Consider the following 72,089-nt stretch of genomic DNA (forward strand, 5'->3'; position numbering starts at 1 on the left):
ATGCGGGGGCCAAAACAAGCATTTCGCGATGTGACTCAGCGATGGAGGCTACCAGCTGCTGGTCACACTTTTGTTTTGTCGCTTGACTCGACCCTGAATGGAACGGTCCGTGTAGTCGATAGTCTTCCGGTAAGCGTCAGCACCTGGTTTTGTGTTAGCTAAACTTGCTATGTTGTTGGCATGACTTATTTAAATCAGGGCTGTCGTTGAAAATAGCTTATTCCGAATGTTTCAGAAAGGGAATTCTGACCATAACCCAACTATTGACTTGGAGTCCAAAGCCGCAACGAGTTGTGACATTTGAGTCATTAGCGGGATGAATTTAAAACACGTGTCTCTCCCGCAGACAATAATTGCACAAGCTCCCGCTGCATGTGAGAGTGGATTCCGTCTCACATCACAGACTGGACCAAGAGGAGGCCAGCTTGCTTTTGTCATGTCTGCACACGCTGCCCTGTCCTGTTTATTCGACTTTCCTAAAAGAGCGCAATGGAGAGATTAGGCCCCGCCACGCTTCCATGAATGGTCATCCAGTTAGCGGTCGATGGCGTTTTCCGCGGACAAGACTATCAAGGCCTTCAATGGGAGGAGAATTCACAGTGAGCGGTTCCAATTCAGATTGTGTGTACTAAAATAGAGTCACTGATAATTGCTTAATGACAGCTAGCTAGCTCGTTAGCTAACTATCATATAGATAGCTTGATGGCTAGCTTGCAATCAGATGGATAGATAAATCCAGCGAGTTGAGACAAGGGTGGTGGAGATCTTGCATGACCAATTAAAAAGAAAATACTTGGAATAAATGTGAGCGACACTTAAATGGTGCTGAGAAATGGTCACGCTGACAAACGCCTCAAACAAATGAGAGGACGACCGCGGATGCTGTGATGCTGCAGGGGTTCAGCTGGACACACTTCACAGAGGCACACTACATCCCTAGTGGGTATATCTGCACCTGTGTGTGTGTCAGTTGTATGTGTATCTAGGTCAAGTGGGTCATCAAAAATCTTAGATCTCTCACACATGCATATACACGTACACACACACTTGCACTTTCTCAATCTGGGTCAGCGGTGCCCCTCTCGGTCACCCTTGTTGTAGTCTTTCAGATGGGAGGGGGCAGAGTGGGAGAAGAAAGGTCTGGGATTCAAGTGACCTGATTAAAAAACACACACACATATGCACACGTACACAACAAGGCTGCGTGGCTAATCAAACCCCCCACCCACCCCCCGACCTTGCTTCTGGACCGTTGTCTAGTATCATCCCATCACTGCTGTAAGAACCCCCAAATTACTTGAGCCCCGTCGACGATGTGTGTGTATTGTTTGATATTATGGACATTTCCTACACACATTCTCCAGCTGCGCTGTCACTTACTGGAAATACGCTCCTTATTACTCAAGAGTGCTAAAAATACTGCTTCCTCCAGAGTAACTCCAAGAGGACTGAGGAAGTTGTGTCTCATGCACTGGAAAGCTGAGAGCGTCGAGCTCCTCCAAGGCCACCGCTTGTTTCAAAGCATCGTTGCTCAGATGCCTCCTACACAGTTACAGTTAGGATGCACGAAAAAAATAAATCTCATTTGAGATGTGAGTGTTGTTCTAAGTTTAATTACATCTTGTTTCCTTTTGCTTTATTTGCTTCATTCAAACAGTAGAAATTGAAGCGGTTGCTTATCTAATCTAAAATGTGTGCCCCCTCCCATCGCCGCCCCCCTTGCTGCAGACGTCTGCGGGGCAATAATTAACTCACTTAAGTCCCGCTACGCGTTGACACAGGTGAGCAGCGTCATGGTGGTTAAACAGTCATTACAACACAACACACACACGCTTTGGCCCGCTGTGACATTGAGGCCCATCGGGTCCAACCGGTCGCTGTATTACCGCTGATTGGTTAAGATTGACGCTGGCCTCGTCCATACAATGTGATCAATTTAACTCGCCTGCCTTTTGTCAGGGGCCTATCTCTCACTGGCGTGTGATACGTCCTTCACAGTGAAGCTTATCAGCGGCCTTTCAAGTGCCACTTTTTATTATCTCCTTTCTGCGGTCTTTTACCCCATCTGCAAACCTTATTCAGAGCCAGTTCACATTTTTTCGCTTCTTTTCAAGCATGTGAAAGGTAATTTTGTGTCTTTGAAAAGCACAATGTATAGAGTTTATGCTGTACAGGGATAACATTGACTAGTCTGCGTGGGAGTATCTGTGTGCGAGCTGTGGCTGACAGCAGCTCCAAGTGCACCACCTTGGCTCTCCTTTCCCCTATACGAGGGCATCACAATAAATGTGAAAACGTTTTTTTTTTTTTAAATGGCTACAAACCACGTCACGCAGCCTTTTGTCAAGAGCGACTGACGAGTTAAAGAGACAAAAAATAAGTCTAATGAGACAATAAGAGCACACTCCCTGCACAGCTGCCTTTTTTTTTCCAGAGAAGCTATTTCCTGTCAAAAGTCTGACAAGGGAATAATCATGGCTTTGATTGGGCCCCCAGTTAACGGGAGGCACTTCCTGTTGCTTTGTATTGCTTTCATTGTGAGGCGCAGGGGTGGGGTTGGGGGGTGGGTCGACACAGGGTTTTGGGGAAACAGCTGCTGGAGATGACACAGTCAAGAACATCCCTGTGACCCCCCGCCACCATTTACATATACTGTACAGAGTAATTGCGGTAGTGCATTAGTCTGGTATAAGGTCATGTCGCTTAAAGCACAACATCAGATATCAGATCTAAAAAAAATCTTGTTTTTTTACAGTATTTTACTTTTTTGTCATAATGAGTGATTTTTTAAAAAAAAAAATTAAGTGTAAACTGTTTTACTCTGTCTAAATGTTGTTGCTGAACTGTTGGCGTTTAATCCGCTGGTGAAAAAATGCTAAATAGCATTAAGCTAGCAAGGCCTTGTTTAAAATACATAAAGTGGAATTCTTTTTTTTTTTAATGTTTATTTTGTTGCAATGAACAATGAAATGGGAGTGAACTACATTGCAAATTTATCCTCCAAAAACAATTTCCCCCAAAATACATCTTTTTTTTTTCATTACATGTTTATTCTTGGCTATTTTTCAAAGGCTGCATTGATGAGGGAGCATCCGCGAGCGCGTGTGCCCAGCAGCAAGGGCAGGGGCAGCACGGGTCACGGCATCAAATGCCGGAGCTAATTGAACTCGGGGTCACGAGCGTGCATCGCTGATCGTGCGTGCCGCGTAGCCTATCTTGATAACATCACAGCCGCAATTAAACACGAGGTGACTAGCTGATAAGAGTTTTAGTGCTACGGGAAAGTTTAGCACAGTAAAAACACTGAAAAACAGCCAAAGCTTAAGTGAATTTAAAAATGTAGTTACAAATGAACATTTGCAAAGTATTTTTTGGTCCCTTAACATTTACATTAACAAAGGTATGAGCTACAAGAAGAATATTGTCTTTAAGTATTTGTATTGTATTAGTTTCTCTCTTACAAAACACAGTGAAAATTGGGTGATTTTTTTTTTTGTTGAATTTGGGGATTGTAAAATGTTACCTTTGTCTTATGTTGTGTTAATGTGTTTAAAAAAAAAACGCCAATTTGAAAATAATTAATATGTGCTGATTTCATCCGCTGGCCGATTAATTGGCAAAGGCATAGTTGAAAAATAATGAAGCCAAATTTGTTTGAGCGACATTCAAGATTCAAGATTCAAGATTCAAGAGTTTTTTATTCGCCATGTTTGAGCGTGCCAAACAAGGAATTTGACTTCGGTAGATGAAGAGACAGAATTTATGTTTTGATCACTCATTAACTGTCGTCGTGTGTGTGTATGCGTGCGCACGAATGTTCCTCTTTCCTCTATCACACTTCTCTGTAGCCTCACCTTTGACCTGGTTGCCTGACCTCCCTAGCTTACTCCTCCTGGTTCATCCAGCTGTGGACCAGGCTAAGAATGCATGTGTGTGTCTCAGCAATATATCCTGGAGAAACTCTGTGCACTTTGACTGATAAAAGGGAGCAAACACATGTTTGTCACTTCTTATCTCGCCTTTAACAATAATCACGTGGTCACGGTGGAACCTCCAAAGTCCAATTCAATCTGCAGCAAGTTTTGCCTCAGGTTTTTTTTTTTAAAGACAAATTTAATTGACCAACCATGCCTTCCCCCTAGCTATGTTCTTTCCGGCAACATTAACGTTTGTAATAATAACAATCACTTTAGATTTGTGATGAGCATCACCACTGAAGCGTTATCTCCTTCAACTGGATGCCTTGCTCCCCCTATAGGGATGCGGTTGAACTACACCCACAACAACCTCATCACTGATCATTAACAAGCACTCAATTATATATTATAAAAACATATATAAAGCATAATTGAATGAAATTGGCCTTTTGTTTGTAGTATTGTTAGTTTGCTTGAAAACAATGCAGCAAATCTGTTCCGGGATTCAATTTCTTGCTCATTCCTAGGTGCGTTTGAACCCGTACCCAGCGCTTTAGCACACAGGGCCTCCTTTTGGTTCCCTCCCATCCCGTTCTCTCTCTCTTCCTCTGCTTCCTCTAGCTCGCTCTCCCCCCTGCTAGCATCCCCGCAGCTGCGTCGACCAGGTGCGTTCCGCCCCACACACACACACACGCTCACACACACTCGTAAACACACACAGCAACGGACGCAGCAGGAAATGCCTAATACCAGTTTTAGAATGATGCCACTATGCCGGCTTGTCAGCGAGAAAAGACGACATTGAGACATCGAGTGAAAGTGACACAGCTCAGAGGAAAGGGAGATGAATGTATTTCCTCGAAATGATCACAATTGCAAAATGCTTCTTAATCCTTACATGATGTTTGGGTCAAATAAGTCACCCTGAAATGAATGATTGCATCATAATGAAAAGTCCAGTTTGAGCACAACCGCTCTTATTTTGTTTTTCTTGCATTAAGAAAAAGTCTGGCTTTGTGCAAGTGTGACTTGACGTGTGGGTGGATGCACATGTTCTTATCAAGAAGAGTCGTGGTGGTGGTGTTGGTGGGGCGGGGGTGTACCAGTTATTTTGGTCTGTGGCTCACCGCAGGCCCAGCCAGCTTCTTGCAGCACCTTGACTGAGGCTGTGCAATAATCTAGTTTAAAGTAACACGAAGGAAGAATTGTTTCTTTTTCTAGCTCAAGGGCACTACCAACAGTTGAGAAGCGGTATTTCTTTTATTTTCTAACCATAGCTATACAGACAGAATAGCTAACAACTAGTCCTAATGATGGATTTTGATTTTGGTGAATGCATGAATGTACCTCTGTCCGATGGAGAAAAAGTTGAATGCGTCCAAGACGATGAAGACGTTGCGTGGCGTTCACCTTCTTCAGAGAACGCAGGAAGTGACGCAGACCGAGTCAGAAGAACAAGCGTGTCAATCTGAAAACCACAAAGCGGGACGTTGTCTCTGTACACACGATAGCTAGGAGCAACGCCGTAACCTAGGCGGCGACCGGTCGCTCCACACATCAGATTTTATTGTTTCCGTGTCAATTTAAGTTGGACTGCGTAGAATTCAAACCCAGCAAATGCGCAAGTAGACAGTTCACACAAATAGAAACGTGCAACCTGCCGACACCTCAAGGACGGCCACATACTCACCTCAAACATTTCCATCAACTGACTTGACTTTGGCAGGCCAGCATTTCCACCGGATGTTTTTTGAGGTGGCTTTCGTTTCTAAAATATGTTCTAAAGGTCCAAATAGGGTAGATTAAGACAGACAGCAGAAGCATTGTTGCACTCATCAGATTGTCGGAATAAAAAACCCCAAATGCGTCACAGTTAGCCGGGATAAATTTGTGGTATACTTTTGAGTTTACTCACACACACTAAGTGTGCAGCAGGAAGAGTGTGGGTGTTACAGAGCAGCTGCTTGCATGATCATCATCATCATAATCTTCTTTCATTTCGATCTGTCATCCTCCACCATGATTGTGTGTCTTCCCCTCAATGGCATGTAGAGGAACATGCCCTTCCGATCTGTTGCAGATAGAAAAGGTGCAGGCCGCCATACGAGCTTGTGAAAACACGCCATCTACGCACGTCCTTTGAGTACGTGTGTGTCATGAGCGTGGCACCTGAGAAAGGCGAACGTTGCGCAACGCCACTTTCCTGTGTTGTGTTGTAACGGAGGCCTTACTGGCATGCCGGCAACGGTGGCGAGGCGTGGCTTGCATGAGAGCAGATGGACGGCACAGATAAAGATAAGATGGGAAGAAAAAAATACAGAGCAGTGATTCGCTGTTCCGACTGTAAATGACAAGACGGATACGTACAGTAACAAATAAATCCGTTTGTTGCTAGGCAGAATTCACAACCTTCACCATGTAACCTTTTCGACGATACCAGAATGTGACTAAGGTCAGGGTAAGTCTGCAGCCCGCCTGTTGCTAAGTGGCAATTGTGACAATGACTCGCTGCACTTAATTCTGCACTTACTGTGCGTGTGTGTCAGCTAGCATGGGCGGACGCACACTGGCTACCAGGTGCACAGTGTGGGAAGTGAGCCAATATGCTGGCGGCCCAGTGAGCAAGCCAACTGGGCCCTGCGGCCACGTGCTGCCCTCCTCCACAGCCGCCCTTAACCCGTTAGTGCTAAGAAAGAACAAGCCATGGACGTTAGCGTAGCATCGCTGAAGGCCCTAAGCTCCAAAGGAACACGCTGTATTTCTATGGTTGTTTTTTTTTTTACCGGCGTGAATGTCCCAATACTGTCATCTAGTGTTATATTTTGCCCCCGGGCATTTACGGCTGAGGTAGAAGTGCAGGATGTGTGAGGCCAACGCACACCAGGCGCACCCCGGGGTTTGCCCTCTTCCCACAGCTCGCCCTGTAGGGCCGCAGATGCAGCAACCCAGACAAGGCTGCGCTTCTCTGGGCAACACAGAGGCGTTGCTGTGCTCCGGTTCCTGGAGCCCCGGCGCTCCGATAGAGGCCCTGCGCCCGTGCAGGAACCAGAAGGGGGCGGAGGGAGAGGATGCAAAACACATCTGGCAGCTGCAAAAAAAAAAAAAAAAAAAAAAACCCCGCATGCTACGAAAGAAAGGGCACGCAGAGCGCAGACCTCCACCAAAGCATTTTCTCAAATTTCCAGTGATAAAAAAAAAACCAATTGTAGCACTTTATAAGGTAAACACATATTAAAAAAAATAATAATAATTGCCTTTGAATGCCAACAGATGACGGCAAATCACTTTTTTGCATTAAATAAAGCGTTGTCCCATCTAAATGCCAGTGGGAGATAGCGGCTAGCTAACATTCTAGCTCATGTGCTCGATACCATGCTTAAGTTGCTTACTACCTGGCATGCTAGCTGACTAGAATGTACAGTAATGACTACAACTCAAAGCAATGATTCTTCCAAGTGTAATAGTTTAAGATTTGTTTATATGAGTCAACACTTCCGTGAACGCAGTTCTTGTACTAGGCTTTTCGGAAAAACGAGAGACAGCGGAAAGGAGGCCGCGGTGCACGATGTGTGGGTGCACATCTCTGCAAGGTGTCTCGCTTGTTTGTTTGCGTGGGCGCCGACTTGCATTAGGTGGCACACAGGGCGCGGCGTGTTCACACAAGTCCGTGTGGGTTAGGGGCTCTGTGACGTACGCCTAACGCTCGCACTACCAACGCGACTTCTCACCATTTTGTTTTGTTTCGTAGAATTGAATGAAGTGGCTGGGTACAAAAAAGGGAACGTAGAGTTTAAGAGCACTCGCTGTTAGCGTGTCGATTGCACTGAGTAGGTCAGTGAGAGAGGTGCAAGCAGCCGGCTGGAGCGCCGCGCTGTTTGCGGCCAGCTGTTGGCCCATTAAAGGCCCATCTGCACACAATAGGCTCAGTCTCAGCACACATACACTCATGTAGATGCATACAAAGCCTGGTTCCTCCTTGTGGATCTTTTTACATGTCTTTTTTGCAAACAATAGACAGAAGGAGAACGCAAAATACCAATTTAAGTCATAGTATCCGCCTCCTATAGACTAACATGACAAATCTTTTAATCTTGTTTCTTTTCTTTCTAGTTCAGATTAGATCTCAAATTCATGGAATCCTTCTTTGCTGATACCTGCACCTATTGTGAATACACAAAGTCTAACCCCCCCCCCCCCTGCTCAAATGTTAGGTTTTTGCAATATAAAGCAATATAACATTGAATAATTTTCACTACTGCCACCTCATGACAAACAGTGGATTTACGTTCATTCTGGCCTATGATAAATTTAAAATTTATAATAAATAAAACAAAACAGTCAAATAGGAAGACCTGGACCCGGCAATGAAATTCATTGCATATCTTTGTGACATTATTCCTGGAAATCTTTTGACAGCTTGTCCAAAATAAAACTTGCTGAAACTTGCCCTTTGTGCATTATTGCCACCCGTGGGCAGAACTGGAGCGGAACATTATCAAGCACCATTTGCGAGAACTTTGTCTCTACTTTCGCTTACAAAAATGATTACACCTGAGGCTACGCTAGGGAAAGAAAAACCAATCTCTCTTTGGCACTATTCTTTGGCCTTGGCAGAGATATACAATCACTCAAGTTAAGGAGGTCATTAATTTGCACACACGCACAAAAATAAAAAGATGACAATGTGCCAAATCAAATTAAAGCCAGGTGGTGGAGAGCAGCTAGCTGTCCCGACCACATCTCGATGCGGTTCCATCAAGCAAGCCACAATACACACACACACACGCGTATGCACACACACAAACGCAGACACACACTGCCGCATGCAGACACATGCAAAAATATCTGTCCCAATACGAAAATAGGCCCCGAGAGGCTGCACCTGCACCTGTGCCGCGGTCCACACCTACACACAGGTGTCAGGATGTGACATGCACACACCCACACACACATAATAAGAAAAGGGAGGGGGAAATACGAGAGTAGTGCCAAACAAAACTGCGGCTGACCAAAAGGCTTATTTGGTGATACGATCTGTGTGTGATTTTCATTTTTAACCAGACTGCGGGGATGATTTGTTTAAATGTACATACGTGACAATAATGCGTGTGTTCATTTGAATGAGAAGATATTTCGTACTTGATGCGGTACACAGTGTGAATGTTTGCTCTGGTGACTCCATCCATCCATCCATCCATCCATCCATCCATCCATCCATCCATCCATCCATCCATCCATCCATCCATCCATCCATCCATTTTCTCAACCGCTTATTCCCCACGGGGGTCGCGGGCGTGCTGGAGCCTATCCCAGCCGTCATCGGGCAGCAGGTGGGGGACACCCTGAACTGGTTGCCAGCCAATCGCAGGGCACACAGAGACAAACAACCATTCGCACTCGCAGCTAGGGACAATTTGGAGTCTCCAATCAGCCTACCAAGCATGTTTTTGGGATGTGGGAGGAAACCGGAGTGCCCGGAAAAAACCCACGCGGGCCCGGGGAGAACATGCAAACTCCACACAGGGAGGGCCGGAGGTGGAATCGAACCCGCACCCTCCTAACTGTGAGGCGGACATGCTACTCAGTGCTGCACCGAGCCGGACTCTGTTGACTCATTGCACTAAATTAAACGAGGCAGCGCGGGTGACGAGAATTGCACAGCCGGATGGAATTCACCTCGACAACAGAGACATAATTGTGTCATTTGCAAATTTTGATTTATGTAAATAATAATAGTGAACCATGGCGGTATTTCAGTTATTGTGATGTCTTATAGCTACTCCCCGAGACGAAGTAATCAATCATGACTACATTATTGCTCTATTGAAAACAGACTAATATCATTTCTATTAAAATACAATTAAGATATCAATTATCCACGCCATCTGGTTCTTAAGAGTGAATGTCAAACATATGTCGCCATCGTGTGGAGTAAGGCGGTTACTGCATGTCAACTGCTCTCAGGAAAAAAGCTTTCTTGTCAAGGAAATAAAATTTAAATGCATCTTACGACCTCAAAAAAGGGAAATAAAAATCAGCCTAAGTTCAGAATTGGCAGTTTCATTCTAGACCTCAATCACGAGGGAATTAACCTTAAATCATCTGTAGCGTTCCTTACACCTCATCTTTGCCCGCTCGGATGGGGCAGGAAATCCCAGTGCCTTTGAGGCCGCAATAACCTTGAGGTTTTTTCTTCAGGTACTGCTGATGGTAGTCCTCGGCGTAGTAGAACTGCTGCAACTCCTTGATTTCAGTCGTGATGGTGCCCATGCCCTTTGCCTCCAGCTCCTGTGGATAAAACAAAGGTAGGAATAAAATGGATCAAATGTATTGACTGGCACCGTTTTGAATTGTGCTAAAGATGCTAAATGTATTGATAAAATTACGAATTACCTCTAAATTCCCACGAACCTATACAAATGTTAAATTCTGTTTGATACCTACATCACTTTCATTCCATGTCATCAAGGGCAGCAAAAAGTTTGCGCTGAGTGACAGACGAAAGGAAAATGGTTCTCTTTCTAGTGCAGTGGTTTCCTCGCCGCGGGACGAGGCATCATCGGCTCTCTTTGTTGTGACGCACGTTGGTGCTTACACTTTCCTAAACACCTTGAGAGGAAGCTTCAAACGCTTTTATGGTCTCACTAAAAAGGGCCGTGTGAGTTTTTCCGTCGTATAATCGTCACTTCCAGGCGTCTACGGATCAAGACGGAAAGACAACAACAGGTAGCCCGAATCGAGGTCTTCACACATCAGGAAATCTTTGAATGTGACGAACTTGGTCTTCTGGGCTATCCGATTAATCAGTTCAATGCTCAACAGACCCTCAAACAAATTGCACAGGCATGAAGGTAGTTGCCGTCTAATGTTGTCCACAAGGGGGCAGCGTGGTACTTGATATGCGAGCCACTTCCGCAGAGGATTCTCCAAATCCAAAGCGGTGCACCCTGCAGAGAGGCTGAAGCAGCAGCTGACCTCCAAGTCCTCGGCAGCTGCCTGCTACAATGTGAAGGCTCTAATCCCCCCGCGGGGGCGACCGCTAGCCAAATCCCAGCGCACGAAATATCAGAAGAGACGCGCGTTTAGCATTTTTAACGGCGTGACACAGCAGCATGTGCTACATTAAACAGCATGCTAGCATAAACGCCGCTATGCTCGCCGTGGCCTAATTAACCACTCATCACCACTGAACTACTGTGGTAGGGAACCCTTCAGGGCAGGAGGGTGGGGGGCTTGCAACATCCAAGCTACATCAACCGCTCCCCCCCCCCGCCTTCACCTAGCTTCCTTCATGCTCCATCCTACAGCAGTCACAACACGGCAGCCATTTTAGATCTATAAATCAGAATGCAGGACGTCACGCCACCGTGGCTAACCTGACGTGGCTTCTCTCGCTCCATTGCAGCGGCAGCGAAACATTGCGTGCGAACGAGACGTCGAGATCTTTGCCTGACAGACGCATAATAGTGTGTACGTTAATGTCACATCTGTGATAAGTTGGGACCTCAAGAATGTGAAATGAACATGGACGGAAAATGTCAAGATCCATTTCGGGGTCCCCAACCGACAAAGACAATCAGAGGCATAAAGATTCTCATGCCCTCATCGAAAGGTTGAAATCTGATTGGATGAAAACAAAATACAACATCCACATATGTGTACTGGATGCAGAGACTGTTAATAATGAATATTTGCAATGATTTGCACAAAAACTTAGCTTGTAAATCTGCTTAAGTGCTTCTGACTTGTCATCACTGTGTATCTGTATCAAAGAATGCACGTTAAACTGCTCGTCACGAAAAAATAAAGCGCACACGCTGGCAAATAAAGAGTAACAAATGTCTTTTGAGAGTTTCTGGGGACTGAGAAAAAGGCCAAATGATGAGACCAAAGAAAGCCTTCATCTTAAAAAGTCAATAGAAGTGAGTGAATCTGTTTATATGTGCCCTGCGGCCTAATACAGGATATAAAAAGTCTACACACCCCTGTTCAAATGGCATGTTTTCCGACAAAAATAAGAACAAGGTAAATGATTTCAAAATGGTTGTGAGCATTAAAAAAATCTTTGAAAGGTGAAATATAAATTAAATGATGTGGTTGCAAAAGTGTACACACCTTCAAAACGGATACACACCTAGCACTCTGATTGACCCCCCCAAAAACTTCAGGTCTATTGGAGCAGAATTTTTTTTTTGTTCAAATTGCAGCCTTTGAAGATCGCATTTAAATTTGATTAATAGTTGGGTCGTGTGTATGTGCGACCGTGCCTGTGTTTCCGATCTCGCCCCGGCCCAGTCAGCCTCCTTCGTGCCTGTCGGAAAGGCTTCCCTGTCAAGGACACGACCGAACGGATGTATTTCTACCCGTGTTCCCCCTCGTTCCGAGCGCCGCTTTGTGCTACGGAGTTCTCGGCGCTCTCCAGCCAAGCAAAAGAGAATGCGAACGGCGGTGAGAGCTCGAACCCCCCTTCCACCACTACCACAGACCCCTGCAACACAAATAGGACGTGACACCCCGAGAGAGGGCGGAGGATGCGGAGAGAGAGTGCCAATGTACTCGGGTCCTACACCCCACTGTGCTGCAGACCCCCCCCCCCCCAACCCGACCTCCCTTTCCGCCCGCCTTCATAAGGCCGGCGGCCACACTTTGACATCGACTTTGTGACACCCGATGACTCATGGCGAAGACATTTGAAGACGGATATGACCTCAATTTGCCGATTTATGTAATCACGCCTCAGTCTAATCCCGACGCAGACGCTTACTGCGACGTCGCATATTTCTTTTGGGTTCACCGCGATAGGGACCGCTTGGCTGCTGTTGTTTTTTTAAATTACATTTGGAAGGGACGATTATTTTAGCAACTATATCCATAATTCTAAAATTAAGATTTTTTTTTAAATGTTGCTTTTTCCACATAGGGTTTAATAGGTTTGTACTGCAGCTCATTAAATAAATAAAATCATCCTAAAAAGGAAATAAAAAAATAATTGAAGAGAAAAGAATGAAACAAATATTTGACTGAGACACCTCAGCAGTCCCCTCAATTTTTTTAATTTTCAATCGGTGACCACAATTAAACGAGGTCGAAAAGGGGAAAGGTTTTAGATTATTGTGAAGCAAAGCACGAGCGGGAGAGGAAGGAAAAAAAAAAAAGTCTGTCGCATTGCTTGCTGGTAAGAAAAGTAGAACATGAAATTCTACCCTTGTGTGTGTGTGTATGCTTATGTGTGTATATTTACTCCCTTGCTTTTACAGTGTGGGTCAAGCATACGTGCCTACATTTTGTGAAGCTGCCGCCGCAATCACGTACGAATACAGGAGAAGAAAATTGAAATAAACACTTACGATCCCGTCGCCCCCTTTTAGCTCTCGTGTTTAACAAACGTGAGAACTTTCGAAACAAGTCTCCATGTGACCTTGCGCGGCTGAAACACTCACGCAGACATTATGCGCCATTTCAAACCCCCCCCCGCCCTCGAAAACCCCAATCCGAACCCCCACCACCTCCTTTCTATCTTTCAAGCTTATTAAGTTGCCTTATCGGAGGATACACTCACCCCTTCGAGGCCTCGTGCACACACGCGCAATGTGCAGGTTGGCTGGATAAAACCTATTGTTTGTTCACCCACACACACACACGACGGTGGCGGCTTCATGCCACCACCCTGCCCTCCTCCAAATCAACCCATCGTATCGTTCCTCTCCTCGGGCCTGGGGGGTGAAGACGGGGTGAGGATGGGTATAAGGGAGGAAAGCTGGAAAAGGGGGTGCGACGCAAGTGTGGGTGGGGAGAGGAAGGGGGGGGGGGGCGCTCCGCCTTTGCGCTTGGCTCCAGAAGCCTTTGATGTTCTGCAAATTTCAAATTTCATTATAGAAGAACCCGCTTCTCCCCTCCCCCACTCTGGTACTTAAACAAGCTTTCCACCCCCCCCTCCACCCAACCCCAATGCTGAAGTTAAGAAACTGAAAGCCCTGCAGAAGAGACTTTTCATATGGGTTAATTATTCATTGGGCTGGAAGGGTATGAGCCAAATGTATGTCTGCATGTGTGTGTGTGTGTGTCTGGATTTTTGTTTTTTGCCACGCCTGTCTTATCTCTGGCCTCACCCACTCGGGCTTGTCGCCCCATCGAACGCGCGCTTGCTTTTTTATTTTTTCGACAAGAAAGCGGACGGCCTTTTCGTTTTTAGTCGCTCGGTGCCATTTTGGAAACGAGGGCGGGCGGGAGGCGCTAATGCGGCAAGTCGGCCATTTTACTTGCGCGCGCGTCGGATTTGCGTTCCCGGCGGAGCGCCGGTCGAAAACTGAAGTCCCTGACAGATCGCCGGCGTCAGCAGCGTCGTCGACGTCGCTGGCGGATGGAAAAGGCTGTCAGATGTTTGTAAATGTGTGTTTTGCGAACTGGGTTAGAGAATCCCAGACATCAACTGGGGAGCTGACAAGACGAGACGCTCCATACGAAGAGCCTTTTTGTCGCATATACACTACGAGCAGTACTTTGGATTTCAAAGTGTAGGGGATACATGTAAAAATCCAGAATTTGGAGGGACGACCAAAATTTTTATTTTTATTTTTACTCCTACTAGACCTGGGTGGTACGGCTGAAAATGCATCATATTGTAAGTAGGTGATATCAGGTGTTAATTTTTTGTTTACATAATTAAAAAGAGGAAGTATTTGATGGATGGAAAAATAAATTCCAATAAAATCCAAATAACTGATAGTCAAACTAGTTTTTGAGGAATGGTTCACGATCAGCTGATTTCCGGGGGGGCATCCCCATCAGCTGATAGGTCGTCACTCTGATCCTTCCTCTATTAATTTGCTTTCAATCACCGCCCACTGCCCCGGTCTCAGCTGCAACCCCTCTCTCACCTCTGACCCCTGCCCAAGGCCAAGGTTGGGATCATGCACCCCCCCCCCCCCCCCCTTCCAACAAAGCCCTTGGCCTGTGACGGCTGACCCCGGAGTTAAAAGGACGGTCATAATTCGCTCCCCACTGATTACGGCTGAATGGCTTTTACGTCAAGCCGGTGGGTGGATCAACGGAAAGATGGACCCGATGGACAGATGGATGGAGAGAACAAAAGGGAGGGGGGGCCAGCCCGAAGTGTGCCGCTCCGATGACCTATGCCCCCCTCTCTTGTGTTCTTTCAGAATGAGGGCGAGGATGTAGATGTGATATACAAAACACAGGTGGCTTTGCTTAACTGAACGGCGTCCGAGTCGGAGAGGTCGCCACTCCAAAGGCAAGCCACTCCATTGTTATTCAAACAAACGGGCCAACGTTTTTGCCGCTGCACAAGCACACTTGAAACCTGGCAAAATTTGCTCAATGGGAGCACAACAGCTCCATATTCAAAGTAAAGTGCGACTTCATTTGAGCAGTGACGATGCATCATTTAGTTGACGTTTTATTGAAAAGAGTAAAAAAAAAAAAACGTTTAAAATCGATATCAGTAATCTATGATTGCTTGGAGATGGTGCCTCGAAAACGTTGGGTGGGAGAATACGGAAATGACCTTTGACCCGGCAATTTTCAGCTCAACTAAAAAAAATGATTTAAAATCAATACAAACTGAAAGTGAAGCTAATCGAATCCAACACGACTCAAATCCCGTCAGCACCATTATTTTGTATCGTCTGCATACCTTTTGGTAGGCCACTTTGCTGTTGAGAGCAAGCTCCTGCTGAACGGCGCTGGAAGTGTAAATGACCGAACGGTACTGAGTCCCGACGTCGGCGTGCTGCTTCATACCTGCGTACACGGAAACACAATAGCTAGCATAAGTGCCACAATCATCTCGTCGGCATTTGCATCTAAAAGCAATTTTCACAATTATGTCATCATCCCGCATCTTGAATCGGCCGAGCCAAACGTTTTTCGGTGATCACTTTCGGCATTTGCGGCATTTTGCTGGTGTGGGCGGCTGCGCTTTCATTTTCTTTGTCGTCTCTGCACGTCAACATTTTCATCAGCTTTACATCAGAGTGTTTCTGGAGGACCGAAGCAAAGTACGCGGATAAGGAGGCCAAAGAGCTGCCACGACTTGCGGGCTCTTCAGAAGCGACGCAACTGAGCGCCTTTGACGTCCGTGAAAGCCTTGGCGCTTTATTTCGCACTCTTCACTCTCCTCCATATCATTCTTTTTTTCGCGCATCTTTACTGTCTACCTTCATTGTTCAACTGTGACAGCAGCTACAATATTTTTATCCATAACCAAACTTTGGATAGAAGAATCACGAGAGAATCAATAATCACAATGACGTACCTGCTTTATAATGATAACGCAACACTAACAAAAAAAATAAAAAAATCAGCCTTCACTGCCACCTAAATTGATAACTTTTTATATTAGCGAGCCTCACTATAGCAATAGCAGCACAATGCTGGAGGCAGTACAATAAATAAAGAAATAAGAATATATGCTTTTGGTGTTTACCATTGTGTGTTAGCATTAAGATGAATTTTGTAAAGTAAAGTTCTGGTTGGATACACAAATGTAATTCAGTTTTATCAACTGTATTTCAATAAGTTTCAAGTGGGATAGCAATAATTCCACTCCTACCTTTCCTATCAAAACCAGAATTTAAAAAGCCTGATTCTGTTTTATTCAATCATCAGCGCGGTTACTCTCCAATCAAAGCGGCTCGCGGTTAGCTCCGCCCACTCACAGCACCAGCCTCGCTTTTGATTATTCCAACTCCAGAACCAATCCCAAAAGAATTGAGTCCTCAAAGAAACACAACGGCAACAAACACAAGCCCTCCCCTCCCAAAAAAAACAACCCAACCATCTCTCATGCGCTTTCTCCATTTTTAACAGCCCCCTTCGTTATTTTCACCATCCGTCAAAGGCAGCAGTAATTATTAATGAGAGCCTCCCTGTATCTCTGCATTATGCATGAGAGTCTTGCTTCTTGAAAGCATGGGGTAATGGGGGGGTTGAACCAAAAAAGGGGAGGGGCTCCCGGGGTCACACGCGCCCACTCATGCAAACGGCGCACCGCCTCACGGGGGTCGCTGACCTCCACCCCGTAGAAATATTAATTAACGGTGCTGAAAACAAGAGCGTTCCAAAGTGGCCTCCTTTTAAACGGTTGACGGACAAACGGAATAAAGAATCAGACAGACGTCGTTTGAACCTGGGATTGGTAGCAACGGCTCGGCAAGATGGTTCTCATTGTTTATCCTCGTCCTTCGCTCTTTTCTTCAGAGGCTTTTTAATCTTGCGAACCCCTCCGCGCCCCCCGCTCATTTCCAGCCGACACTTTAAAGCATGTGCACGTTTGAACCAAAAAGAGCAGAGGGGGGGATCAAGTGCGAGGCCGCCTCGTTGATGCATTCGCAGGGTGCGCCTTTCTTCCAGAGACTCCTCAGCTGCTGCTGCTTCGACCCTCTTTCATTCCCCCCCCTCCCCTACCCACCACCGTTGTATTTTTACGTAACGAGCCTTCATCCGCTAACAAGTGCCGGAGCGGGTATTAGCCTCATCTCGCCACGTAGCGTCCCTCCGGCCTACTCCTGCCTCTGGATTTCCAAGCGGGCCGTCCAGCGTTCGCACGGAAGTCGAACACGAGAAGACTGTAAATGAGGCGAATTAAAAACGCGCCTTATGTAACGGCCGTCAAGAGAAGTTAAAGCCGGCCGGCGCTGTTTGGTTTTTTTTCCGGCGTGCGAGAGGCCCATCGCTGGGTCACCTGCACTACTCGCCTCCATTTTTTATTTTATTTTTTTAAAATCAATTCATCTGTCCAATTTCAATCGTGCTTACCTTGCATTTATTTTTCTTTTAGGTATACACAACTGCCTAAACAACAAATGTTAGCTTAACATTGCATGGTACTCAATAAACATCTCATTGGTGGGATTAGGAATCAATGTGATCAATCACCCGGGGAGCTTAACTGAGGTGACCCCGGTAGCAGCACTTGAAAAATATGACGTAATAAAACACAAGAGCAAAAAGAGGCCTGATGGAAAAATCTAAGCTTGATGTCACATTTAGTGTCGTAACAAAGAGTCACAACCGGGTTGTGTAAAGTGATCAATGGTTGTTGGAGCGGGACCAAATCCCAACAAGTCTAATACTTGCAGGTTGTGTTCACATGCCATTATGTTTATATTTTGCTGATTATTTTATTTTGAACTGCTTTTTGCAAGGCTACAAAAGAAAATATAGCAGTTGTAAAGTTACATCTAGTTTTTTTTTTAAACTTCTTTATTGATTTATTTTTCTATTTCTTTGGAGATAAGTGTGCCAAGTATATTTTCTGCTCTAAACTTTGTTCCATAAAAAAAAATTGGTGTTGTTTTTGTGACCTCTCTGTCAAAGTGTAGAAAAACTAGATTGCAGGAATGTGTCTATGTATTTTTTGTGTGTTTCTCAAAAAACTCTTGATGAAACTTTTTTTGTTTAGTCAAAATTTTTTAAATGAATGCACGCCGTTGTAAATGTACACATAGTCATTCATTTTTGATTCTTTAATATGATCCTTGTGTGCTGCTCCCGGCCACTTTGCTGCTGTAAAAGCAGTTTTCCCCATTGAGGGACTAATAAAAACAGATTCTATTCCGCCATCATTTGCACTCTGGTGCAATCCAAATAAATGATGGGGACAAATGCTCGATGACTCTCTTGTGTTTTGTTGTTGTTAGTTCTTTTATGGTGGTGCGTTCGTGCTAGTAGGTTGTGCTGTGCCCTGCGGTCCCGCTACGACTGCGTGTGCGTGCCAACACAGCTCTCTCTCTCTCCCTCTCTCGCCCTTCTCTCTCAGCTGCTATTTTTGCCCTCTTCTTATGTAAGCCGCCGCTGATGCGCTGGAGACAGAGGCAGAGTTTGGGATAGTGAGAGCATCCCCGGTGGATGCACACAAACACACACACACATAAACACACACAAACATGCGCATTTGCACGTGCAGCCTCTCTTTAAGAGGAGGCGAATGGGTGACAATATTTGAAGCCAAATAGTCACGTGAGGCTAAGCTGGAGAAATGGCGTCTAGTGTGTGTGTGTGTCGGTGTGTGGGATGGGAGAACCAAGTGTACGTCCACATCATGATCACTGTTGTTCCTTGCGTGTAGTTTCCAAGACGGAGGCTCTCAAACGTGACGGTTCACAATTGCTTTCTTACCATCGTTAGTTTGCGGACCCAAACTAGCATAATGCGTATTGTTCGGAACCACAAAACAGAATGAATAAAAAACATCCCGGTATCAATACTGTAAGAGATAACGATGAAATGCTGCAATATCTTTGCCGCACTTAACCACGGCTGATTTGGATTTGGCGATTTGAGCAAAATTACGGCCCAACCGCCCTCCCCCTCCCAAATATATATATGCGGTGGACCCAATCCAAAGTATTAATGTATTCCGATGGGATACAATTATCACTAGTTTTCCACCAACCAAGGCCACTGATGTTTCTGTTTTCTTCAAGGGCATAGAAAGCGTGGAGCTTACTGCTAATTGAAGCATTTTTTTCGATTTTCTCACGAAAACACATATCTTCTATCCTTATCTGTTCTTTTTGCTGCAAGGTGTCATAAACGGTGCTCTAATGAGACCTTTTCTGCTGTTGTTGTTTGTCTACTTCCAAACAGATGTCTTTATAAGTTTAACAGAACCAAAAGGACATATAGAAGTGAACACACACACCCACACACACACACGTGCCGGGCAATCTCCATAAATTACAGCCGTCAAGCGTGTAATAAGTGACACCTGGTAATGAGCACGCCATGTGGGGGTAGTGTGGGGATGGCAAGGGTCAGGGTCAAAGTTCAAGGTGATCTCCTATGGGGTTTTCTTTTTTTTTTTTTTTTAAAGAAGGTGGGGGAAGAGTCCCCTAAATTGAGGCAATGTGGTGATTCAGGGCAACACGGGGGGGGACCCCCAAAAGGGAATTGGCGTGTGTCGCAGCCAGCTGGGGTGAAGATATGATTATTGGGGAATATTCATGCTCATTTGTCCGGGACAACGGCCACCAAGTATGACTTAGCAGATGGGGTGATTGGTTTCTATTTTGGGATTGGATCCTTTTCTTGCCGCAATAATAGCCAATATGGGTTTGTTGCATTTGTTTTGATAAAATAAAAAAAATAATAAAAAAAAAGTGCATCATCTGAAGCCCAGACTTGGCAGTTGGGATGCTTGAAATAAGTTCTAATGGATAACTTGGAATTGTAGCCCTCTAAAACTGAAACATAATTTGGATTAGGACCAAATCAAATCACACTGTTTTTTAAAATAGTGTTTTTGTGTAGAATAAAAAAACATTTGAAACAGCTTTACTAGGATCACAGCTAGATGTATTATATATATTTTTTTTTTTATTATTTCAACACTATTGGACAACGTTTTGAATGGCGGGTAAAGTAAATTCTAAGGATAATTAAGGACTTTATTTTGGAAATTTGAATTTTTAAAGATATGCTGACACCCTGAAGATTAACCCTCGGGCATGAGTATAAAATTCTTACTGGTATTTATGCATTATTCACAAAGAACCTAAGGAAAACAAAAATATTCTTGCAATAAAACAATTTGGATCTGCAATTTTTATCTAGCTCCACAACTAAATGATGCTCATGAAACATGAAAGATGAAATACACATTTGCTCCAGATTGCTTCATGTTCACATTGGCAGGCTGCTTGCAAACAAATCGGAGAGTCTAAACTATAATACGTTGCCAAACCAGTGGATTAGCTTCCGCGTGTATTTGCGAAGAAACAAAACCTCGTCGAAACAAATCTTGTTTTATTTATCGGTCAAAGTGGGCACGTATGTGCGCGCACGATCAAAGATCAAGAACGGTGAATGCACCTTCACTGACGCAGCATCAGTAAGTCATATCATAAATAGTACATGGCCTCAGAAAAGAGCGAGGATGGAGGGAAGACGAAGAAAAGGAGACAAAGAGGAGGGGAAAAGGCCTCGCTTGTTAAGATGAACAGCGGCGGGTGTGGAGGAGGGGAGCCGAGGAAGCGCAGGGATGATGTTGGGGGGGGGGTGGGGAGCTGGGAGGAGAAAGTGACTAAGAGATAAAAGAAGAGCGAAGGGATGCGAGAGTGTTTATGTGGCGAGCGGATGGCCTCGGGGAGCCGTCGACTCAACCGCGCCGCTCTGCTGACGGGCCGGGCCGCACGTTCTTTCGTTCGTTCGCTCACTCGTTTGCCTTGTGGGCCCGCTGCAATGAAGGAAGGGGAAGGGGCAGGTAAGACAAGGGTGCGATGGGAATGGAGGATTGGAGATATGCGTTTAAAAAAAAAAAAAAGTAGAATTGGAGCATGTTTGGTTGGGTTAGGGGAATAATAAGCTGATTGTGGAGCTTAGCGCAAAGGGGGATGAGAAATGTTGGAGCAGCTCGAAAAGATGTTCCACGGGGGAAAACATTGAGGGGATTTATTTTTTTTTAAATCAAGGCCTTCTTATGAACTATGAGCAATTAAAGTGGGAATAAGTTGGGTGACTTGCCATCGCAAATATCAAACGGTGTTTCCTGCCTCCGCCGCCGATGCACTTTGACACACCGATGTCACTTTTATGAGTTTGTCACCGTGCGCTCATGTGTGAGGTTGCATTATTGAAGCGTCGTCATAACACGAGACATAAGGGAGCTTTGATTCTTTTGGTAGGTTGGTGGAATAAGAGGGGGGGGGGGCGCGAAGGGGGGTCGTCTTTATGCAACATCCCAGAGAAGCCAGCGGATTGAGACTAGCGTTGCTGAATATGGAAAGAGGGCACACGGCAATGGCTGCTGGAAGTTTCTGATTGGCTGCTAATGTTGCTATCCGGGCCGGGATTGGCGGAGACGACGCGAGCCCCGACATCACGTTGTCGGGACTAAACCCCTTTGAACCGAGGCAAAGCGGAGCGGCGCACAATATCGAAACAGGCGGAACATGCATCCGTACGTGCCAGCCGACGACAAAGTGAGTGAGGGTGGGCTACCCCCCCTCCAGCCCCAAAATCACAAACTCCTGACTTTGTATGTACAAGTGATGAACTTCCTCCACTCTGCTATTCTCTTCCGAGTGCATCACTATAAAGTGGACGGAATAAATTGGAGCTTAAGCACGCGTGAAGGCACAGCCAGCGGGCCACATCACGCCACATTTGTCAAATCAGAGGAGTTTTTTTGTTTTTTTTTTAACCTCAAATCGGTGGTGGTGGGGTGGATGAATGTGAGGCCTCAATGGTGTACTCGGGAAGTCAAAGAATATATACGAAAAAATGTGACGTTCTTTACTGTGGATTGGAGCGCATGGACAATAAATGGCGCCGGCCCTAAATAAAACATGAGAGGAAGGCAAGGCTGTGAGTCAGGGGAAACGCATGACTACATCAGCACGGCCCCCTTGGTGCGTCTTTGCCCACGGAGTCGACACACAAAACAAGCTACAGCTCCAATGTAGCGCCGCTGTTTTGGGATGACCTTGACAACCCCTTCAGCCCCCCCCCCCTTCTCATCCTTGATTGCGTGACGCAGAAAAATACGAACGTCATTTTACATTCACCATGTCGCCGACTAATGTCCGATTTTGAAATTTCTCATTGAGATCAATTTTAATTTTGTATATACAAATAGTGTAGTTGAGTGGCTGAAGTGTGAAATTAAACTACCAAGTCAAGTTTTAATTATCTCAAGTAGGTTCTAATGTAAGTGTGTGTTTCTCGACCAATGACTTGAACAAACCGAACCACTTCTCCGTAATGGCCGGTTTTGCCTCTTGCTTCCCTGAATGGCCCATCCTAGGCCACTGTTTTTTCTATGATTAATCATTTTAATCACTCAGGAGCAAATGTAACCAGGCAATAAAAAACGCACATCCTGACAATAAAAGACCTTTATCCGCTTTAGTTTGTTCCGGAGTTGATGCGTGGCTGTATTTGGGTCATACTGAATATGTAAGTGCAATCATGACGGACGCAAAACATGACGGCATGAACTAAAGTAATGTCACCGAGTACATGTGGTGTGTGTGTGCATGCTCTTGTGTGCGTGTGTGGTGACAAGCATGCCTATAAATCTTTGATTCAGCCCCCTCCCAGCTTGCGTCCTACCCCCAGCCTCTTTTTCGCTTCGCCTTTCCATTCCATGTGAGTGAGCAGAGTAGCTCTTTCCCTCCTCTTCCTCATCCAACGCTCTCCCAGTCCATTTTCTTTCTTATATCCCTTCCAGTGAGCAGGACAAAGTTTTTAACCAAACTTACTGCCCAAAAATTAATATAATTATTTTTGCAACGGCACGATAGAAGAGTAACATCAATGGAAAAACTGTCGAAGTAAAAATAAAACAGAGAACTACATGTAGACAGGCAATATGAAATTATTTAAACTCATTAACATGTTCATCCTAATCAGAAATCTTTGCCATTTATTTTAATGGGAAAAAACAGTCAAAACTCAAATACAAAATGAAAAGCACTTGCAAAGGAACAACTGCTAATCTGGTTTAATTTCACTCTTTAAAACCAGTTTATTTCTATTTTAACCAGGTTTATTATTCTATTTTACAATATTATAATTTATTAAATATGGGGTGTGATTTTGGTGACTGTAAGAAATAAATGGCAATCTAACATCATTTGAAAGGTTAGTTAAGGTACGACTGTATTTATATTTTAAATGTTGGCTCGTATGTCATGTATATATGATATTTGGAGGGGTGGGGGGCATCACGCACCACACTGACATCTCTCCATGGATGGCTGGATGTCAGACGCATTAACACTGTCTGCCATTGACATCCACCCACAGGACCCCCACCAGAACGTACACGTCTGGGCATCATCCTTCTGCTCCAATACGCTGCCCGTGTCCCCTTTGGGATGCCCCTAGTGTGCTTTGCATTTTTTAAATTTTTTTTATTTGGGGTGGGGGAGTGTGTGCGTGCGAGCCCTTCTACCTTGTGTCGGATCGTGGTTCTCCCAGAAGAGTTTCAGCAGCTCCTCCAGACTTATTTCTTCAGGAGAAAAGACCACCCTCACCACTTCAGTGTGTCCTGTCAGACCTGCAGGACAAAGCACACATCGAATTTAGACCTGCATCTAATCATTATTTGAATAATTGATTCATCCGGTGATTCTTTCGCCGATTAATCGATACCAAAAAAATCAATTTAACAATTAAGGCTCAGCTTCATGTGCATCGATCTCACGGTCCCAAACCACGTAAAAAGCAAACCAGTACACTGTAAACGTTTTATTTTTTTTGTCACCATCAGCATCACTCTTCAACATGTTCTCCATGCAGTTGTTTTGATCGGTTGTGCATTCACACCTGTCCAAACAAACTTCACCGAGGGGCTAAATGAAGCGTTCAATCTGAGCCAACTGTACGAGGCAGGTGCGAAAAAACGCCTCGAGGGAAGCACGCGTCGGGACGGATGCTGCAGTGACTTTGACAAAGTATCCTGTCCTCTCAACCCCCTGTAGTCAAAACTTTGTTTTTAACTCCCTTCAAACTGTCAAAGTCTTGAACTCCGTCTTGAACTCCTCTGTTCTTTTATTTTCGTTGCAACTGTGAGCACAACTGTGTTCTCAATCCTGATTGAAATTTCAATGCTTGTAATTGTAATAAATAATAAATATATATTAAATGTTGTGATTTATTCATCCGTTTTCCAATTGGGGCTCATTTGGACAATTTCTCTTGCAGACCCAAAATGGCCGACTTCATGTTCATTTTCCCCTGCAGATCCAAAATGGCCGACTTCTTGTTTATTTTCTGGCATTAAATTAAACTGGTGACAGAGGAAAATTTTTCAAAGGGTGTATCTAATATTGCTCCCTGACAACGACTTAACCTCTTTTGTCACATTACCATTTTTCAGTCTGCCCTTTAATCCTTATGTAGCTTTTACTCGCGGCTACCATCAGTCCCGTCCTTCTCTCTGACCGTTCCGACCGTGTTGTGTTGACAGCTCTTCACCGCGGCCGTCGTTCCGCTCCGTCACGGCCACTGGAGCGACGCCTGCACCTTCTCTTCTAGACGTTCTTTACTTTGGATGTTCTTTCCCGTCAGAAAGTTTATTCCCGCCCTCCCCCTCAAGCTCGAGCTGTCAACCAGCTCCATCCTATAGCTGACGCACAATCCCTTGAAAGGCTTTCGCTCAAAGTCTGCCAGCCAAAAGCTCAAAGCGCCTTCTCCGTCCTTTCCGTGTCCGATCCCACTTCACCCGCCGTCGGGACGCCGCAGTCGCGCCTTTCGGAACGTGCGAGGAGTTCATAATTAAAGCGTACCAAACAGAGCCAGACATCTTCATTTGAATTATATATCAATGCCCTACATGGATCTATTAGAATCTTGATGAGGAAGCACACGCACGCACACACAGGTAACGGGCATGTTTGAGGGCTTTGAGATTTCAGCTGGTGCCAAATGGCAGTCTCGGGGAATGGTGATGGCGCTTCGTACGCGCTAACCTATGCAGAGAAACGCCGCAGTACAGCGCAGAACGCAGCCGATCCGTACAAGTAGGTCATGGGTGGGTGGGGATGGTAGAAGGGAGGGGGGGAGGGGGTATACGCAGCCCATCTGGAGCGGTGCATTCCGAGTTTGCCTGCAAGATGAAGGGAAGGCGGAGAGCAGACGCGAGAGTTATAACGAGTCCGACTGTGGGACTTTTTCTGGCGCATCATGCCAAACGACAGATCAAAAAATGATGAAGCGTCTCGCCGTTGCATTCCTCACAAGAAATTGCGCTTGAAAGTCATCAGTGGCAAAACATCAAGGGTTAGCTTTTACCTGAGCAGACTTCTTCGTAGGTGGGGTTGGGTGTGAAGCCGCCGGCAAAGCCCACCTGGGTGGAGAAGACCCCAGAAACTCTCCAAAAAAGCCTCTCGGCACCCCAGAAACAACCCATACCTGCACGTAAACATCGGTCTTGCTGTGACGCCGTTCAATCTTGCGGGCGATTACTGAGCGTGGAGAAATGTGATTGAAGCATTTACCAAACATGATCGTGCCCATGCCTTGAGGAAAAGGCTCCACGGTGGTGTTCTGGTTGACTGCATGCTTGTCTGCGTTGGGAAACAAGTGTGGAAAGATAGAGGGAACAATTAACAAAAGCTTTCCACTTCACAAACAACACTTTGCATGCAAAAGGCCATCGGCAACTGCCGAGGAGGGCTGAACAGGTCTGGCGCTTGGCTAATGGCGCTACATGGAATTAGCGCGCTAAAAAAAGTCAGTGCGCGCAAAGTAGGAGCGCATGTGATGGCGGCGCAGTCCGCAGATGTGCGAGTGGGATTAGACTCGGATAAGAAGACTGAGGTGACTTAGCGTGTAAATCTCCGCTAAGCGAGGCCCGGTTGGTACGGCAACCACTAATAGTCGGCAGATAAACAGGCCAATGGGTGCACTAAGAGCTTAGGCACACACCAATAATGGACACTTGCTCCAAGGTCAACGCCAGATAACTCTCGAGCTGCTTACAGAGACGTGATGGCAATGACCTGAATTAAAAGTTGAATGGAAAAAGATAAGATAGTTCCTTTTGTGGATGTTTTTATCCTGTAACAGTGGGCCAAAGACCTGTGATTACTGCGCACTACATTTCAGATGAGGAGATTACTCAAAGCTTAACAACTGATTTTTTTGTCCAGTCTAGTAGTCCCAAGAGACTGAAAAAAATATATATATATTGGGATATTTTGTATATTGGATAACTAAAGAAAACATTCGTATGCTCGTTTGAGTGTTTTGGGTCATGCAATTCCCCTCCAATTCTGTAGGTGGCAGTACCGTGCACACAGAAACTTAAGTTAGCCCAACTAAAACATTTTGCAACAATAAAATGTGATCAAAACACAAGCTGGAGCCTTCTGCTTTATGTTCTCGGTGAACGTAACAAGCCCACTAATGCAAATCTAACAAGCGGCAAAGTGATGACACTGGAGAAAAAAAAAAATGCTGCTAAATAGAGCTGTTTGCAAGCCGCCCTGTTTTCGCTTCAGCCAGATGTTCAGCATCTTCAATTTGCACGCCTTTGCCGTCATACCTTCCCCTTTTTTACCTAACGCAAGCACGCAATCTGATTGTTCTCACAGCAGCTTTTGCAAGTGGGGGTGTTCCCCCCTTCCCTCGGAAAGAGAGGCTGGATGAGGTCCAGGCTGTCTTCCAAATCATATGTGTGTTATGCATTCCTAATACAAAAAGTTTTGTTTTTTTTAGAAATTAGCTCGATTTTTTTTTTTCCACTTGGAATTATTTTTTTTTCTGTGCTTTTGTTTTTAAGGCTATCCAAAAACCGTGAAACTTGTAGGTCATCGGTTGTTGCCGTTAAACAGTTTGTGCCGAATCAAAATATCAGATGGCGACCGGCGGTCCAGGGCAAAACAATGACCAGTATTTTTTTTCCATTTTGTGATATCATGATAATGCCAAAAACGGTGACGGCAAGGTTGATTTCCAGGCTGCTCGTTTTGTCCACCCCCCCCCATACCTCCCCCAAGAACGAAAAATCCAGTCCCTCTTAGCCCTTCCCAGCTTCTCGCAGGTTGGCAGCGAACTAGGCACGAGTCGTCGGAGGAGGCTGAAGCTTTATACTGGTGCCAACTACCGTCTGCTGCATGGGAGGATGGGAAGGGGGGTGAGGCGGAATAGGGGTAACAAGGGGAGGGGCGGCAAGACTGGGAACAGCCAAATGAACAAAACAATGTAGCTGCGGCTTGCTGTTGTGGCTCATTTGTCAAACTCCGTGTCTAGTGAAGTTTTTTTGACTTTGAGAACCGCTATTGTCTGCTTTCCAGAATTTCAGAGAGCAGGGTTGCGTCAGAAGTGGTCACAATAAATATGGGCTATTAGTTGGATGGCGCAGGACTGAATTGGCTCATCTAGGGAGAGTTTGGTTGAGAGTTGGAGCCCAACCTGGTGTGCCCCTACCATGTAGCAATCTGCTGGATCGTTTGCGCCAAGGTTAGCGAGTACATAGGAAAGACGCTCGCGAGTCAAGGAAGGGAGGAGGAGAGCAAATGAACATCTTCAATAGAAGGGGTCTTTATTTTAAAGACGGGGGGGGGGGGGTGCATATGTACAGAAAGCGATAATTGAGCGTGCTTGCAAACAACTCCCACCAGGGCCGCACTCAAATAAACTAAGATGCCCCTGCCGTGAAAAGAGGGTGGAACAGATTTGCGCCATGCGGCGTCTCCGAGCTGCTCGGACAGACGGCGCGGGAACGTATGACGGGGCGGAGCCTTCATGCGAGTAATGCCCAGATGGGCCCTCTGGAACCATCGTCCCGTGATGCACTTTGGCGAGAAGAAAGGCAGGTGATGACGAGGAACGCCAGCGTTTCACACACCGCAACACGTTTGATTCTAAGAATAAATCATAATTTTTGTGGGAAGTCAGGAAGCCTATTTTTTATTTTATTTTTTTGCATCGTAGCGCCCACTCCCATGTTTCCCATGATCGTTTATAGTGAACACATACCAGCAGCACATTTAAGTGTCTGGTCATTATTTCTGCCAAAGTTGAGGCACAACAAAATCCACCACCACCACCACGACCTCACCTTGACATGACATTAATTACCTGCGACAGCCATTTTCTCCTGTCGTCCGGCGAGGGCGCACTCCCTGCTCGGCATCTGCGTCTTATCTGACATGTTCTCAAGCCTCAGCGGACACAGATGTAGTGGAGCTGGTAGCGAGACTGCAGGGAGAGACAAATGGCTGAGCGTGGCACACTTGAGCGCAGCTATAGCATGAGGGTGGGGAGGAGGGCGTTGGGGGCGAGGGCGGCCGCTGGAAAGCGCCACGGATATGAATATTCATGGCGCGTGGGCTACGTCGTGCACCGCATAATAACGAGTCAAGGGGTTAATATGACTCTGGCACAAAAGCCTACGCCACACCGCGTGCGGGAATGAAATTAAATTTAAATAAATATCGGCGGTGGCGTGCATGCAAATGAGCTCGAGCCATTCGGCGGCACTCAGAGGCCTCTTCGCAGGTTGGACCGCGGCCTGCTGCTGTGGATTTTTTTGTTGTTGTTTCGAAGGCGTTAATCCAGAAAGGGAGAATAATAGCTTGTTAAAGCGCATGCAAAATAAATGTAGGCGGGATCCCGAATAATGCAAATACAGTAAATGGTCTGTAAACAAACCATTTAGCCGGTTATGTTTGATTCAATGTAGCGTTGCTACGTCATGCAGCGACAGCCAACTTCGAACCAACCCATCGCAGATAATGATGTTGACACTTTGTAACATTTTCAAAACGCGTGTTACTTTAATTCAACAATTACCGTCATTTATTTGCTTTGAGACGTGATGGTTAATACCGGCAAAGGATGCTAGCAAGGGATGCTACCATTATTGGTCAGGAATTGTTGGAGCCCATTTATTATATTTGAACTCTCAGATAATTGTACTTCAAAATTAAGCTAATCCAATGACAAACATACTAGAGTCAGTCAATATCAAGCAAGTTGATGACTCAGCAAATGTGAGATCCGGAGAATTTTCCATCGGTTGCCTTCGGGCTCATGTCGTCATTACGGCTAGGAAATATTTAGCGCTGAAAGAAACTAACTGATTATCACACTGATTGTCTGCGTCATGATCTTGAAAAATGCATAAAATGAAAGTCCACGACTGAGGGCCTGTATGATTTCAGTCGAGCAATATGATGGTAATAAGGATGATAAGTGTGGGCGGCTAATGCTTCATCCTGTACGCTCCACAAGTGACGAAAAGTCAGGGTGTTGTTTCCGCACATGTACCGCGGGCCAGAATAACATCACAGCCTGCTGCAATTCCCTATCTCTCCTTTTTTTAACTCCCTCTCTTCCTGGCTCTCTTATCTGGCGGGGAAATGAAGCTCAATCACCTGCGGAGGAGCTGAGGGCGGCATGGGCGACTTTGCAATGCAAATGCCAGGTAATTACCCCGACACGAGGGGAGTGCGAGCGCACGTATGAAAATGGAGCAAAGAGTGAGGACGGGGCGGGGGGCAGAAAGAAAGAGCGCAGGAAATAGAGAAAGAGATGAACCAAGAGACAAGGTTCACCTGCCTGTTGATGCAGGATGATTGCGGTGTCGGGAGAAGGAGGAAAAAAGGTAGCAGGGGGGGGTGTAAGAAACGCAAACACCAACAAACAATGCCTGGTTGTCTGCGGCATCATCGTGTGCAACAGACTACAGCAAAACAATGCATAGCATTATCGTTGTGACCTGCTTGATTGCAAAAAACATCAATCGTCGATACATTCGGTAGCAGCTCCGTTGCTAACCAAAACAGCAGCACCAAAACATTCCCTCAATACGGCGACAGCGCATGTTGTAAATGACTACGGTTATCAAAGAATTCACTTGCGTGTGTGTGTTTGTATATATACCATTCTGCTCATGCCCTCTAACGGGCACTTGTGTGTGTGTGTGTGTGTGTGTGTACATGCCTGTGTAGGCTTGTGCGTTGTGTGTGCGTGTTGTGCCGCAGGATTTAATGCGTACGCCAGCTTGCAGCTGTTTCATTGTGAGCCAACGAGAGCAGAGCGATGTGCAGATGTGCTTTAAGTATCAAAGAGATTATCAAGTGACCTGGAAATGAATAAACACAGGCAGCGCGCTGCATTGTGAACTCGGCACGCCGGCCGCCATGTTGTCGTTCGTGAAGAGCGAACGTAGCGGTTTGTTTGTTTGGAAGCAACTGTGTGACTCGCAAGTCTAATGAGCATTTTTGGGCGTGTAATCGCAGCGTTGCTTGAGTCTCACTTTGCACTAATTAGAATATAAATCACGCCGCCTTGCGTAGCTTCAAAAGAGCCCTCCGACGTGGCGGCGAGCAGGTGGGACGGTGTGAAAAACAAAAGGCTTTGATTGCTCTGCCACGGTTGGTTAAAAGTAGCGTCACGCTCCACGAGGGGGGGGGGGGGGTCGTGCGGATTCAAAAAGCAACGACGTGACAAATTTGGAGTCATACCTAGGCCACGTGACAAAAGTTGGATTATTGTCCTAATCGTACATTCAAGACTTCATTTGTCATGCCCCTGCGATAAAATTGGATTTTTAAGCAATTGTAATAACTCCGATTAATCGACAATATTTTCTGCTAAAAAGTGACATCAGCCTCAGAACGTCCACATTGACGTGAACCCAAAAACCTCAGCCACATAAAGCCAAGGGAGCAGTGAATGCATGCTTTACATTTTTATGAAGGTCTGCAGTCTTTTTCTCATTCAAGCATTTTACCAACGCTAGAGGGTTTTCGTTCCCTACAACCCCCTCCTCCATTTACCAACTATTTCTGGCCTACATCTTTTGCTAAATCTCCGTCCCACCATCTTTCTTTTTATCATTATTATTCCTGAAGAGACTTTGCTTGGGGGTGAAGATGCCATTTATGTGCTGAGACAAAGCCAAACGGATGAAAAGGACGCAGGGGAACAATATGTTTGCTGACGCCACCATTGCCGAACCTTCATTTTGACCCCGAGGGCTGAGATTGAGCGAGGACCCGGCTGTCTTAATGGGCGATTTTTTTTTGGAGGGGATGACTCCTCCAGACTTCCATTTAAATCACTTAAAAGCCCCTCCATTGTACGTGAAGCCACCATCCACCGCTGCATGCAACCCACTTTTCACAGCGGCGGCAGCAGCGGCGGCCAATTGAGAACGCATTGAAAGCAGCGGAAACAATGAATCAGTTCGCTCGCGTGTCTTTCGCAGCGTAGCTCGGGGACACGAATCTCGCCTCGCCGATTGGCTGCGGCGGGAGGGAAAAGTTGGCGCAAAAGACACCGCAAGGGGAGGATGGAGGCATAAAGGATTTGAAAAGCAAAGCCTCTTTGGTAAAGAGGGAGCCGTGTGGGGGTTGCTGCGGGATGGCTGGATGCGTGGATGGATGCGGGATGACACAAGGTCCAGATTAACCCTAATCTCAGGACTGGTGCTTTAGGTGAGGGAGTGCAAAGGGGAAGCCAGGTGGTTCAAACTGGTAGGAGGAGGGGCGGGGAGGGTGTTAATCTCAGTGTGCTGTTATTTTGATAGAGATATGCCCACAAAAAAAAAAGAGATGTTATGGATTGGAGGAGGCGGGGCTAGAGTGACTGTCGCGGCAAGCCGATTGGTTGCTGACTGCATGGCGACAGTGGCACATGCCCTGGTGCATGGGATTAGAAGGACAGTTCCCTAATCTGCTGTTTTAGGCTCGTATGTAGGCCAAGAGTGGCTTAGCCCGGCCGCTCTTAGCGCTGTGACAGGAAGTGGACTGCCGTGATGTGGCGGCGCGTTAAACAATTGCTCATGCACTGGAAACATTCATAATTCTCACAAAGGTTGTGAACGACTGCAGAACATAAAATCAGCATTATATTTTTTTCAAAACCATGGCAGTAAGAAATGACAAAACAGGCAACCGGCAGCCAGTTAGCAGTTAGTTAGCTTCTGCTCGTAGTTCTCTCATTACCTGAGGCTTGCCATACAGTACAATGCAACTTTATTTATGTAGCGCATTTGACAACACACTGAACTCATCGTTTCTGTGTAGTAAAGCTCACACGCGCAACTACAAAGGGCTGTTTGCGCCGTTGTGGGAGGGAAAACAGTCGACTTCTTTGTCATCCAATTAATGTGGCTCTTTTCATAATTACTATCATCTCATTAATATGTTCTGGATGAATCTCAAATGATCTAATTGCGTAAACCTCATACGGTAAGTTATCGTACAATCAACTCATACGGTAAACCTCCAGTGAACCTAACACTACTACAGAAACTAGGACATATATGAAAATGAACGTATATAAACAACCATTCTTGACTTTAAGGGCACAGCGTTGCTCAATTTAACAAAGTTCCAAAACTGCATTGCGAGTCGATAAATTAGTCACGCATATTAGCAAAAAAAAAAAAGAAAAAAAAAGCGCAGTGCTTTCTGCTTAACTAGGCTGCAAAATTGATTTGCCTGCATGACATTCTATGAACGTTATTGTTCATCACAGGATATGTCAGCCATGTAGTTTCATCTCGAGTACAATTAAAGACTCAAAAGCAGAGTATTTATCATTTTAAAAAGCGGCAAACATACGGTCTACTATTGTATTTTTGCAAAAAAGGTCAAATGGGGTAACACGCAGTGCTGTATAATTTCTTCACTTTTTTCTTTTTTTTTTACATTTGTATCATCATTTTTATGTTTTCTTTCTCCCTACCGTACGCCGCCCCAAAGCGAATCAGTCGTGTGTCAAACAATAACATGTGAACATGAGAAGAACGGTGCAAAAACGGGAAGTAGGTCACACAGCAATTTATTTGACAAAAAAAAAAAGGGAGGAAGGCTTTGGGGGGGATGGTGAAAAGGGAAGTGGGGCACGGTTTGCGCAGAGGCGGCGGGATTTTTGTCAATTTGGGGGGAGAACGCGGTTGATTTTGTTTTTTGAAGTCTGCGTGCTTAAAGGAAAGTTGCAGAAAGGTTCTCCAAAGGTGACAATTTTATTTGGAGTGTGGGAGTTATATTGCGCTCCCTTGGAGGACATCGACACTTGCGACACACACACACACAAAACCACACACACACGCAAACATGCATTGATCAGCTGTCAATGAACAGAACAGCCCACCAATACTTGCAGTAATATTTAAACAGCAAATAGAAGAAACCGATGTAACAGACTGTGGTAATTCCCCGCACACACACATACGCACACACACACACACACACGCATGCACTTCCTGATCCCGATTAAACCCGCTCGTCATCGTCATGTAGGCCGCATCGCCCCCAATCACGCTCCATAGCGATTTCATCTGCGCAGGTTCAAACGACTCAATATTATTTCTTTTATTGTATTAAAAGTGCTGCAGATTTGATTGCATAGAGCAAATGTGTTTCATATGAAATATGTCACATATTAATCCAGTGCAGTGATTTTTAATGGAGTGGAAAATATTTGAGGTGGACAGATGGGAATAAAGCGACGACAAAATATGGATTGCAATTTGAGTCATATTTAAATATATTACGGTGGGGATGAGAATAATATTGTATTCACTTATTTATCTTGTACCGCTTTCGACTGAAATAGGGAATTTAGTTTTAATCACTTAAAAAGACATTACCAAGTTGCAATGAACATTTTTAAATATGTTTTTTTATTTAACTCTGTACATTTGTGTACACATCAAACTAATATTTTTGTATCTTACTGTAGTACTGCAACTACCATTAAAAAAAACAACTTGTGTGTTGCAGCATTGACCAATAAAACCGATTCTGCTTAAAATGATCGCTTATGGTACACAAACATAGAGGTGAGGCCCGTTTTAATATTGTGAGAGTATTCATCAGCCGACGGAAGACAATCTGTGCAGACGTGCAAAGCCATATTAACACATGAGCGAGGCTCTGGAGCACCAGTCCTCTCTAATGACTCCATAATCCCGCCCAAATGCTGCCTGTTTGCTAATCTCTCCATCGGATTACCCGAGTGGGGACGAAGCCTGCGCTCTATTCGTCCCGACCCGGCTCTGCTCCGAGCCGCCGCCTTCTTCCTGCGTGCGAATCCTCGCATACTCGTGAACCTCATGAGTTCTCAAACAAAACCTCATTTTATCATCTAAGCCGTTCTCACGAATCCTCAAACAATCCTCATGATGTCAAACTTGTGTTCTCGAAAGTAAACTAAGAATAATCTCGTACGGTGGACCTTAGACGACGATGTTCTCATTTACTGAACCTCATGTGTTCACATATGGTGCATTCAAATTTCACATGTTTGAAATCATGTTTGTTTCTATCGGGTTATTCAAATGCAGAAGTAAATCATGTTAAATGGGTCATTCCGAATGTTTCAGAAATTGGAATTTTGGCCTTAATCCAAATATTGACCACATGTAAACGTAGTCAATGTAACACAATTACATACAATGAATGACATATATACAGTATTAAGTGTTATTCACTAGGATTTCAATCTCGGACAAATAGTATTTTGAATTAAAAAAAATACAAGTGCCTTGAAAGCTAAAGGAAAAATCTAAAGGATTTCATTTCACGTCCTTACCGAATCAAAGAAAAGAAATACACCCGTCCATTATCTCCCAAAATCAAAGCACAAGTCAGGACTTCTTTTCAGTTATTTTTACGTCTGGCATTGGGGATCTAAGCTCATTTTATCGCTCGCACATCCACCTTGTCCTATTCTTTCTATTCGCTATAGAAAAACGCCATTTTGTGCATGTCTTTGAGGGCCTAAAAATGTCGCTTTGATTTTACAGCCGCGCTTGTATGCCTGGCCCTGCGTGTGTGTGTGTGTGTCTGTCCTATGCACTGTAGCTCAAACTGCAGTCGACAGCCCCGCAACAACGCTTAGCAACAAAGTAACACTCGACGTAACTCAAGCGAAAAAAATTGCACCTTGAAAATAATTTGATCAATTCTGCCAGTTTTGAGGCAAAACACCAAAACAAATATTTTACATCTTGATTAAAATGAATGGGTGGGGTGTCTGAGGAGCAGCACTAAAATGCAAATGAACGACACATCGGGAGCTTGTGTGTACAGAAATAAAAAGCGAAATTAAACGCGTTGAATCGAATCGTATTTTTTTTCCTGAAATTTACAACGGCCCTTGGAAAAGTGAAATGTCATAGAAATGCGGCATTAACAGATGCATTGTAAAGGTTTGGGAAGTGAAGCATGAGATGGAGGTAAGGTACGTTCCAATCGACGACGTTAGCGGAGGAGAGGGGTGGGCTTTTTTTTTTTTTTGTTCCTACGGCTGTCCTGTTTCCCGCGATCAGCTGACGGATGAGCGCCAAGGGGGTCAGGGGGCAAAACCTTGCATTGTCAGCCGAGCTGCCCGCCGCCCAACGTCCCCTTCCGCCCCCCCAACCCACCTCCCGTGGGGGTTCCCCTCCCCTTCGCTAGCCCCCCCCTTTGCATGCTGCCTCCTGCAGCATCTACATACATTTATCAAACGTGTTGTGTTACACTTACATGTATGACACTTGGGGATAAGTAAAACTAAAATTGAAAAAAAAAAAAATGGAAATAAAAATGCATTATGGAAAAAATGAAAACCAAGCAAAATTACATTTTAAATTATTAAAACAAATTAAAACTTACTATGATTGGGGCAAAAATGTACTTCACTTATATTATAATTTTGGTATTTATTACTTAATATCATATGTGACCTTTCCGGGCTTCATTTTAAATGAATTTCTATATTATCTAACAGATTATCAAATGAATCGAGAATTATTTGACAATCCACCATTCAGAGACTGCAAATTTAAAATAATGTACTCTTTTCCATAAAAGGATGAAAATGAAAATCCGATCCATTGCCGACTCAACAAAAGAATCGAGATTCATCAATTATTAAAATAATTTAGTAGCGGGTTTACTTTGAACCGAACCCAAGTCACAAGTAATCTTAACACATTGAACCTTATGTATTTGTTCTCATGACCCTCATACGTCCCACCTAAGCGTCCTCCGAGTCTTTAGAATGCACCTCACGATCCTCATAACCTCTTCTTCCTACCGTGACTCTAACGTATCTCTTTTTGTGCCGATACGTTTGAACCTAATACGTTCTCGCACTGTGGACTGCCTTTGCTCTTTCCGCAGTGAAGCCAAAAATGTCCTCATCCATTTCCACGTATGACGTATCATACACCAACTTCTCCCGAACGATTGCATGCGACGACCGCTGCGTACTTCACGACATATATGTAAAGGAACAAGACATCGCACCCTCCCCCTCGTCTTTTAGCCAAAACCATAGCATAGTCACATCCAGCCCACCCCACCCCCAGCCCAGTTTTTCCTGTGTAATCCCTGCCAGCTGGCCTGGTTGGTTAATCCCTCTGCACTGATCAGATAGGCCGCGCATCCAGTACGGGACAGGGGCAGATAGGGGCGGGACGCTCCTGTCTATGCGTGAGCGTGTGTGTGTGTGTGTGTGTGTGTGTGTTGGTGAGGTGGGGGGTGGTGTCGACCAGAAAGCATAAATTGCCGCTCGTGCCTTTGCCTCAGCGCAGTGTGTCTGTGCGCGAGCCAGTCGCCTCTTCCTCCACCTCCTCCTCCTCCATCCCTTTATCTCCTCTTCCCTTGGATGTTCATACATATATACCTTCTTGGCTTATATATGTATCCTTTTGGGCTTTTTTTTTTTCCTTCCCTGAATGGATTTTTTTCCTCCACAATGGTATAGATATATAAAATCATCCCTACCTGTTTTGTTGTTTTGTTTTTTTTTCCTCCTGACTGCATGCCTCCCCATCCCTTGTCGTCCGCCATCCCAGCATCCCTCTTTTATCCCGCAAGCCGGCAAGAGGACCGACCTCGGGATGCGGAATCAGGACCACGGATGCGCCAAAACGAGAGGAAATACTGCAGCCTCCTCTCCTGTTCACATCTGGGATATGACAACAAGTGCATATGTTATTTTTCTAGGTAAAGCGATTAATTGTCGAAGAAAAAAAAAGTTGTAAACTTCCTTGGACTGACATTTGTGGTTAAAGCGCCACCGTTGGCATTTGTTTATTTCCAGCCTGTTAGCGGCAGAGAGGTGATGGGAGAGTGGGAGGATGTTAAGGGAGGGAGGGGGGGGGGGATAACGACGCGGCTTTACCGACTAACGATGCGACGCTTAAAGCCGTTAAGCGGCGGTGGCGTGTGGGGGGAATTCGTGTGCAGGAATGGGAGCAGGCAAAAGGTAGCTCGCTATATCTCGCATGGATGCATGGGTCTATTGTTGCCCCCTCCGCTTCCCTCCACCCTCGCCGCAATCGCTCATGTCCCGATGCATCCACGTCAAGCAGGTTCCGGTGTTCGGTTTGAGCTCTTTGTGTTCACAGTGGACCTTGATTTAATTTCAATACAATTAAGGCACGCGGTGAATGCCAAGAGAGAAGCCACAGTCTTCGCTCACCTGAAGGCGACAAGTCACGTAGCCACGGGCCGCCCACGGGCCGCCCACAGGACGCGGCGCACAAAAGGCGCAGTGAAGGTTAAACTGCTTTGACGCGGGAATACGGTCCGGTACCGCAAAAGACATGGTCGTGGCTCCGTCGGAACCGGATTAGCGGTGCGGGCCAAGTGGGCAGAGGGGTCGCATGTCGAGGTGGTAAGGGGGGGGGGGGGGGGTGCCATGTGGTGACAGCGGGACACTTTGAAGGTCTGCCAGTTTCCACTTGACCTGTAATGACAACGCAAGGTTAGGAAGTGGCAAACGCCGTAAAACAAGGAAAAAGAGAGGAGTTTTCACAATGGAAAACATGCACCTGCAAATTTTGTGGGATTTAATTTTTAAGAGAGAGAGAAAAAAGAAATCAGTAAACAAAGAAAATATGTAAAACTTGTTTATTATAAATAATATGAGAGGAAAATAAATACAAATAACTCAATAATTTAAAAAAAATATTTTAAAAAAAAATGCGTATGGGTACCCACATTTTAAACCATGAAAAGATGACCAATTCAGAGATCAATTTAAATATGAATGCTTTTTATTTAACTTTTTTCATGTATGTATTTTTGTCGTATTTTTTTCTACTTTGTTGCAAAAAATCCCAATAAAGAAACCATTTTATGCACCAAATATTCATGTTTGCTTTTTTTTTTAAAACCCGAAAATGTTGATGATTCAAAAATGTACATATTTTGTTCAATTGGAACAATTATGGCGCTCATTATAACGCTATTTAAACCTATGGTCAGCCCACGGACCATATTGAGCACTCGACTTGCATCCTAAAAACAAACTTCAGAGTGACTTTTCTAAAAATGCCCAAAACATCGTTTTGATTCACCAAATTCAATGAATCCGAATGAGTCTTGTGATTGTGATCTTCAGTCCTGTCAATCTTCCAGCACTGAAGCATTAAAAGCAGAACATTCACTGCAGCGTGTTGGTCTTTATGTTGCGATTTCCTGACGGCCCTTTTGAGACGCACACAATGAGCGCGTGCGGAAGGGCAAATGTGGCGAGGTCATCAACAGCTTTTTTTTTTTTTTCTTCCAGGCCGCCATCTTGCTTGCTGTCTGCGCATTATGCATGTCGGCTCTATAGAATTGGGACACCCCCCGCGCTTCAAAATGAAGCGGGGGTGTGGGGGGGTTGTTAGACAGCAGGTATTAATATATACCACCCCCACCCCACCCCACCCCACCCCATCACCACTACCATACATCATCGTGACATATTATTATTGCTATTGTTAAAGAGCACCGCTGTTTTGCATTTTGATGTATAACATAAAGCAAAATATTGTCTATATGGGGAAATAACATGACCTTTTGGGGTCTTTACTCGATGCGAGGTGGAAATTGTTGTGCCAGACAATATATATTTTTGATACGCCACTGTACAAGTGGAGTGGGGGAAAAAGAAGTCCCGATGCAATTTTCTCCCGTTTTATTAAACAGTACGGTCAAACAGACGAATAAAAAAAATTCTTGGCCATGGAAACATCACTTGCTAGGCCACACCCCCTGGAAAGGTGCACAGTGGAATTTCAATTCATTTCAATGATGAATATTGATTTGTACATACAACATATGTATATTGTTTGTGAAACAAGGAAGCACTCAAAATATAAAATAGAATGCCCCACCACTACTTAACAGTGCAAGCACTATTCAATTTATTCCAGAATAAATAAATCAAAGCATATTTTCTTACTATTGCACCAGTTATCAAAATCATTTCTTTTTTTTGTCCATTCATTGGAAGACCCCTGCTTCCACAAACAGACACACACTCGGCAGCGTCAAATCAATCTAATTTCGTCATGTAAATAGAGGTCGGCGCAGGCGACATGGCGGAGCGTCACTAATGGAAGAAAGAGATGGATGCCTTATGATAATGAAAGCACAATGAAGCACAAGCATGACCTTGCGGCGGCAAGTGTTGAACTGCGCACACACACAGACACACACACGCTCCCCTGCACACGACAACTAATAACAGGGTGACGGGAGCTCACCCCAGCATTTTTCTTGTCTTTTTGTGTGTGCCGTTAAAATGGCTCAGCATAAACAAACATCCCCAATAAAAAGCACATGCAGACATTTAAAAAGACAAGAGCACATTCTTGTTACACGTACACACACAAACTAACTATGCAAAAGATGGAGACCTGCTCTTCAGAAATGGGGTGACCAAAATATTAAGGACACCGCTCAGCTTGACAGCTGACAAGCTAAAAGGACAATAACACAAAAGCCAAACAAAAGTGAGCTTTATCTCATCCTGAAAATAATAGAAATGCTTTAAAAGGCCAGCTGAGTCCCCAGACCTCAATCCCATTGAAAACCAGCAGAGTGAGCTAGAGGAGAGGACCCAGAAAACCATAACATTGTTTCCAAACTTTTGATTGGAATAGAATATCAAATGAAATACATTAAATTTTACATGGAAGAATAAAAAAGTTCGGAGTTTGCCTTGTCTTCTTACGGCCGCCTAATTCATTCTATTCATTTGAATATTCCATCCGCTCAGCGCCAATGAGGAGCCAAAATAGAGTCCCTGGAGACCCTAGATAAGAGTCGCGGGAGAGCCCATGGAGGGAGCCTGCTTTCTTTCCACGCACAAGCGACACGTGCCGTCGGCCCCGGGCCCCAACTGCCGCCCACCTCCACCCCCAGCCCCGTCAACACATTATTGTCAGCGTTCTCAACTAACCCCAGCCTGGACGCCTTCTCCCTTAAACAATTGAGTTCATAAACTTACCAGAAGCGTAGGAAACGCCATGAGCATACAAGCGAAACTCCAAACTATCAAGCGCCATAAAACATAGATTAACAAAATAAGTAGGAATGTTAGGTATTATTGTGTGAAGGCGAAGGCCTTCACACATATGTTATTCTACTCCATTTACTTTATTATTGTGTGAAGGCGAAGGCCTTCACACATATGTTATTCTACTCCATTTACTTTATTATTATTGTGTGAAGGCGATGGCCTTCACACATATGTTATTCTACTCCATTTACTTTATTATTGTGTGAAGGCGAAGGCCTTCACACATATGTTATTCTACTCCATTCACTTTATTATTATTATTGTGTGAAGGCGAAGGCCTTCACACATATGTTATTCTACTTTTTTCACTTTATTATTATTATTATATTTTATTCTCCTCACTTTTTTGTCCCGTTTCATCGTCCACATAATTCATCCGATTCACTCCATTCCACTTTTCACGTATTCCAAATATTCAGGAAAGGGTGGCTTCCATTTTTCTCATTCCGAATATTTTCCGATTCCGCAAAATTCCCCAAATTCCGACAAATTTTTCCCCATTCATTCTTAATGGCACATTCGACATTTCACATTTACGTCGTTCCAATTTGAAATTCACATCATTCAGCACATTCTAATCACATTCGGAAGGATTCTCGATATTCCCAAAATTCCCAAATTCGAAAATTTCACGTTTTCACGTTATAAATTCCGACAAATTTTCACAAAATTTCGTTTTTCACCTCTAACTTCTACATTTTTCAACCGATTCAACTCGTTCCAACTTTCAACTGTTCATCTTTTGCCTACCTATTCCACAACGTTCCACTTACCAAAAACTTCACATCTTTTATTTTGAAATTCAACTAAAATTCTCTTAAATTCCGTTTTTCTACTCTAATTTCTACATTTTTCAACCGATTCAACCCATTCCAACTTTCAACTGTTCATCATTTTTCTACCTATTCCACAACTTCCCACTTACCAAAAACTTCACATCTTTTATTTTGAAATTCAACCAAAATTCTCTCAAATTCCGTTTTTGTACTCTAATTTCTACATTTTTCAACCGATTCAACCCATTCCAACTTTGAACTGTTCATCATTTTTCTACCTATTCCACAACTTCCCAAATACTTCACATCTTTTATTTTGAAATTCACACCCAATTCCTTTTTCCCTTCTCATTTCTACATTTTTCAACCGATTCAACCCATTCCAACTTTCAACTGTTCATCATTTTTCTACCTATTCCACAACTTCCCACTTACCAAAAACTTCACATCTTTTATTTTGAAATTCACACCCAATTCCCTTTTCCCTTCTCATTTCTACATTTTTCAACCGATTCAACCCATTCCAACTTTCTACTGTTCATCATTTTTCTACCTATTCCACAACTTCCCAAAAACTTCACATCTTTTATTTTGAAATTCACACTCAATTCCCTTTTCCCTTCTCCTTTCTACATTTTTCAACCGATTCAACCCATTCCAACTTTCAACTGTTCATCATTTTTCTACCTATTCCACAACTTCCCACTTACCAAAAACTTCACATCTTTTATTTTGAAATTCACACCCAATTCCCTTTTCCCTTCTCATTTCTACATTTTTCAACCGATTCAACCCATTCCAACTTTCAACTGTTCATCATTTTTCTACCTATTCCACAACTTCCCACTTACCAAAAACTTCACATCTTTTATTTTGAAATTCACACCCAATTCCCTTTTCCCTTCTCATTTCTACATTTTTCAACCGATTCAACCCATTCCAACTTTCAACTGTTCATCATTTTTCGACCTATTCCACAACTTCCCAAAACCTTCACATCTTTTATTTTGAAATTCACACCCAATTCCTTTTTCCCTTCTCATTTCTACATTTTTCAACCGATTCAACCCATTCCAACTTTCAACTGTTCATCATTTTTCTACCTATTCCACAACTTCCCACTTACCAAAAACTTCACATCTTTTATTTTGAAATTCACACCCAATTCCCTTTTCCCTTCTCATTTCTACATTTTTCAACCGATTCAACCCATTCCAACTTTCAACAGTTCATCATTTGTCTACCTATTCCACAACTTCCCACTTACCAAAAACTTCACATCTTTTATTTTGAAATTCACACTCAATTCCCTTTTCCCTTCTCATTTCTACATTTTTCAACCGATTCAACCCATTCCAACTTTCAACTGTTCATCATTTTTCTACCTATTCCACAACTTCCCACTTACCAAAAACTTCACATCTTTTATTTTGAAATTCACACCCAATTCCCTTTTCCCTTCTCATTTCTACATTTTTCAACCGATTCAACCCATTCCAACTGTTCATCATTTTTCTACCTATTCCACAACTTCCCACTCCTCAAAAACTTCACATCTTTTATTTTGAAATTCACACCCAATTCCCTTTTCCCTTCTCATTTCTACATTTTTCAACCGATTCAACCCATTCCAACTTTCAACTGTTCATCATTTTTCGACCTATTCCACAACTTCCCAAAACCTTCACATCTTTTATTTTGAAATTCACACCCAATTCCTTTTTCCCTTCTCATTTCTACATTTTTCAACCGATTCAACCCATTCCAACTTTCAACTGTTCATCATTTTTCGACCTATTCCACAACTTCCCACTTACCAAAAACTTCACATCTTTTATTTTGAAATTCGCCACAAATTCTCCAAATATTCTACATTTCTCAAGTAATTCAACACGTTTCAACATCGTTCGGCAGCATTCCCCGAAGAAGTTATTCATACATTTCGCCTTCACACGCAATTTCTCCAGAAATTGCAAAATTCTAGTTATATTTTATTCTCCTCACTTTTTTGTCCCGTTTCATCGTCCACATAATTCATCCGATTCACTCCATTCCACTTTTCACGTATTCCAAATATTCAGGAAAGGGTGGCTTCCATTTTTCTCATTCCGAATATTTTCCGATTCCGCAAAATTCCCCAAATTCCGACAAATTTTTCCCCATTCATTCTTAATGGCACATTCGACATTTCACATTTACGTCGTTCCAATTTGAAATTCACATCATTCAGCACATTCTAATCACATTCGGAAGGATTCTCGATATTCCCAAAATTCCCAAATTCGAAAATTTCACGTTTTCACGTTAAAAATTCCGACAAATTTTCACAAAATTTTGTTTTTCACCTCTAACTTCTACATTTTTCAACCGATTCAACTCGTTCCAACTTTCAACTGTTCATCTTTTGCCTACCTATTCCACAACGTCCCACTTACCAAAAACTTCACATCTTTTATTTTGAAATTCAACCAAAATTCTCTTAAATTTCGTTTTTCTACTCTAATTTCTACATTTTTCAACCGATTCAACCCATTCCAACTTTCAACTGTTCATCATTTTTCTACCTATTCCACAACTTCCCACTTACCAAAAACTTCACATCTTTTATTTTGAAATTCAACCAAAATTCTCTCAAATTCCGTTTTTGTACTCTAATTTCTACATTTTTCAACCGATTCAACCCATTCCAACTTTCAACTGTTCATCATTTTTCTACCTATTCCACAACTTCCCAAATACTTCACATCTTTTATTTTGAAATTCACACCCAATTCCTTTTTCCCTTCTCATTTCTACATTTTTCAACCGATTCAACCCATTCCAACTTTCAACTGTTCATCATTTTTCTACCTATTCCACAACTTCCCACTTACCAAAAACTTCACATCTTTTATTTTGAAATTCACACCCAATTCCCTTTTCCCTTCTCCTTTCTACATTTTTCAACCGATTCAACCCATTCCAACTTTCAACTGTTCATCATTTTTCTACCTATTCCACAACTTCCCACTTACCAAAAACTTCACATCTTTTATTTTGAAAAAGATTTCCCTTTTCCCTTCTCTTTTCTACATTTTTCAACCGATTCAACCCATTCCAACTTTCAACTGTTCATCATTTTTCTACCTATTCCACAACTTCCCACTTACCAAAAACTTCACATCTTTTATTTTGAAATTCACACCCAATTCCCTTTTCCCTTCTCATTTCTACATTTTTCAACCGATTCAACCCATTCCAACTTTCAACTGTTCATCATTTTTCGACCTATTCCACAACTTCCCAAAACCTTCACATCTTTTATTTTGAAATTCACACCCAATTCCTTTTTCCCTTCTCATTTCTACATTTTTCCACCGATTCAACCCATTCCAACTTTCAACTGTTCATCATTTTTCGACCTATTCCACAACTTCCCACTTACCAAAAACTTCACATCTTTTATTTTGAAATTCACCACAAATTCTCCAAATATTCTACATTTCTCAAGTAATTCAACACGTTTCAACAACTTCGGCAGCATTCCCCGAAAAAGTTATTCATACATTTCGCCTTCACACGCAATTTCTCCAGAAATTGCAAAATTCTAGTTATTGTGTGAAGGCGAAGGCCTTCACACATATGTTATTCTACTTTTTTCACTTTATTATTGTGTGAAGGCGAAGGCCTTCACACATATGTTATTCTACTCCATTTACTTTATTGTGTGAAGGCGAAGGCCTTCACACATATGTTATTCTACTCCATTTACTTTATTGTGTGAAGGCGAAGGCCTTCACACATATGTTATTCTACTCCATTTACTTTATTGTGTGAAGGCGAAGGCCTTCACACTTATGTTATTCTACTCCATTCACTTTATTATTATTATTATTATATTTTATTCTCCTCACTTTTTTGTCCCGCTTCTTCTTTCACAAAATTCACCCGATTCACTCCATTCCACTTTTCACGTATTCCAAATATTCAGGAAAGGGTGGCTTGTATTTTTCTCATTCCGAACATTTTCCGATTCCGCAAAATTCCCCAAATTCCGACAAATTTTTCCCCATTCATTCTTAATGGCACATTCGACATTTCACGTTTACGTCGTTCCAATTTGAAATTCACATCATTCAGCACATTCTAATCACATTCGGAAGGATTCTCGACATTCCCAAAATTCCCAAATTCAGAAATTTCACGTTTTCACGTTAAAAATTCCGACAAATTTTCACAAAATTTCGTTTTTCAGCTCTAACTTCTACATTTTTCAACCGATTCAACTCGTTCCAACTTTCAACTGTTCATCTTTTGCCTACCTATTCCACAACGTCCCACTTCCCAAAAACTTCACATCTTTTATTTTGAAATTCAACCAAAATTCTCTAAAATTTCGTTTTTCCACTCTAATTTCTACATTTTTCAACCGATTCAACCCATTCCAACTTTCAACTGTTCATTATTTTTCTACCGATTCCACAACTTCCCACTTACCAAAAGCTTCACATCTTTTATTTTGAAATTCACACCCAATTCCTTTTCCCTTCTCATTTCTACATTTTTCAACCGATTCAACCCATTCCAACTTTCAACTGTTCATCATTTTTCTACCTATTCCACAACTTCCCACTTACCAAAAACTTCACATCTTTTATTTTGAAATTCACACCCAATTTCCTTTTCCCTTCTCATTTCTACATTTTTCAACCGATTCAACCCATTCCAACTTTCAACTGTTCATCATTTTTCTACCTATTCCACAACTTCCCACTTACCAAAAACTTCACATCTTTTATTTTGAAATTCAACCAAAATTCTCTCAAATTCCGTTTTTGTACTCTAATTTCTACATTTTTCAACCGATTCAACCCATTCCAACTTTCAACTGTTCATCATTTTTCTACCTATTCCACAACTTCCCAAATACTTCACATCTTTTATTTTGAAATTCACACCCAATTCCTTTTTCCCTTCTAATTTCTACATTTTTCAACCGATTCAACCCATTCCAACTTTCAACTGTTCATCATTTTTCTACCCATTCCACAACTTCCCACTAACCAAAAACTTCACATCTTTTATTTTGAAATTCACACCCAATTCCCTTTTCCCTTCTCATTTCTACATTTTTCAACCGATTCAACCCATTCCAACTTTCAACTGTTCATCATTTTTCTACCTATTCCACAACTTCCCACTTACCAAAAACTTCACATCTTTTATTTTGAAATTCACACTCAATTCCCTTTTCCCTTCTCATTTCTACATTTTTCAACCGATTCAACCCATTCCAACTTTCAACTGTTCATCATTTTTCTACCTATTCCACAACTTCCCACTTACCAAAAACTTCACATCTTTTATTTTGAAATTCACACCCAATTCCCTTTTCCCTTCTCATTTCTACATTTTTCAACCGATTCAACCCATTCCAACTTTCAACTGTTCATCATTTTTCTACCTATTCCACAACTTCCCACTTACCAAAAACTTCACATCTTTTATTTTGAAATTCACACCCAATTCCCTTTTCCCTTCTCATTTCTACATTTTTCAGCCGATTCAACCCATTCCAACTTTCAACTGTTCATCATTTTTCGACCTATTCCACAACTTCCCAAAACCTTCACATCTTTTATTTTGAAATTCACACCCAATTCCTTTTTCCCTTCTCATTTCTACATTTTTCAACCGATTCAACACATTCCAACTTTCAACTGTTCATCATTTTTCGACCTTTTCCACAACTTCCCACTTACCAAAAACTTCACATCTTTTATTTTGAAATTCACGCCAAATTCTCCAAATATTCTACATTTCTCAAGTAATTCAACACGTTTCAACATCGTTCGGCAGCATTCCCCGAAGAAGTTATTCATACATTTCGCCTTCACACGCAATTTCTCCAGAAATTGCAAAATTCTAGTTATTATTATTCTTCTATTTTATTCTCCTCACTTTTTTGTCCCGTTTCATCTTTCACATAATTCATCCGATTCACTCCATTCCACTTTTCACGTATTCCAAATATTCAGGAAAGGGTGGCTTGTATTTTTCTCATTCCGAAAATTTTCCGATTCCGCAAAATTCCCAAAATTCCGACAAATTTTTCCCCATCCATTCTTAATGGCACATTCGACATTTCACAAAATTTCGTTTTTCACCTCTAACTTCTACATTTTTCAACCGATTCAACCCATTCCAACTTTCAACTGTTCATCTTTTGCCTACCTATTCCACAACTTCCCACTTACCAAAAATTCCAAATTTTCAAATTTGAAATTCAACCAAAATTCTCTCAAATTCCGTTATTCCACTCTAATTTCTACATTTTTCAACCGATTCAACCCATTCCAACTTTCAACTGTTCTTTTTTTGCCTACCTATTCCACAACTTCCCACTTACCAAAAATTCCAAATTCTCAAATTTGAAATTCAACCAAAATTCTCTAAAATTTCGTTTTTCTACTCTAATTTCTACATTTTTCGACCGATTCAACCCATTCCAAATGCATTCACCTTATGCTTCCCACATTCACTCCCATTCACCCCCACTTCCACTACGCTTACACATTCAACCCTTGACCCCCAATTCCAGTGTGGCGGCCATCTTGGATTGACCCTCAAGTGCCCCCAATGAACCCAAAATGAACCGGAAGTGCCCCAAATAGACCGGAAGTGACCCCACATAGACCGGAAGTGACCTCTGGTAAACCGGAAGTGACCCCAAATCAAACCGGAAGTGACCCCAAATGAACTGGAAGTGACCTTTTTAGACCGGAAATGACCCCAAATAAACCGGAAGTGACCTCAGCTAGACCGGAAGTGACCTGTTTTAAACCGGAAGTGACCCAAATAAACCGGAAGTGGCCCAAATTAGACCGGAAATGACCCTAATCAAACCGGAAGTGACCTTATTTCAACACTAAGTGCCCCAAATAGCTACATTTGCGCTAACTTTTTCGTTTTATGTCCGATTTAACTCGTTTCAACATTTTTACCCCAAAAGTGAACCTCTTGAGGCCGTTTTTTTTGGTTTTGTTCCAAATTTAGAAAGATTTTGGCGCGATTGCTTTTTTTTATTTTCCCATTCATTCTCTGTGGGGATTCAACATTTGCTCTAACTTCTACATTTTTTAACTGATTCAACCCATTCCAACTTTCAACTGTACATCTTTTGCCTACCTATTCCACAACTTCCCATTTACCAAAAATTCCAAATTTGAAATTCAACCAAATTCTCTAAAATTTCGTTTTTCTACTCTAATTTCTACATTTTTCAACCGATTCAACCCATTCCAACTTTCAACTGTTCATCTTTTGCCTACCTATTCCACAACTTCCCACTTAACAAATATTCCAAACTTTCATTTTGAAATTCACCACAAATTCTCCAAATATTCTACATTTCTCAAGTAATTCAACACGTTTCAACATCGTTCGGCAGCATTCCCCGAAAAAGTTATTCATACATTTCGCCTTCACACGCAATTTCTCCAGAAATTGCAAAATTCTAGTTATTATTATTATTATATTTTATTCTCCTCACTTTTTTGTCCCGTTTCATCTTTCACATAATTCATCCGATTCACTCCATTCCACTTTTCACGTATTCCAAATATTCAGGAAAGGGTGGCTTGTATTTTTCTCATTCCGAAAATTTTCCGATTCCGCAAAATTCCCAAAATTCCGACAAATTTTTCCCCATCCATTCTTAATGGCACATTCGACATTTCACAAAATTTCATTTTTCACCTCTAACTTCTACATTTTTCAACCAATTCAACCCATTCCAACTTTCAACTGTTCATCTTTTGCCTACGTATTCCACAACTTCCCACTTACCAAAAATTCCAAATTTTCAAATTTGAAATTCAACCAAAATTCTCTCAAATTCCGTTATTCCACTCTAATTTCTACATTTTTCAACCGATTCAACCCGTTCCAACTTTCAACTGTTCATCTTTTGCCTACCTATTCCACAACTTCCCACTTACCAAAAATTCCACATGTTCAAATTTGAAATTCAACCAAAATTCTCTAAAATTCAGTTTTTCTACTCTCATTTCTACATTTTTCGACCGATTCAACCCATTCCACATTTATTCCTCTTATTCACCTTATGCTTACCACATTCACTCCCATTCACCCCCACTTCCACTATGCTTCCCACATTCACTCCCATTCACCCCCACTTCCACTATGCTTACACAATTCAACCCTTGACCCCCAATTCCAGTGTGGCGGCCATCTTGGATGACCCTGAAGTGCCACCAATGAACCCAGAATGAACCGGAAGTGCCCCAAATCAAACCGAAAGTGACCCCTAATAGACCGGAAGTGACCTCAGGTAAACCGGAAGTGACCCCAAATCAAACCGGAAGTGACCCCAAATGTACCGGAAGTGACCTTTTTAGACCGGAAATGACCCCTAATAAACCGGAAGTGACCTCAGACGAACCGGAAGTGACCAAAATTAAACCGGAAGTGACCCAAATAAACCGGAAGTGACCCAAATAAACCGGAAGTGACCCCAAATAGACCGGAAGTGACCTCAGGTAAACCGGAAGTGACCCCAAATAAACCGGAAATGACCTTTTTTAGCCGGAAATGACCCCAAATAAACCGGAAGTGACCTCAGCTAAACCGGAAGTGAACTATATTAAACCGGAAGTGACCCAAATAAACCGGAAGTGACCCAAATAAGACCGGAAATGACCCGAATCAAACCGGAAGTGACCTTATTTCAACACTGAGTGGCCCAAATAGCTACATTTGCGCTAACTTTTTCGTTTTTTGTCTGATTTAACCCGTTTCAACATTTTTACCCCAAAAGTGAACCTCCTGAGGCTGTTTTTTTTTGTTTTGTTCCAAATTTAGAAAGATTTTGGCGCAATTGCTTTTTTTTATTTTCCCATTCATTCTCTATGGGGATTCAACATTTGCTCTAACTTCTACATTTTTTAACTGATTCAACCCGTTCCAACTTTCAACTGTACATCTTTTGCCTACCTATTCCACAACTTCCCACTTACCAAAAATTCCAAATTCGAAATTCAACCAAATTCTCCAAAATTTCGTTTTTCTACTCTAATTTCTACATTTTTCAACCCATTCCAACTTTCAACTGTTCATCTTTTGCCTACCTATTCCACAACTTCCCACTTACCAAATATTCCAAACTTTCAATTTTGAAATTCACCACAAATTCTCCAAATATTCTACATTTCTCAAGTAATTCAACACGTTTCAACATCGTTCGGCAGCATTCCCCGAAAAAGTTATTCATACATTTCGCCTTCACACGCAATTTCTCCAGAAATTGCAAAATTCTAGTTATTATTATTATTCTTCTATTTTATTCTCCTCACTTTTTTGTCCCGTTTCATCTTTCACATAATTCATCCGATTCACTCCATTCCACTTTTCACGTATTCCAAATATTCAGGAAAGGGTGGCTTGTATTTTTCTCATTCCGAAAATTTTCCGATTCCGCAAAATTCCCAAAATTCCGACAAATTTTTCCCCATCCATTCTTAATGGTACATTCGACATTTCACAAAATTTCGTTTTTCACCTCTAACTTCTACATTTTTCAACCGATTCAACCCATTCCACATTTATTCCCCTTATTCACCTTATGCTTACCACATTCACTCCCATTCACCCCCACTTCCACTATGCTTCCCACATTCACTCCCATTCACCCCCACTTCCACTATGCTTACACAATTCAACCCTTGACCCCCAATTCCAGTGTGGCGGCCATCTTGGATGACCCTGAAGTGCCACCAATGAACCCAGAATGAACCGGAAGTGGCCCAAATCAAACCGGAAGTGACCCCAAATAGACCGGAAGTGACCTCAGGTAAACCGGAAGTGACCCCAAATCAAACCGGAAGTGACCCCAAATGTACCGGAAGTGACCTTTTTAGACCGGAAATGACCCCTAATAAACCGGAAGTGACCTCAGACGAACCGGAAGTGACCCAAATTAAACCGGAAGTGACCCAAATAAACCAGAAGTGACCCCAAATAGACCGGAAGTGACCTCTGGTAAACCGGAAGTGACCCCAAATCAAACCGGAAGTGACCCCAAATGAACCGGAAGTGACCTTTTTAGACCGGAAGTGACCCCAAATAAACCGGAAGTGACCTCAGCTAAACCGGAAGTGACCTGTATTAAACCGGAAGTGTCCCAAATAAACCAGAAGTGACCCAAATTAGACCGGAAATGACCCGAATCAAGCCGGAAGTGACCTTATTTCAACACTAAGTGCCCCAAATAGCTACATTTGCGCTAACGTCTTCGTTTTTTGTCCGATTTAACCCGTTTCAACATTTTTACCCCAAAAGTGAACCTCCTGAGTCCGTTTTTTTTGGTTTTGTTCCAAATTTAGAAAGATTTTGGCGCAATTGCTTTTTTTTATTTTCCCATTCATTCTCTATGGGGATTCAACATTTGCTCTAACTTCTACATTTTTTAAGTGATTCAACCCGTTCCAACTTTCAACTGTTCATCTTTTGCCTACCTATTCCACAACTTCCCACTTACCAACAATTCCAAATTTAAAATTCAACCAAATTCTCCAAAATTTCGTTTTTCTACTCTAACTTCTACATTTTTCTACCGACTCAACCCATTCCAACTTTCAACTGTTCATCTTTTGCCTACCTATTCCACAACTTCCCACTTACCAAATATTCCAAACTTTCAATTTTGAAATTCACCACAAATTCTCCAAATATTCTACATTTCTCAAGTAATTCAACACGTTTCAACATCGTTCGGCAGCATTCCCCGAAAAAGTTATTCATACATTTCGCCTTCACACGCAATTTCTCCAGAAATTGCAAAATTCTAGTTATTATTATATTTTATTCTCCTCACTTTTTTGTCCCGTTTCATCGTCCACATAATTCATCCGATTCACTCCATTCCACTTTTCACGTATTCCAAATATTCAGGAAAGGGTGGCTTCCATTTTTCTCATTCCGAATATTTTCCGATTCCGCAAAATTCCCCAAATTCCGACAAATTTTTCCCCATTCATTCTTAATGGCACATTCGACATTTCACATTTACGTCGTTCCAATTTGAAATTCACATCATTCAGCACATTCTAATCACATTCGGAAGGATTCTCGATATTCCCAAAATTCCCAAATTCGAAAATTTCACGTTTTCACGTTATAAATTCCGACAAATTTTCACAAAATTTCGTTTTTCACCTCTAACTTCTACATTTTTCAACCGATTCAACTCGTTCCAACTTTCAACTGTTCATCTTTTGCCTACCTATTCCACAACGTTCCACTTACCAAAAACTTCACATCTTTTATTTTGAAATTCAACTAAAATTCTCTTAAATTCCGTTTTTCTACTCTAATTTCTACATTTTTCAACCGATTCAACCCATTCCAACTTTCAACTGTTCATCATTTTTCTACCTATTCCACAACTTCCCACTTACCAAAAACTTCACATCTTTTATTTTGAAATTCAACCAAAATTCTCTCAAATTCCGTTTTTGTACTCTAATTTCTACATTTTTCAACCGATTCAACCCATTCCAACTTTGAACTGTTCATCATTTTTCTACCTATTCCACAACTTCCCAAATACTTCACATCTTTTATTTTGAAATTCACACCCAATTCCTTTTTCCCTTCTCATTTCTACATTTTTCAACCGATTCAACCCATTCCAACTTTCAACTGTTCATCATTTTTCTACCTATTCCACAACTTCCCACTTACCAAAAACTTCACATCTTTTATTTTGAAATTCACACCCAATTCCCTTTTCCCTTCTCATTTCTACATTTTTCAACCGATTCAACCCATTCCAACTTTCTACTGTTCATCATTTTTCTACCTATTCCACAACTTCCCAAAAACTTCACATCTTTTATTTTGAAATTCACACTCAATTCCCTTTTCCCTTCTCCTTTCTACATTTTTCAACCGATTCAACCCATTCCAACTTTCAACTGTTCATCATTTTTCTACCTATTCCACAACTTCCCACTTACCAAAAACTTCACATCTTTTATTTTGAAATTCACACCCAATTCCCTTTTCCCTTCTCATTTCTACATTTTTCAACCGATTCAACCCATTCCAACTTTCAACTGTTCATCATTTTTCTACCTATTCCACAACTTCCCACTTACCAAAAACTTCACATCTTTTATTTTGAAATTCACACCCAATTCCCTTTTCCCTTCTCATTTCTACATTTTTCAACCGATTCAACCCATTCCAACTTTCAACTGTTCATCATTTTTCGACCTATTCCACAACTTCCCAAAACCTTCACATCTTTTATTTTGAAATTCACACCCAATTCCTTTTTCCCTTCTCATTTCTACATTTTTCAACCGATTCAACCCATTCCAACTTTCAACTGTTCATCATTTTTCTACCTATTCCACAACTTCCCACTTACCAAAAACTTCACATCTTTTATTTTGAAATTCACACCCAATTCCCTTTTCCCTTCTCATTTCTACATTTTTCAACCGATTCAACCCATTCCAACTTTCAACAGTTCATCATTTGTCTACCTATTCCACAACTTCCCACTTACCAAAAACTTCACATCTTTTATTTTGAAATTCACACTCAATTCCCTTTTCCCTTCTCATTTCTACATTTTTCAACCGATTCAACCCATTCCAACTTTCAACTGTTCATCATTTTTCTACCTATTCCACAACTTCCCACTTACCAAAAACTTCACATCTTTTATTTTGAAATTCACACCCAATTCCCTTTTCCCTTCTCATTTCTACATTTTTCAACCGATTCAACCCATTCCAACTGTTCATCATTTTTCTACCTATTCCACAACTTCCCACTCCTCAAAAACTTCACATCTTTTATTTTGAAATTCACACCCAATTCCCTTTTCCCTTCTCATTTCTACATTTTTCAACCGATTCAACCCATTCCAACTTTCAACTGTTCATCATTTTTCGACCTATTCCACAACTTCCCAAAACCTTCACATCTTTTATTTTGAAATTCACACCCAATTCCTTTTTCCCTTCTCATTTCTACATTTTTCAACCGATTCAACCCATTCCAACTTTCAACTGTTCATCATTTTTCGACCTATTCCACAACTTCCCACTTACCAAAAACTTCACATCTTTTATTTTGAAATTCGCCACAAATTCTCCAAATATTCTACATTTCTCAAGTAATTCAACACGTTTCAACATCGTTCGGCAGCATTCCCCGAAGAAGTTATTCATACATTTCGCCTTCACACGCAATTTCTCCAGAAATTGCAAAATTCTAGTTGTGTGAAGGCGAAGGCCTTCACACATTGATATTGTACTTTATTATTAAACAACTTATTCCTCCCACTTTTTTGACATCTAACTACTCCCACATGCTTCAACCGATTCACCTCGTTCAACCTTTCACACGTTCCAAAAATTCATGGCACGCTTGCCAGTATTTTTCGCGTTCATAACATTTACCGTTTTTAAGTAATTAGCAAATTTGTGCCTTTTATTTCCCCATTCATTCTTAATGGCAATGTCAACCCGAGCCAGTTTCCTGTAGTGGGTTCGATTCCCACATTGGGCGTCATTAATTATTTTACTCTTTATTCTTCCCGCTTATCATTTTCAACGCTTATCATTTGTAACTAACATTCGCATTCAACATTCATTACATTAAGCAAGTTCCACCACTTTGATTACGTATTCGCATTCAACAAACACATTCATTACATTAACCAATTGCAACCACGACATAGCAAGGGACTCAATTAGCTCGTGGGAAACACAAGTGATTCCAGTACACGAGCATCATTCCCGAGTGGTATCAAAACCCGCGTCAGTTCGATTCCCACATTGGGCGTCATTATTTATTTTACTCTTTATCCTTCCCGGTTATCATTTTCAACGGTTATCATTTGTAACTTTTGTCATTCGCATCCAACATTCATTACATTAAGCAATTTCCACCACTTTGATTACGCATTCGCATTCAACAAACACATTCATTACATTAACCAAATTCAACCAGCAAGAAGGAAGGATCCTCATTAGCTCAGTCGGAAACACAATGGAAATGTCAACCCGAGCCAGTTTCCTGTAGTGGGTTCGATTCCCACATTGGGAGTCATAAATTATTTTACTCTTTATTCTTCCCCCTTATCATTTTCAACGCTTATCATTTGTACCTTTTTTGTAACATTTGTAACGTTTCATTTTTAACGCTTATCATTTGTACCTTTTTGTAACATGTATTTGTAACATTTTCCCATTTATTTCACAATTATCTATTTTCCCTTTGTATTCTTCCCGCTCATCATTTTTAACGCTTAACGTTTGTAACTTAACATCTGCCTTCGCCTTCACACGCAATTTCTTCCGAAATTGCAATTCTAGTTATTATTATTCTTCTATTTTATTCTCCTCACTTTTTTGTCCCGTTTCATCTTTCACATAATTCATCCGATTCACTCCATTCCACTTTTCACGTATTCCAAATATTCAGGAAAGGGTGGCTTGTATTTTTCTCATTCCGAAAATTTTCCGATTCCGCAAAATTCCCAAAATTCCGACAAATTTTTCCCCATCCATTCTTAATGGCACATTCGACATTTCACAAAATTTCGTTTTTCACCTCTAACTTCTACATTTTTCAACCGATTCAACCCATTCCAACTTTCAACTGTTCATCTTTTGCCTACCTATTCCACAACTTCCCACTTACCAAAAATTCCAAATTTTCAAATTTGAAATTCAACCAAAATTCTCTCAAATTCCGTTATTCCACTCTAATTTCTACATTTTTCAACCGATTCAACCCATTCCAACTTTCAACTGTTCTTTTTTTGCCTACCTATTCCACAACTTCCCACTTACCAAAAATTCCAAATTCTCAAATTTGAAATTCAACCAAAATTCTCTAAAATTTCGTTTTTCTACTCTAATTTCTACATTTTTCGACCGATTCAACCCATTCCAAATGCATTCACCTTATGCTTCCCACATTCACTCCCATTCACCCCCACTTCCACTACGCTTACACATTCAACCCTTGACCCCCAATTCCAGTGTGGCGGCCATCTTGGATTGACCCTCAAGTGCCCCCAATGAACCCAAAATGAACCGGAAGTGCCCCAAATAGACCGGAAGTGACCCCACATAGACCGGAAGTGACCTCTGGTAAACCGGAAGTGACCCCAAATCAAACCGGAAGTGACCCCAAATGAACTGGAAGTGACCTTTTTAGACCGGAAATGACCCCAAATAAACCGGAAGTGACCTCAGCTAGACCGGAAGTGACCTGTTTTAAACCGGAAGTGACCCAAATAAACCGGAAGTGGCCCAAATTAGACCGGAAATGACCCTAATCAAACCGGAAGTGACCTTATTTCAACACTAAGTGCCCCAAATAGCTACATTTGCGCTAACTTTTTCGTTTTATGTCCGATTTAACTCGTTTCAACATTTTTACCCCAAAAGTGAACCTCTTGAGGCCGTTTTTTTTGGTTTTGTTCCAAATTTAGAAAGATTTTGGCGCGATTGCTTTTTTTTATTTTCCCATTCATTCTCTGTGGGGATTCAACATTTGCTCTAACTTCTACATTTTTTAACTGATTCAACCCATTCCAACTTTCAACTGTACATCTTTTGCCTACCTATTCCACAACTTCCCATTTACCAAAAATTCCAAATTTGAAATTCAACCAAATTCTCTAAAATTTCGTTTTTCTACTCTAATTTCTACATTTTTCAACCGATTCAACCCATTCCAACTTTCAACTGTTCATCTTTTGCCTACCTATTCCACAACTTCCCACTTAACAAATATTCCAAACTTTCATTTTGAAATTCACCACAAATTCTCCAAATATTCTACATTTCTCAAGTAATTCAACACGTTTCAACATCGTTCGGCAGCATTCCCCGAAAAAGTTATTCATACATTTCGCCTTCACACGCAATTTCTCCAGAAATTGCAAAATTCTAGTTGTGTGAAGGCGAAGGCCTTCACACTTATGTTATTCTACTCCATTCACTTTATTGTGTGAAGGCGAAGGCCTTCACACATATGTTATTCTACTCCATTTACTTTATTATTATTATTCTTCTATTTTATTCTCCTCACTTTTTTGTCCCGTTTCATCTTTCACATAATTCATCCGATTCACTCCATTCCACTTTTCACGTATTCCAAATATTCAGGAAAGGGGTGCTTGTATTTTTCTCATTCCGAAAATTTTCCGATTCCGCAAAATTCCCAAAATTCCGACAAATTTTTCCCCATCCATTCTTAATGGCACATTCGACATTTCACAAAATTTCGTTTTTCACCTCTAACTTCTACATTTTTCAACCGATTCAACCCATTCCAACTTTCAACTGTTCATCTTTTGCCTACCTATTCCACAACTTCCCACTTACCAAAAATTCCAAATTTTCAAATTTGAAATTCAACCAAAATTCTCTCAAATTCCGTTATTCCACTCTAATTTCTACATTTTTCAACCGATTCAACCCGTTCCAACTTTCAACTGTTCATCTTTTGCTTACCTATTCCACAACTTCCCACTTACCAAAAATTCCAAATTCTCAAATTTGAAATTCAACCAAAATTCTTCTTTTTCTACTCTAATTTCTACATTTTTCGACCGATTCAACCCATTCCACATTTATTCCCCTTATTCACCTTATGCTTACCACATTCACTCCCATTCACCCCCACTTCCACTATGATTCCCACATTCACTCCCATTCACCCCCACTTCCACTATGCTTACACAATTCAACCCTTGACCCCCAATTCCAGTGTGGCGGCCATCTTGGATGACCCTGAAGTGCCACCAATGAACCCAGAATGAACCGGAAGTGCCCCAAATCAAACCGAAAGTGACCCCAAATAGACCGGAAGTGACCTCAGGTAAACCGGAAGTGACCCCAAATCAAACCGGAAGTGACCCCAAATGTACCGGAAGTGACCTTTTTAGACCGGAAATGACCCCTAATAAACCGGAAGTGACCTCAGACGAACCGGAAGTGACCCAAATTAAACCGGAAGTGACCCAAATAAACCGGAAGTGACCCCAAATAGACCGGAAGTGACCCCAAATAGACCGGAAGTTACCTCTGGTCAACCGAAAGTGACCCCAAATCAAACCGGAAGTGACCCCAAATGTACCAGAAGTTACCTTTTTAGACCGGAAATGACCCCAAATAAACCGGAAGTGATCTTAGACGAACCGGAAGTGACCCAAATTAAACCGGAAGTGACCCAAATAAACCGGAAGTGACCCCTAGTAGACCGGAAGTGACCCCAAATAGACCGGAAGTGACCTCTGGTAAACCGGAAGTGACCCCAAATCAAACCGGAAGTGACCCCAAATGTACCGGAAGTGACCTTTTTAGACCGGAAATGACCCCAAATAAACCGGAAGTGACCTCAGCTAAACCGGAAGTGACCTGTTTTAAACCGGAAGTGACCCAAATAAACCGGAAGTGACCCCAAATAGACCGGAAGTGACCCCAAATAGACCGGAAGTGACCTCTGGTAAACCGGAAGTGATCTAAAATGAACCGGAAGTGACCTTTTTAGACCGGAAATGACCCCAAATAAACCGGAAGTGACCTCAGCTTAACCGAAAGTGACCTGTTTTAAACCGGAAGTGACCCAAATAAACCGGAAGTGACCCAAATTAGACCGGAAATGACCCGAGTCAAGCCGGAAGTGACCTTATTTCAACACTAAGTGCCCCAAATAGCTACATTTGCGCTAACGTCTTCGTTTTTTGTCCGATTTAACCCGTTTCAACATTTTTACCCCAAAAGTGAACCTCCTGAGGCCGTTTTTTTTGGTTTTGTTCCAAATTTAGAAAGATTTTGGCGCAATTGCTTTTTTTTATTTTCCCATTCATTCTCTATGGGGATTCAACATTTGCTCTAACTTCTACATTTTTTAACTGATTCAACCCGTTCCAACTTTCAACTGTTCATCTTTTGCCTACCTTTTCCACAACTTCCCACTTACCAACAATTCCAAATTTAAAATTCAACCAAATTCTCCAAAATTTCGTTTTTCTACTCTAACTTCTACATTTTTCTACCGATTCAACCCATTCCAACTTTCAACTGTTCATCTTTTGCCTACCTATTCCACAACTTCCCACTTACCAAATATTCCAAACTTTCAATTTTGAAATTCACCACAAATTCTCCAAATATTCTACATTTCTCAAGTAATTCAACACGTTTCAACATCGTTCGGCAGCATTCCCCGAAAAAGTTATTCATACATTTCGCCTTCACACGCAATTTCTCCAGAAATTGCAAAATTCTAGTTATTATTATTATTATATTTTATTCTCCTCACTTTTTTGTCCCGCTTCTTCTTTCACAAAATTCACCCGATTCACTCCATTCCACTTTTCACGTATTCCAAATATTCAGGAAAGGGTGGCTTGTATTTTTCTCATTCCGAACATTTTCCGATTCCGCAAAATTCCCCAAATTCCGACAAATTTTTCCCCATTCATTCTTAATGGCACATTCGACATTTCACGTTTACGTCGTTCCAATTTGAAATTCACATCATTCAGCACATTCTAATCACATTCGGAAGGATTCTCGACATTCCCAAAATTCCCAAATTCAAAAATTTCACGTTTTCACGTTAAAAATTCCGACAAATTTTCACAAAATTTCGTTTTTCAGCTCTAACTTCTACATTTTTCAACCGATTCAACTCGTTCCAACTTTCAACTGTTCATCTTTTGCCTACCTATTCCACAACGTCCCACTTCCCAAAAACTTCACATCTTTTATTTTGAAATTCAACCAAAATTCTCTAAAATTTCGTTTTTCCACTCTAATTTCTACATTTTTCAACCGATTCAACCCATTCCAACTTTCAACTGTTCATTACTTTTCTACCGATTCCACAACTTCCCACTTACCAAAAGCTTCACATCTTTTATTTTGAAATTCACACCCAATTCCTTTTCCCTTCTCATTTCTACATTTTTCAACCGATTCAACCCATTCTAACTTTCAACTGTTCATCATTTTTCTACCTATTCCACAACTTCCCACTAACCAAAAACTTCACATCTTTTATTTTGAAATTCACACCCAATTTCCTTTTCCCTTCTCATTTCTACATTTTTCAACCGATTCAACCCATTCCAACTTTCAACTGTTCATCATTTTTCTACCTATTCCACAACTTCCCACTTACCAAAAACTTCACATCTTTTATTTTGAAATTCAACCAAAATTCTCTCAAATTCCGTTTTTGTACTCTAATTTCTACATTTTTCAACCGATTCAACCCATTCCAACTTTCTACTGTTCATCATTTTTCTACCTATTCCACAACTTCCCAAATACTTCACATCTTTTATTTTGAAATTCACACCCAATTCCTTTTTCCCTTCTCATTTCTACATTTTTCAACCGATTCAACCCATTCCAACTTTCAACTGTTCATCATTTTTCTACCTATTCCACAACTTCCCACTTACCAAAAACTTCACATCTTTTATTTTGAAATTCACACCCAATTCCCTTTTCCCTTCTCATTTCTACATTTTTCAACCGATTCAACCCATTCCAACTTTCAACTGTTCATCATTTTTCTACCTATTCCACAACTTCCCACTTACCAAAAACTTCACATCTTTTATTTTGAAATTCACACTCAATTCCCTTTTCCCTTCTCATTTCTACATTTTTCAACCGATTCAACCCATTCCAACTTTCAACTGTTCATCATTTTTCTACCTATTCCACAACTTCCCACTTACCAAAAACTTCACATCTTTTATTTTGAAATTCACACCCAATTCCCTTTTCCCTTCTCATTTCTACATTTTTCAACCGATTCAACCCATTCCAACTTTCAACTGTTCATCATTTTTCTACCTATTCCACAACTTCCCACTTACCAAAAATTTTCACATCTTTTATTTTGAAATTCACACCCAATTCCCTTTTCCCTTCTCATTTCTACATTTTTCAACCGATTCAACCCATTCCAACTTTCAACTGTTCATCATTTTTCTACCTATTCCACAACTTCCCACTTACCAAAAACTTCACATCTTTTATTTTGAAATTCACACTCAATTCCCTTTTCCCTTCTCATTTCTACATTTTTCAACCGATTCAACCCATTCCAACTTTCAACTGTTCATCATTTTTCTACCTATTCCACAACTTCCCACTTACCAAAAACTTCACATCTTTTATTTTGAAATTCACACCCAATTCCCTTTTCCCTTCTCATTTCTACATTTTTCAACCGATTCAACCCATTCCAACTTTCAACTGTTCATCATTTTTCTACCTATTCCACAACTTCCCACTTACCAAAAACTTCACATCTTTTATTTTGAAATTCACACCCAATTCCCTTTTCCCTTCTCATTTCTACATTTTTCAACCGATTCAACCCATTCCAACTTTCAACTGTTCATCATTTTTCGACCTATTCCACAACTTCCCAAAACCTTCACATCTTTTATTTTGAAATTCACACCCAATTCCTTTTTCCCTTCTCATTTCTACATTTTTCAACCGATTCAACCCATTCCAACTTTCAACTGTTCATCATTTTTCTACCTATTCCACAACTTACCAAAAACTTCACATCTTTTATTTTGAAATTCACCACAAATTCTCCAAATATTCTACATTTCTCAAGTAATTCAACACGTTTCAACATCGTTCGGCAGCATTCCCCGAAAAAGTTATTCATACATTTCGCCTTCACACGCAATTTCTCCAGAAATTGCAAAATTCTAGTTATTATTATTATTATATTTTATTCTCCTCACTTTTTTGTCCCGTTTCATCTTTCACATAATTCATCCGATTCACTCCATTCCACTTTTCACGTATTCCAAATATTCAGGAAAGGGTGGCTTGTATTTTTCTCATTCCGAAAATTTTCCGATTCCGCAAAATTCCCAAAATTCCGACAAATTTTTCCCCATCCATTCTTAATGGCACATTCGACATTTCACAAAATTTCATTTTTCACCTCTAACTTCTACATTTTTCAACCAATTCAACCCATTCCAACTTTCAACTGTTCATCTTTTGCCTACGTATTCCACAACTTCCCACTTACCAAAAATTCCAAATTTTCAAATTTGAAATTCAACCAAAATTCTCTCAAATTCCGTTATTCCACTCTAATTTCTACATTTTTCAACCGATTCAACCCGTTCCAACTTTCAACTGTTCATCTTTTGCCTACCTATTCCACAACTTCCCACTTACCAAAAATTCCACATGTTCAAATTTGAAATTCAACCAAAATTCTCTAAAATTCAGTTTTTCTACTCTCATTTCTACATTTTTCGACCGATTCAACCCATTCCACATTTATTCCTCTTATTCACCTTATGCTTACCACATTCACTCCCATTCACCCCCACTTCCACTATGCTTCCCACATTCACTCCCATTCACCCCCACTTCCACTATGCTTACACAATTCAACCCTTGACCCCCAATTCCAGTGTGGCGGCCATCTTGGATGACCCTGAAGTGCCACCAATGAACCCAGAATGAACCGGAAGTGCCCCAAATCAAACCGAAAGTGACCCCTAATAGACCGGAAGTGACCTCAGGTAAACCGGAAGTGACCCCAAATCAAACCGGAAGTGACCCCAAATGTACCGGAAGTGACCTTTTTAGACCGGAAATGACCCCTAATAAACCGGAAGTGACCTCAGACGAACCGGAAGTGACCAAAATTAAACCGGAAGTGACCCAAATAAACCGGAAGTGACCCAAATAAACCGGAAGTGACCCCAAATAGACCGGAAGTGACCTCAGGTAAACCGGAAGTGACCCCAAATAAACCGGAAATGACCTTTTTTAGCCGGAAATGACCCCAAATAAACCGGAAGTGACCTCAGCTAAACCGGAAGTGAACTATATTAAACCGGAAGTGACCCAAATAAACCGGAAGTGACCCAAATAAGACCGGAAATGACCCGAATCAAACCGGAAGTGACCTTATTTCAACACTGAGTGGCCCAAATAGCTACATTTGCGCTAACTTTTTCGTTTTTTGTCTGATTTAACCCGTTTCAACATTTTTACCCCAAAAGTGAACCTCCTGAGGCTGTTTTTTTTTGTTTTGTTCCAAATTTAGAAAGATTTTGGCGCAATTGCTTTTTTTTATTTTCCCATTCATTCTCTATGGGGATTCAACATTTGCTCTAACTTCTACATTTTTTAACTGATTCAACCCGTTCCAACTTTCAACTGTACATCTTTTGCCTACCTATTCCACAACTTCCCACTTACCAAAAATTCCAAATTCGAAATTCAACCAAATTCTCCAAAATTTCGTTTTTCTACTCTAATTTCTACATTTTTCAACCCATTCCAACTTTCAACTGTTCATCTTTTGCCTACCTATTCCACAACTTCCCACTTACCAAATATTCCAAACTTTCAATTTTGAAATTCACCACAAATTCTCCAAATATTCTACATTTCTCAAGTAATTCAACACGTTTCAACATCGTTCGGCAGCATTCCCCGAAAAAGTTATTCATACATTTCGCCTTCACACGCAATTTCTCCAGAAATTGCAAAATTCTAGTTATTATTATTATTCTTCTATTTTATTCTCCTCACTTTTTTGTCCCGTTTCATCTTTCACATAATTCATCCGATTCACTCCATTCCACTTTTCACGTATTCCAAATATTCAGGAAAGGGTGGCTTGTATTTTTCTCATTCCGAAAATTTTCCGATTCCGCAAAATTCCCAAAATTCCGACAAATTTTTCCCCATCCATTCTTAATGGTACATTCGACATTTCACAAAATTTCGTTTTTCACCTCTAACTTCTACATTTTTCGACCGATTCAACCCGTTCCACATTTATTCCCCTTATTCACCTTATGCTTACCACATTCACTCCCATTCACCCCCACTTCCACTATGCTTCCCACATTCACTCCCATTCACCCCCACTTCCACTATGCTTACACAATTCAACCCTTGACCCCCAATTCCAGTGTGGCGGCCATCTTGGATGACCCTGAAGTGCCACCAATGAACCCAGAATGAACCGGAAGTGCCCCAAATCAAACCGAAAGTGACCCCAAATAGACCGGAGGTGACCTCAGGTAAACCGGAAGTGACCCCAAATCAAACCGGAAGTGACCCCAAATGTACCGGAAGTGACCATTTTAGACCGGAAATGACCCCTAATAAACCGGAAGTGACCTCAGACGAACCGGAAGTGACCCAAATTAAACCGGAAGTGACCCAAATTAAACCGGAAGTGACCCAAATAAACCGGAAGTGACCCCAAATAGACCGGAAGTGACCTCTGGTAAACCGGAAGTGACCCCAAATCAAACCGGAAGTGACCCCAAATGAACCGGAAGTGACCTATTTAGACCGGAAATGACCCCAAATAAACCGGAAGTGACCTCAGCTAAACCGGAAGTGACCTGTTTTAAACCGGAAGTGACCCAAATAAACCGGAAGTGACCCAAACTAGACCGGAAGTGACCCGAATCAAACCGGAAGTGACCTTATTTCAACACTGAGTGGCCCAAATAGCTACATTTGCGCTAACTTTTTCGTTTTTTGTCTGATTTAACCCGTTTCGACATTTTTACCCCAAAAGTGAACCTCCTGAGGCCGTTTTTTTTTTTTGTTCCAAATTTAGAAAGATTTTGGCGCAATTGCTTTTTTTTATTTTCCCATTCATTCTCTATGGGGATTCAACATTTGCTCTAACTTCTACATTTTTTAACTGATTCAACTCGTTCCAACTTTCAACTGTACATCTTTTGCCTACCTATTCCACAACTTCCCACTTACCAAAAATTCCAAATTCGAAATTCAACCAAATTCTCCAAAATTTCGTTTTTCTACTCTAATTTCTACATTTTTCAACCGATTCAACCCATTCCAACTTTCAACTGTTCATCTTTTGCCTACCTATTCCACAACTTCCCACTTACCAAAAATTCCAAACTTTCAAATTTGAAATTCACCACAAATTCTCCAAATATTCTACATTTCTCAAGTAATTCAACACGTTTCAACATCGTTCGGCAGCATTCCCCGAAAAAGTTATTCATACATTTCGCCTTCACACGCAATTTCTCCAGAAATTGCAAAATTCTAGTTACTATTAAGCTTTTATATGACAATTAATGGCAGAAAGCAGTGTTTTAAAAAACTTGCATTTCAAAAAGACGTCAAATCATGGCATACTTGTGATTCGGCTGGATTCCCGCGGTTAAGAAGCCGGAAGTGTGGTGGCCGGGAAGAGTCAATTTTATTTTAGTAAAGTAGCACAAAATAAAAATATATAGCAAAACCTTTTTTGCTAATTTGACTAATCATAATTATTCGAATATTTTGTTGTTACAAAATAGTTAAATAAGAACTTGAGCTTCAATTTATACTTTTTTCTTTTTTTACTATTTTGAAACAGCAGGATATTTCAATATATATATATATGGGATATTTACATTCAAGCTCGTTCTTTTCAAATGTTTAAATGTATGTTAAAATGAATCGGCTCATTTAATTAATTATAAATTAAACAGTGTGGCTCTGAATGTTTTGCAAAAAAATCATCCTAAAATGTTTTTAAATTATATTAGCCATGTTTAGAATTCCACTTTGGAGATAAAATGCAGCATAGAATATACACTGTATATAGTTTTGTAGTGTAAAATACATAACTTATAGCCACAAATCTACTTGATTCTTAGACCGATAAATGGGATAGCTTGACCACAGGGCCAAAAATACTCCGACAATTATAATCACATTGGCTTGAGGTTGATTGCTCAAGAGGCTTAAGTCTGGTTGAAAGCTGCAATACTCTGATACCACATCGCCCTCTTGCGGTCACTCCGTAAACTACAAGCTAAATGGCAGAAGAAAATGGCGGATTGCAGAGAGCTACATCAGTGTGATAAATTATCCAGTATTGCTTGCTCCATAACTGGCCCGTCATAAGTAAATTATAAGCCAAATAAAATACAAAAAAAAAAAGCAGACGTCATTTTGTGGAGCATCTTTATTCTGCCACAAATAAAAGCCAGTAGTTCTGAAAGAGGATCTTGTGTTTTTTTTGTGTTGAAACTTCCCAAAAATGCCATTCTGAAGAAATAAACAAAACGATAGACGCTAACTTGATTATAAGTTGTTTAGGGAAACTGTCAGAAATCGACAGCAGGGAATGTTGTGGCATAGATAGGCCAAGTTCGTTAGTGGGGAGAGGTGGTCCAAATCATGTTTGGGATGGACGGGTTTCATAAATCAAAAACATTCATCAAGTGAATTGAGTGAAACAAGGGGAATACACACCATTTCTGCTTAATATACCACATTTATTACTTTGGAACTGATTAATAGGAAGAGTGGGGGCAAGGCCACTCGCATCGCTGTCGTTAGAAAAGGGAGAAACAAACAAAAATATAAAGAACCCCGAAAAGAACGCAGCCCATCGCAACAATGAATCAAGCTGTCCAGGGGGTAAAGAAAAGGCGGGCAAATTAAGTCCAACAAAGACTGTTAGCGGGCGGCCTCTTTTAAATGATACTAAACTTAACCTTTTCTGCTGCTTTTATACTCTCGACCCGTCATCTCCCTTTACGACATCCTCAAAGCAATTCATCCCGACGCATGCAAAAACAAACGACAGCTATTCTGTACGTCACCTCCAGGAGAAAGAACGAGAGGGTATGACAGAGCTCAAAGGGGACAAAAAACAAAACAAGATGGCGACATTTTTAAGAACAGGGTTGTCTGTGATGAAGACCTGCTGAGAAAGAAAAATCAGTTTTTCCATGTGTCCTCAGAAAACATGAAGATGCAGAAAAGACACAGGAGAAGTCCCACTCGTGAACTTGTTAGAACATTTCGAGCAAACGTGGATGTGAACATTACAGACTCGCCCTTGGACCGTTAAAAAAAAAAGAGAAAAAAAAATGGTCAAGTTGATCATTTCATTAAAAAAAAAAAAAAAGTTTGGGGAAGAAGCATATGCAGTGGAATGGCAAAACAAGAGTTCACCTAAGGATGCTATGCATTAAGTTGTAGTCCTAGGAATAATAGTTTGTCTCTTTTTTTGTTTTGTTTTTTTTAAACTACGAGTTCCAAAGTCTTTAAAGTCAAAAGAAATCAAGAAAGTCTTCATTGTGTTTTTATTCTCATCCTCGGTTAATTCTTCAGCCTTCTTCAGTTTTAGGGTTTCTTAATAAAGAGACGTGTGGATGTGATGATGCAATGGCTGGCTGGGGAGAGGGAGGGGGGGTCAGGTAGGTGGGGGGGCTTGGCGGTGGGAGGGGGTTGCTTTGCAGTCTTTTGACAAAAGCACCAACTGTTACTTGATCCGTCCCTGGCGATCCTGGAAAGGACAAACAAAACATGTCAACTTTAAATGTCAACAAAAATTCTGGAAAACTACATCAGTGTATATTGAGGAAGTATTCAAAATGGCTCGCTCTCTTCAATGATGCAATTTTAATTTCTGCAGTGCGCGTGATGTAAACTTCCATTTGACTTTTTTTTGGACAAAGACACAGAGTCAAAATGAATTTACCTGCAGCCTGTAATGACTCCTGCTTGGGTTGCTGGGATATGGCTCGCTGCCTTGGACCTCCACCTGCCACATAAACAAACCAGGTGATGAAAAAAAAAAAAAAAAAAACTAACACTTGGATCATTTGTTTACATTAAAAAGTTTATATAAACTGTTGAAAGAATCAAATTGGGGAAATCGTCAAGCATACCATCAATAAAACCAATTCACTGTAAATAATATATATACGCTCTACTATTCTCTTTACAGATTTTCCAGCATTTGAAAACTAAAAATCCTCCTCATATTGTGGTTCCTGGCCTTCAAGCACAAAAGAGGACCCTTAATGGATATATGGCTCCACTGAGCAGTTTTGATACCGACACGTCTTGAATCCATTTGTTATAGAAACATTGCATGATATAAAAAAAACAAAAACGACAGCGCCTCGCTTCATGTTCCACTAACGCCAAATGCTTCAACACATCAGCAAACAGTCTCTCTTTTTCATTTTGAGCCTTAAATAAATAGCACAGTCAATTCTGGATTTTTACTCAAGGCCATGTAATCTACCCATGAGTGCTATGAAAATACTCGCTGGCACTCAATCCACAAATTGGAGAGGCTTTGACAAGAAAAAAAATAACCCTTCTGTTTCTACCAGACTTGGGATAAGACTGGAGGAGAAACCCACACATTGCTCAAGAAAGAATCCACCCTAAAAACGAGAGGGTGGTCTGGAGTTTCCAAAGAAGCCCCAACCAATACTGTGGCAGGAACTGAATCGGAATGAATTTCTATTGGGAGCAAAAGTCATAACTATCGTAAATATTTGCGCGAGACGTTTTAATCAGATTTCTATTTTATTTTTTATTACAGCTGCTTCCTGAAACGTCTTGAATACAGAGAAAGTTGCGCCGCTCAATAAATCGGGTGTCATTGTTTTTGCCATGCATTGCATTGAGGGGGGGCCAACCTCAAAATAATTCTTAGCCTTCAGAGAAGACTTGAACATCACTGCTTTGACATGCTTTAATTTTGAAGTTGCTGGCATGATGACCACAGTAGCCAACTTGCCACCATTAAACACGTCATTGTGAACTCAAGTTCAATCACTAATTAAGGGGGCGAGAAAATAAAAATGCTGACATTGACGTACGTCGCCTTCTGCAAAGAGTCAGGCTTTTTTTTTTTCAAATTCAGTTTAAGAAACAAAAAAGACTTCACACTGGCCGTTCCTACTGATCCATCGTTTAACAATGCAGGCTTTCGCGAAAGAACCAGAAGAACCACGACGAAGGTTTCCATGCCACTTTGCCTCAAGATCCAAAATTCGCACTTATGCTGCTAGAGTAGGAAATGCTGCGGTCATGCAGTTTAATATTAACTATAAACCAAAACCAGCTGGTCATTCATTAATAGAAAATTTGTTATTTTCTCATCTGTGAGTCTATATATTTGAACAAATCTTTAGCTATATTTATTTTCTTTCACTGGAAGCTCATATCTCAGTTGATATAAGTCTTCAACATATTTTTGAACTGGTACAGTAACCTTTTTTTTTTTAGCAGGCTGGATAACTTGGCACACTCCCAAAGTGCACAAGGGTGCGTTGACTCCGGTTCATTTAACAGACAATTTCAACTTTGTTGAAGTCACACACTGATTGGACTCAATCATGATGAACGGACGAAGGAATTCTAAGTTTTGTTTCGCTGTTGCTAGGTAACATGCTACGCCTGCACTCACGCTAACATCCAAGTGTCTACTACCTAAGTTCAAGTTTCACTGCCTTCCAGGGGTCAACGTTACCTTTTTCACACACTCCTCTTCTTCCTGACGCTTCTCGTAGTGCGAAAAGTCGTCAAAGATGGAGGTGGTGTGTTTGTAGCCGGCGATGATCTTGAGCACCTGCCGCGCCTTGTCGAGCGGCACCTCCTGCGTGTCCCGAGAGTTGGTCACCGGCTTGTTCTCGTTGTTCTCCAGTCGGATGTGTCTCAGCTGGCTGTTGGGAACGTCTTTGACAAAGATCCAGCGCACGTCAAAGCGCCCCTTCCACTTGTCCTGCGACCACACGCCGGCGGACGTGTTGTAGTCCACTGCCGAGCGCATCTCGGCCACGCCGCAGAAGTGCCCGCTGCCGTTGACGCTGAACAGGAGGTAGAGCGGCCCTTTGGCGCCCAGCGAGCGGTAGGCGGCGTCCAGCCTCTTGTTGCCGTGCTCCGTACTGCACCAGATGTTGTACTTGATGGAGCGGTGGATGTCATCCTCCGAGTAGCTCTTGATGATGAACACGCGGCCCTGCTTGGGGTTCCAGTCAAAGTCCTTGGGGTTGTAGTTGTTGACCATACGCAACTTCTCTAAGACTGGGTGGGGCTCAGAGGACACTCCAGGAACCATACCCACCCCGGAGGAGGTGGGAGGCGACTGGCCCGCACCGGTTCCGCCGCCGTCCCCGAATCCGTTGGCCCGGTTCCGCGGGGGCACCCAGCGGGTGGGCTGGGCGGCTTGCTGCTGTTGACTCGGCGGCGGCGGGGGGCCCTGGGAGAGAGGCGGCTGGGGCATTTGAGCCATACCGGGCTGCCCGCTCGGCGGGAGCTGATGCTGCCCCATCTGGGAAATCGGGGGTACCAGCTGTCCGTTGCTGAGGGGCATCTGCGGGTTGCCCACCGCCGTGCTTCCGGGCTGGGGGGACGACTGGTTGGGTTGCTGCCCGTTGCTGGGAATCGGGGGCACCTGCTGAGGCGTGACCGCTTTGGGCACGGGGCCCTTGTTGTCCCACGTGCCGATGTCCATGTTGTGTTTAATGGGCGGAGGCGGCAAATTGGTCCCGGCCATGCCACCCTTGGTTTTCAGCTTGGGCTGTGGCTTGGCTGGCTTGCTGGCAATGTCCGCCCAGGAGGCGGGCTTGGCGGGGGCGATCGAGACGGGGGGCATGCTGGGGGGTCCAACATTAGACACGGGACCCAGAGGGCCCCCTCCCGGTAAGCCGGAGCCGATCACCTTGGGAGCCAGGTCCCCTCCGCCCCCGGGAGACGCGCTGCCGATCTTTAAGCCGGCCATGCCCTGGTCCAGGCTGTTCATACCGGGCGCCTTGTTGAGGGGTTCATTGGCAGCGGGCGCAAAGGGGGACTGTCCGTCAATCATGGCCCCTCCCAGGGAACTGGGAGCGTAGGCATAGCTGCTGCTGTAGCCGGAGCTCTGCGGCGTGCCCGACTGTCCCTGAGAGCTGCTGTTCCCCCACGCCGAGAAATCGATGCTGCTGGGGAAGAAGTTGAAGCCGTGCTGGCCCATGAAGGGGTTGCTTCCCAAAGGGCCCGGCTGCCCGAACATGGCGTCTGGGAGGTAGTGGGGCTCCCCGTTGCTTAGCTGTCCATAGGAGGCCAGATAAGGCATAGGAGGGTCCCCGCCGGTGGACCATGCTGCCTCGTTGAGGGAGTAGGAAAATCCTATGGAGGGGCTGTAATAGCTGGGCATGTAGGAGTCCGACATGGCCGTATAGGCATTGCTCTGAGGGGACAAACAAGGTGTTTTAAGTTACATTTAGTCATAGCAGAGAGTATCACATAGTATATATTAAGACTGGGAGTATTGCTTGATAATCTGCGCGTGCAGCTGCACCATTTGTCTTTAAATATCTTGCTTATAGGATCTGACAAGTGGTACATTACTTGTGGAAATGCAGCATCTTCAAATATTTTCACAGTTTACATTTGCAATGGGAACTGCTGTTGTGCAGCGCGAGCTTCCCACATGCGGGTTGTGGATGAAGTTAGAGTATCAGTAGCAAAAAGGTGCGATAGCGCTTACCTGTCTGGCCTGAGTGTTTAGATAAGGCTCAAACTCATCATCATTCAAGGAATCCTTTTGGGTCACAGCTCCGTTTTGCACTGAAACAAACAACAACAAGAAAGTTCATGTTACCAAGTTTATATTAGCACAGGCATCTCCCAAATGTGGATGAGCAAATGCTGTTCTAAACAAGTGTTTTCAACCGTCCTAAATATTTGTTTCCATTTATTTGGTTGAATGTATGTTGACTCCTTAC

General features: G+C 42.3%; 2 protein-coding genes across 2 annotated transcripts in view; both read right to left on the minus strand.

The window, feature by feature from the left end:
* Window positions 1-9,612: 9,612 nt before the first annotated feature.
* Window positions 9,613-33,161, minus strand: msrab (methionine sulfoxide reductase Ab). The gene is made up of 7 exons (XM_061301067.1): window positions 33,090-33,161; window positions 28,470-28,589; window positions 25,883-25,951; window positions 25,677-25,796; window positions 23,836-23,940; window positions 15,571-15,677; window positions 9,613-10,205 (listed from the first exon to the last, which is right to left on the minus strand). The coding sequence occupies exons 1-7, from the start codon at window positions 33,133-33,135 to the stop codon at window positions 10,032-10,034; spliced, it is 741 nt and encodes a 246-aa protein (XP_061157051.1). The 5' UTR covers window positions 33,136-33,161; the 3' UTR covers window positions 9,613-10,031.
* Window positions 33,162-66,517: 33,356 nt separating this feature from the next.
* Window positions 66,518-72,089, minus strand: part of ythdf2 (YTH N6-methyladenosine RNA binding protein F2) — a 6,921-nt gene continuing 1,349 nt past the window's right edge. Inside the window, exons 2-5 of the mRNA XM_061301562.1 lie at window positions 71,852-71,931; window positions 69,854-71,551; window positions 68,063-68,125; window positions 66,518-67,867 (exon numbers count right to left, since the gene is read on the minus strand). Coding sequence (XP_061157546.1) covers window positions 67,844-67,867; window positions 68,063-68,125; window positions 69,854-71,551; window positions 71,852-71,931 — 1,865 coding nt within the window. The 3' untranslated portion in view covers window positions 66,518-67,843. The remainder of the gene's footprint in view (window positions 67,868-68,062; window positions 68,126-69,853; window positions 71,552-71,851; window positions 71,932-72,089) is intronic.

The sequence above is a fragment of the Syngnathus typhle genome, linkage group LG16 (genome assembly GCF_033458585.1).
Source record: "Syngnathus typhle isolate RoL2023-S1 ecotype Sweden linkage group LG16, RoL_Styp_1.0, whole genome shotgun sequence".
In the NCBI taxonomy this organism is placed as follows: Eukaryota; Metazoa; Chordata; class Actinopteri; order Syngnathiformes; family Syngnathidae; genus Syngnathus; species Syngnathus typhle.

Excerpts from the sequence above, each read along its gene's own strand:
- msrab (XM_061301067.1), bottom strand. The coding sequence starts at position 33,135 with ATGTTATTGTTTGACACACGACTGATTCGCTTTGGGGCGGCGTACG. Across the intron at positions 28,590-33,089 it reads TCGCTTTGGGGCGGCGTACG|TCTCGCTACCAGCTCCACTA; the intron begins GTAGGGAGAAAG and ends CTCTCCCTGCAG. Across the intron at positions 23,941-25,676 it reads CTACGAAGAAGTCTGCTCAG|GTCTGACAGGACACACTGAA; the intron begins GTAAAAGCTAAC and ends TTTGTCCTGCAG.